This window comes from Budorcas taxicolor, chromosome 15, assembly GCF_023091745.1.
Source record: "Budorcas taxicolor isolate Tak-1 chromosome 15, Takin1.1, whole genome shotgun sequence".
In the NCBI taxonomy this organism is placed as follows: Eukaryota; Metazoa; Chordata; class Mammalia; order Artiodactyla; family Bovidae; genus Budorcas; species Budorcas taxicolor.
The window spans coordinates 2,769,455-2,841,543 of NC_068924.1; the positions used below are offsets into that span (position 1 = coordinate 2,769,455).

Here is a 72,089-nt window from a genome sequence, read left to right on the forward strand (position 1 = left end):
GCCTTTCCAGACTCCCCTGTTTTCAGTATTGACGAGTTTTCCAAAATTCGTAACCTACTTCCCTAAGTAATTTATCCTCTTTAGTACTTACTGCATTTAACATTCTGAATATCCTAGTTACCCATGTTGAGTTTCATGTTTGTCTTTTCCTATTCAATGTGAGGACACAGGGGCAAGAGACCATTGTCTGTTTTGTCTCAACTCTGGCAGCTAGAACAGTTCTGATATGAAGGTCATCCATATATATTTTCTAAATGAATGAATAAGTGAGATGTACAAAAGACAAAATTAAAAGGAAAACTTGCAGATAATTAAGCTTGGCTGTTTTTCTAGTGTGAAATACTTACATTAAAAATAATAACACCACTTATTGTCTGCTTATCATGTGTCAGGAAATGTCCTATGAAGTTTCCACACTTTAATTCAGTTAATGCTCAAATCCGTGTAGGCATTCACAATTAATTAAAGTATTTTACAAATAAAGGAAATAAGGCATGAAAAAGTTCCATACCTTGGCCAAGAACAGAGAGTTAAAATGCTAAGTCTCAGATTCTGAGTGCAGAGCTTGTGCTTTTATCTCTACAGTGTTCCTCATGACAGAGGCTCTTAAAAAGGAAGAGTGTTACATTTGATTCCAGTGAAAAATATTTCCTTCCTAAAAGCAGAACATGTAGGAAATTCTTTCATTAGAATGTTTAGGAAGCTTCCTTCCTAAAAGCTTCCAGGGACACAGAGCTCCCAATCCAGAGCCATGGAGTGGGGGGAATGGGTCATAGTAGTTCAACTTCTGCAAAGACTATATAACAAATGTGCAAAATTCCCATATTCAAAACCTAATGCCCAAGCTGATGGCTTTAGGAGGCGGGATCTTTAGATGCTGAATTGATCATAAGGGCAGAACCTTCATGGAAAGACCAGTGCCCTCATGTCAGAGATCAGAGAGAGACACTTGTCCTTTCTGCCATGTGAGGACACGGTGAGACGTTGGCAGTCTGTAACCCAAATAAGGAACTTCACCGTAATCCAACCATGCTGGCACCCTGATCTTTTACTTCTAGCCTTTGGAAGTGGGAGAAATACATTTCTCTTGTTTATATGATATCCAGTCTGTGACTTTTTGTTACAGCAGCCTGAATGAATGACGATACCAAAGGATGAGTTAGCTTTGCAGATTACACTTAATTATTCTGTGTTTAATTGTATATATACTTCTTCATTATATTCTTATTCTGTAAGCCTCAATTCCTGCCTGCTGCTGCTAAGTCGCTTCAGTCGTGCCCGACTCTGTGCGACCGCATGGACGGCAGCCCACCAGGCTCTGCTGTCTCTGGGATTCTCCATGCAAGAACACTGGAGTGGGTTGCCATTTCCTTCTCCAGTGCATGAAAGTGCAAAGTGAAAGCGAATTCGCTCAGTAGCATCCTGCCTACCCTGACCTAATTCAAATTGTGGTGAAGGAAATTTCCCAGGGATACAATCCCTGTTGTGATCTAAGTTGGAGTTATCTGATAATCTCTTTAGAATATAAATAAATTCATATATGTATATACATGCGCCATGGATATTTCACAATATGTACACACCCTGTTGAAAAGGAAGGTGGAACAAGCTTTCAGTTTCATAACACACACCAAGGCTAAGAAGGGGAAGTCATGGCCGGTGAGTTTTTTTTGTTTTTTACTGAAAATAGTTTCTTGAAGGAATAATTTTGGAAGGAGCTGGCTTTTACAGAAGCCATAATTAAGTTCTGTGAATGTGCAAAGAGGGATTGTTTGTGCAGAGAGGGACGGGTAGGGGCAAAGAGAAGGAAAGAGGTGTGGAACAGTAAGAGACAGAAAGGAACCAAACTTCACTGGCTGCTCTCTGGCTGTCATTTTGCAATCTTAACTGAATTCTGACAGAGGGTGCAGAATTGGTACAGAATGGATTCCAGCAGCTCTCCCCAAAGGAAATGGAAAATCACTGTTTCATTATTTTATTATGCACATTTGAATCAACATGAAGCATGTTAACATAGGGTTTTCAGGTACTATCTTGGGGGTAGTAAATCTCAGTCTTTGGGCCACTCTGTCAGCACATGGATGATACTGAGGGAAGAATGAGGTGTGAGTGTCCTCAGGATTACCACACTGTGTGGGAAGGCACATTTTATTGATTAAATCTGAAAAAGGCTATTCTGAGTTGCCGAAATGAAAAGAAAGTGAGGTTGTTTTTATGACTTTGGGCATTCTTTTGTTTCCAACAGACAAGGTTCTGAAAGAGAAGAGGAAGCTGTTTGTTCATTCAGTGAGCAAGGACACAATAAATGGCTTGCTGGATGAGCTATTACAAAAAAGAGTGCTGAACCAGGGAGAGATGGAAAAAATAAGAGATGAAAATATTACAACTATGGATAAAGCCCGAGTTTTGATAGACATTGTTATTTGTAAAGGACCTCGGGCATGCCAAATCTGCATCAGCCATATTTGTGAAGAAGACTCCCACCTGGCAGGAATACTGGGGCTCACTTCAGGTAAGGGTCTGTGACTCAGACTGAAGTTCATGTAAGCCCTGTGTCGTTAGGCATAATATCTGACTTCTTCATTGGTCATATTAGCTTGCAGACCACTTCTTATCTCTGACTTCAGGTATTTCAGTGATCATATTGCATGCCCTTTGTCTCTTTTCTTCTTTGGTCCTGTTTTTTGGCCTTAGTGTCTCTCTTTTGATTAAAGTTTACTTCCTATCCTGAGTATGTTGTAGCTCATTTGTTGAAGTTCATGATAACAATCTTGGAAAGTTTCATACTGTATTCTTCAGTCATCCTTGCAAGGTACTTTATTGATTTATCTAGTAAGTTAGTTATAGTCTAAAGGTCCCTAGAAACCTATGCATTTTCAGTTGACAGGTTTAAACTCTGTAACCAAATGCTTTGCATAATGTCTCTCCAAAATTTTGCTCTCCAGGAAAAATAAAATATATTTCAGGGAGAATGGAACACTCAGAGAATAAATTAATTGCTTACAGAAAAGTAGATATTTTAAGTGGATTCTTGCTATCCATTGACCCCTTGCATTTTCTTTCGAGTAGGATTGTGCACTCTACTGTGCACCATTCTGGGAGGCCCATCACTTCTCTTTCTGTCTCCTGAAGACTCAGTCCAGGCTCAGCCATCTGAGCTTCCCCTTCTATGGTTCCCTAGCTTCTCCACACAAAAAAGACTGTAGCTCGGATGGGCTTCTAGTTACTGGCTTCTTTTGTGCTGCTCAGAGTCCCTGGAGAAGGGAAAATCTACCCACGATATAGTCCATGGTGTTGCAAGGAGTTGGACATGACTGAGCAACTTTCACTTTTGTGGTTCTAAAATCATTCAAGGAAAGTAGATATTATTTGAAAACAAGACATTATTTGTCCCTCAGGAACTGAGAGGAGTCCTGTGCACCTCTCAGTGACAGCAAATGATTTGTTGTTGTTGTTGTTGTTGTTGTTGTTGAATTTTTTGATAAAGTTTTTTAGATTAACTCCCACTTCCAAGAATTAAAGACAATCAATAAAAATAAGGGTTTAGAATATCTATATAATAGTCAAAACTTCTTCTTCCTTATCATATTTCTTTTAACTCACAGTCCTTGAACCCTAGAAGCACTCGTGCAACTCATTGTGATAACTCTAATTCCTGGAATCTGTTTCTCCAAATGTTGGATGATACCTGCTCAGTCAAGGTTGTAATGGCTTTGCTTCCTCCTCATCTATTTGCCAGTTGCTTCAGGACGCAAGTGTATGATAATTGGATATAATATTTAAATTTGCTCTAAGAGGACATACTTAAAAACATTTCTTGACATATAAAATACTGCAATAACAAGCCTTCATCCAGAAAATGTTCTTGAATTTATCGATGGTTAATTTAGTCTAGCAGTCTAAATGGGAAGGATGGGACAAATTGTAGCCTATGTCTTGGACTTGAAGCATTGTGGGATGTCCCAAGGCTCTCCTCCATTCACAGCAGAAACATTGCACATAATTTGTCTATGGAAATCTTTTCTTTAGTAGGTACTATGACTTGGAGTAGTATTGGTTCATGCTGATACTTAAGTTTCTAGGATGTTTCTCAGGTGGGTTGTGCTACATTGAGATATTTATAAAACCATAAATAAAGTTAATTTCAATTCTTGTGCTTGAAATTGACAATCAGAATGTCTAGCAACCTCAGAGAACATATTAATAGATTTGATTGTATAAGACAAGTGCAGATTACAGGTTGTGGTCAGAGCACCGGTCATTTGCATAATTGTATAAAACCCTTTGTGGGCTAGAGAGTAGCTTAGTGGTTAAGAGGCCAGTATTGATAGTCAAGACATTTTTGTATTCAAATCCTGGCTCTACCATCTTCTTGTTATATGACTTAGGAAATTCACTTAATACTGATTGGGGATAGGCCTCAATTTCATTCTCATTTTGTTGTGATAAATCTTGGCATGACTAAGTATCCAAACACAGATGCCTTTTAGCATTAGTTTTCTCCAAAGTCCAGGTCAACTCTGAATTAGACAACTTCACTTTGAACACATTTGTTAGGCAGTACTGATTACCTCAGGAGCCACCTTAAGATATATGTTATTCTATAGCTGATGCTGTTTTAATTTTATTTTCATCATAGAAAGTATAATCAAAGAAGTCACTTCCAGACACTTTTGTTCTACCACTACTTGTTAATAAGTCCAGTCATTCATGTGTAGAAGTTTTTGTTTCCCAGTGATGAGTATAGCTCCAGGTGAGTCACATCTTGCACAGGATTTAAACCTGTGGAAGGTATCTTTAGCAATGAGTGTCCAATACACTGGGGTAAGAATCTTTAGAGATTGTAACTATTTTAATGTCCTTTGTCTTTCCTCAGGTTCACAGTCTGAAAATTATCTTAGACAAGAATCCCAAGCAGTGGTCCGTCCTTTTCCAGGTAATGGTTTTCTCAAGGCAATAGCATTCTTTGAATGCCACCTTCCTTGACATTAACTACAGATTAATGGGATGAATCAGGGTGAGAGTACCATGGGTTTATTTGCAGATTTATTCTATACATTTTTATCTTCTTAATCTATTCTGCTTTTGCAGGAGCTGTTTCTACAGCTTCACTATCATGTTAACAGTTCCGAATCTGTATCTCAAATCCTGAATAACCACTTGAGTGCCACATTTTGCTATTCAAGCATCCACTGAACACATGCATTCATCTCCTGCAGACAGTTTCAATCATGTGAACTGAGATAGCTTGCCATGCCTCCCCGACCTTGGCTCTCCTCCACTTTCCTTTGTCTTGATTAATGGTACCACTGCTGCTAAGTCACTTCAGTCGTGTCCAACTCTGTGTGACCCCATAGACGGCAGCCCACCAGGCTCCCCCATCCCTGGGATTCTCCAGGCAAGAACACTGGAGTGGGTTGCCATTTCCTTCTCCAATGCATGAAAGTAAAAAGTGAAAGTGAAGCCGCTCAGTCGTATCCAACTCTTAGCGACCCCATGGACTGCAGCCTACAGGGCTCCTCCGTCGATAGGATTTTCCACTAGCACCCAGTTATTCAAACCAGAAACCTGAAATTATCTTAGACCATTTCTTCTCCCTGACTTCCAACATTTAAGTGGCACCCAGATTTATTTTCCTCTCACAAATTCTGATTAGTTTCTGCATTTTTACTTCTACTATTAGATTTCAGAGCCCCTATTCCAAGAGTGTTCCATAATTCTCCAGTCATAAATTTACTATATTTTTCTTGTAATTTTAAAAATGAATGCATTCTTCTCCCTCATAGCACTTTAAGCTTTATGAGGAAATTGAACATACATGTTTGCTTATGCTGCTGCTGCTAAGTCGCTTCAGTTGTGTCCGACTCTGTCTGACCCCACAGACGGCAGCCCACCAGGCTCCCCCGTCCCTGGGATTCTCCAGACAAGAACACTGGAGTGGGTTGCCATTTCCTTCTCCAATGCATGAAAGTGAAAAGTGAAAGGGAAGTCGCTCAGTCGTGCCTGACTCTTCGCGACCCCATGGACTGGAGCCCACCAGGCTCCTCCGTCCATGGGACTCTCCAGGCAAGAGGACTGGAGTGGGCTGCCACTGCCTTCTCCGATGTTTGCTAATAGATCACCTCTAGTAGAATTTCACCTGTAAACCTGTAATATATATGCAACTAATATTTGTTAAGACTAATTCACTGAATAATTTGGGCAGAATCACTACTGTTTACTATGTCATTAGAAAGTATTTGCATGTGCTAATTGTGCTACAGACCCTGTTTTATGGACTATTTAGAAAGTAATGAATAAAACAAGCAAGATTTCTTCTTTTCTTAAAACTACTTGAATATATGAAGAGTGAGTGGATAGGCATTTAAGAAACTCCACCATCAAAATAAAGCCAGCCAAAAATTTGGGAATGGAAATCACACTACACATATCTCTGTCAGTTGACATGATATAGAATATTAGAGATAAATATGTATAATAGCTAGATATGATAGAAACTTTTGTTCTAATTCAAGTAATTTCTAAAATGGGCATTTTTTCTTCAGATTCAGCTTTCCTTCAGGTGGTAACTGAAATATCTAGGTCTCTTTCATGCTATGGCTCTGATATCTGCAGCATACAATGCCAAAATGATTGTGGTAATAACAATCAAATTAATGGCATTGGAAGGAATATGTAGGATCATTTGTAAGAGATTTTGTTAGGCTTGGCCTGGATGAAAAACACAGTATATCAGCTTTCATCCTATTATCTAGAACTTAGTTGTATGGCCATACCTAATCACTTGGACTTGCTAGCTATATAGATTAGCTGTGTTTTCAGAAAAAAGAATGAATTGTTTTATTGATGATTTAGCCAGTCTCAGCCACAAAATTTAAACACAAAACTTTTCATTCAACATAGCACTGAAGGTAGCACAAGGAATACCTTGGTCCCAGATGACAAGAAGTTCTAATGACACTCATTATATAAACAAATGTTATAAGAAAAATTAGCTTTAATATAGTCCAAATATTTATCTATTTTTTCTATTGTTCTTCAGAATCCTTTTTTAAGAAATGCAATAGTTTTTCCACATGATAATGATTTCCATAGTTTTTTCCCAACTATATCCTTTCTAATTACCTGTTACTTTCTCCAGAGTCAACACACTTCATGCTACACTGGTTTACCTAACTGAATATACTACAGTTTCTATAAGTTCTTTGTCAAAATTGAATATAATTTTCTTGTTTGAACAGTTTAGTTTCTAAAATATCCCCCCAACATCAATACAAATTGATCAATAAATTGATCAATCAAAAAATTCATCAATAAAAATTGATCAATAAAAATTGATTTTTATTTAAAAATTATTTCTATTTTAAAGCAAAGATTACATCAATTATTTAGAAAATGTGTAACATTATTGGATGATGTTGAATTTGTGATCAAATAAACTCCTAAGTTTTTTCTCACATAAGCCACTGTGAAAACTCTTCCTCATATATTTGTACAATCAATATTTAGTGCTATGGATTCCTCTAGGTGTACACCTTGATTTATTACTCTATTTTATATTCATTTTGTCCATGTATTCAATATATTCTTTTTCTCCCTATATGCACACACAGTAAAGAGATCCTAAAAATAGGACAAAAGCTTTTCCTTCCTACCTTCCTTCCTTCCTTGCAGTCTCTAATGCCTACTCTCTCAACTGTTAAGCAAATAAATAGATACATAAACATGAATTTTCAAATCACTGAAATATATTCGTTAAGGCCAACTTCAATTATCTAAGATTTCAATTATTTGAAATATATTTATAGCTTAATTCTTTTATCTAACATACTGTTTTCTGGGAGTTTTATAATTCATGGCCTTGAAAAACTCCCTTTTGCTTTTTAATTAAAAGCATTTGTAAAATGCTAATTCTAAGTGATGAAGGGATGTGATGCCTGTATCACACCATGGAAATCTCCGACTTGGAATACATTCCTGTAGCAGAGTTGCTTTCAATGGTGTAAGGAGTAACCCAGGATATCTTCTTAAAGATTAATTCTTTCCTCCATGGCTTCATGCACAGGTGATTCTGGGAGGTGCACCAAATGGGATACTCAGGAATGCCATTATTCATAATGTTTCTTGTCTCTTGCAGCTCCTCAGGCAATGCAGGATAACCCAGTTAAGCTTGCATCTTCAGGACCAGAATGGAACCTCAAGCTTTGCCCCCCAGAAACAGCCCAAAGAATATGGAAAGAAAAATCAGGAGAGGTGCTATGCTTAGAACATGAGGATCTGGGTGAAAGACACACTGGAGAAAATTCTAAACTGCAGTGGTTCTTTCTCAGAGCTAATTTCTTTGAGAGGTTCTTGAAAACCATCCTGCTTCTTCCCTTACATAAAGAATTCCTATTTCCCCAGTTTATTTAGAGATTTTTAAGTTTAATCTGATCCCCTGAGAAAATAGTTGTAATAGTAAAATCAAAACAGCTACTTAATATGAGGCCTGGACTGTTCTGAGGATATTGCATATAATAACACCTTGAACTCTCAAAATAGCCCATTTTAAAGATCATAACACTGAGGCAATAGTTGTGAAACAATGTGTCTTAAGCAGTAAGTCAAGGAATCAGTTTTAAAATTGAGTCATTATAGCTCTAATTCTGCTCATTGCCCTCAGTCCTACCTCTCAAAAGTAATTAAAATCAAGTGCTTAGCTGCCATCTGGGCATTTGCAAATTTCATTCCACTCCTATGGTAGGACTCATTCTCCCCTCTTTATTTTTACCTATGGTTCAAGAGATTGGGTTTCTGTAGAGAACTAAGGGAAGAGAAGCTGTCTTACATCCTCAAGATGAATATTTAATTAGAGAGAACAAGGCTATTTGTTCAACCTGTGCTTTTTACAGATTTACCCAATAATGGAAAGGTCAAACCGCACACGTCTTGCCCTTATTATCTGCAACATAGAGTTTGAAAATCTTCCCAGAAGAGATGGAGCTGATGTTGATACCAGAAATATGAAGGTGCTACTAGAAGGTCTGGGATATAAGGTGGATGTGAAAGAAAATCTCACTGCTTCGGTAAATTTTGTCATAATGTAGAAACAATGGTCATGGCCTTTACTCCTAAAGAATGTTAGAAAGATTGGTTGTAGCACCAGATGCTTAATCTCTTGATAGTCTAAAAGCCAAATTTTTTCTTGTAGGGTATTTCATGCTTCTATCCTAGAATCTTTTAGCAAGAGTCTGGTGAAAACTTTACTTGGAAAATGTTCCATTAATTCAATTATATGTCTGTGGCCACAAAAATAAATAAGTAATGTCTCTTACTCTGCACTAGAAATCCCTTAATTACACCCCATAAGTCTTTTTTCACCTTTCCATGAATTGAAAATTAAATGTTCCTTATGTATTCCATCGATTTTCATATCATTCAGGAGTGTCTCCTTATTGGATTCCAAGCTGCCACAATAACCAATCACATAGTTCAACAGCAGTGGTACTAATATGTCTCTTCCAGGAAATGATTTTAGAACTGAAAGCATTTGCTGCTCGCTCAGAGCACCGGACCTCTGATAGTACTTTTCTGGTACTCATGTCTCATGGAATTCGGGCTGGCATTTGTGGGAAGAAATACTCTGAAGAAGTCCAAGACATATTAAAAGTTGATGACATCTTTCAAATTTTGAACACCTTGAACTGCCCAGCTTTAGGGAATAAACCCAAGGTGATCATTATCCAGGCCTGCCGTGGCGGTGAGTGCTGATGTCTGTCAGAACACAGGGCCCTGAATTATTGATCTCATTATCTGTGTGTGTCCAGTATTTTTCCATTCCTTTGAGTCTACTCTTCAATGTCAAAGAAAAGCTACAATCCTGTTTGGTGAAAGTAGATATTCTTTAACATTACAAAAGCTTTTGTGAATTATATGACTGGTTGGTAGATTTTTGTTCATTTTTCAACTGAAATATCACTTTTAATCTTAAGACTTTGATGTTGCTAAAATTAATTTGAGGGTTAGGAGAGACCAGAGTTGTTAAGATAGTTTTTGAGATATATATGTGCATCTGTATCTGAATTAAAGTTATTGACAAATTAGTAAATGATTGAACAGATGTTTAGTGGAGAAAGTTTTCTTGGCTATTGGCAGTAACAAGAAACCAAATCTTGTCTTTTCAGAGAAGCAAGGGGTGGTATGGGTAAACGATTCAGCAGCAGCTTCTGGAAACTGTTCCTTAGTGGTCCCAGAAGATTTTGACTCTGATGCCATTAAGAAAGCCCACATAGAGAAGGATTTTATTGCTTTCTGCTCTTCGACACCAGGTAATGAGTATCTGTGTAAGACACCTTTATGAGCATTACCAATGCAGAAACTCACACCAATACATTAGGGAATGGATGTCTGTGTTAAAATTTTCATGAGACTTTTGAAGACTAATTCAAGTCTTCCTCTCACTTACACCTTCAATTCTCCTTATCAATGGAGACTAAACAAATATACATTTATTTTAGGAAACTCTCATGGTGCAAAATGATTTTTGTACTGTGAGGAATAAATAGATATGTCCACATGTCAACATCACTTAACATTTCAATTTGCCTACACATGTATTTATAGAAGAATATTTATAAAAGGGGAGAGGCAAAAAAGCAAATAAAGTATATTTAGTCCCTATGGTAAAGGTATTTTAACCAGAAGTGTGGAGTTAATGAAACAAACAAACAAAAAAAACTGAATGATTCTAAACTTAGATTTTGGATTATCAGTTCAGTTCAGTTCAGTCACTCAGTCGTGTCCAACTCTTTGCAACCCCGTGAATCACAGCACGCCAGGCCTCCCTATCCATCAACAACTCCTGGAGTTCACTCAAACTCACATCCATCGAGTCAATGATGCCATCCAGCCATCTCATCCTCTGTCATCCCCTTCTCCTCCTGCCCCCAATCCCCCCCAGCATCACTGAGTCATGAGGTGGCCAAAGTATTGGAGTTTCAGCTTTAGCATCAGTCCTTCCAATGAACATCCAAGACTGATTTCCTTTAGAATGGGCTGGTTGGATCTCCTTGCAGTCCAAGGGACTCTCAAGAGTCTTCTCCAACACCACAGTTTAAAAGCATCAATTCTTCAGTGCTCAGCTTTCTTCACAGTCCAACTCTCATATCCATACATGATTACTGGAAAAACCATAGCCTTGACTGGATGGACCTTAGTCAGCAAAGTAATGTCTCTGCTTTTCAATATGCTATCCAGGTTGGTCATAACTTTCCTTCCAAGGAGTAAGCATCTTTTAATTTCATGGCTGCAATCAGCATCTCCAGTGATTTTGAAGCCTCCCAAAACAAAGTCTGACACTGTTTCCACTGTTTCCCCATCTATTTCCCAAGAAGTGATGGGACCAGATGCCATGATCTTCGTTTTCTGAATGTTGAGCTTTAGGCCAACATTTTCGATCTCCTCTTTCACTTTCATCAGGAGGCTTTTTAGTTCCTCTTCACTTTCTGCCATAAGGGTGGTGTCATCTGCATATCTGAGGTTATTGATATTTCTCCCAGCAAGCTTGATTCCAGCTTGGGCTTCTTCCAGTCCAGCGTTTCTCATGATGTACACTGCATAGAAGTTAAATAAGCAGGGTGACAATATACAGCCTTGACGTACTCCTTTTCCTATTTGGAACCAGTCTGTTTTTCCATGTCCAGTTCTAACTGTTGCTTCCTGACCTGCATACAGGTGTCTCAAGAGACAGGTTAGGTGGTCTGGTATGTCCATCTATTTCAAAATTTTCCACAGTTTATTGTGATCCACACAGTCAAAGGCTTTGGCATAGTCAATAAAGTAGAAATAGATATTTTTTCTGAAACTCTCTTCCTTTTTCCATGATCCAGCGGATGTTGACAATTTGATCTCTGGTTCCTCTGCCTTTTCTAAAACCAGCTTGAACATCTGGAAGTTCATGGTTCACATATTGCTGAAGCCTGGCTTTGAGACATTTTTGGATTATGAGTACTGCCAATTATATTCTGACTCTGTCACTTAGTACTTTGTAAATTAGTTCCAGTTATTTAGCTTATCTGGGCTTTCTTTGAATTCCTCACTAATATATGTGAATGCAAATATCATAGCCATAAATCTGAAAACATTGTAGTAATAAATATGGAATGTTAAGTAAGCATGACATAGAGTAAAGCACACTTTAAATTATTGCCATTATTAACGATGTTTTATGTGTAGCTTATTTTTTTTTTAATTTATTTATTTATTTATTTTTAAATTTTGCTTTTACCTTGAGTTACTTTCCATATCTAGGTTTAAATAAAAGTCATCCACTATAGTTTGGAATTTCTTGGGCATTAACATTCTCTGATTACTTTCAGCCTAAAGATTTGCTCCTGATCAGAGGGATGGTATGGTGAGGGAGGAGGGAGGGGGGTTCAGGATGGGGAATATGTGTGTACCTGTGGTAGATTCATGTTGATGTATGGCAAAACCAATACAGTATTGTTAAAGTAATTAACCTCAATTAAAATAAATAAATTTTAAAAAAGAAAATTTAAAAAACAAGTAGTTTAACTTACAGATTTTTTCTTATAATGAGGTACCATCTCTCAGGAGACAGCATGCTTTTGCATTGTGTTGACCATATTTTGATATAGAAATCAATTTTTTTCAAAAATGAAAACAATGACACTAGGGGGGAAGCCTCCATACATTTACAATTTGAGTGTATTCAACAGACTTTAATAATAGATGCAGCTAGTTAAAAAAAAAAAAAAAAAAGATCCCAGTCTTCCACAGAGATTTACCTCTAGGTGTTATAACCTTTATGGGCCCCCTGGTTTCTTGATATCTATCTTGTTGATTTTTGTCTCGTTTCTTTCAGTTTCCTCACGCTCTTTTCCAGATGATTTATGGAAACTCCAGTTCAGTTTCCTTAAGTTTCTATGAGTAAATCTAGCTTTATAGCCTCTGGTATTATTTCCAATTACATTGTAGTACTCTTATAAAGAAAAGTGGCCATTCTCTAACTAATTTCACTAAGAACTTGAAGAGATATTGGCCTGCAATTCTCTCCCACCTAATTCCTTTAATTGAAACCATCTTCATTAAGACCACTGTAGTTTTAGATAGGATTTTAATCTATTGCTATTATGCATTTTATTACCATTTCTATTGGCTAAAATGTTTTGATAATTTTCCTATATGTTCCTTTGCATAATTTAAAAGTGGCTTTATAACTTCTAAGTCCTACTATTTTGTATAACTATTCTTTTTTAATATACCTTTTCTATGAGAGTGTTTTGTCTTATGATTTTTCCCACTTAAATCTTTTTTAGGCATGGACTTCTTTTCTGTTGGTATCATTTTCATATTTAATTAGTAATTTATTTGTCTAAATGCTTTATGACCAATATTATTTGATTTTAATTAAATCACAAGGTAGATAAATTTAAAGAAATTTTATTAATATGAATTCTTTGTATAAACTGGGTACTACATTTGTATATTCTTCCAGATCCTTGTAATGCATATTACATCTAATATGCAAATGTATGTTGGGGCCAGAAATTATTACCTTACCTATTACAGTCAAGGCCTGCATTTCAGAGTGTATAATTAACTTAAATCAAGTCTGTCAGTGGCTCTCTTGGGATCCACACTCTGGTATTTGTTCCTCAAGGCCCAGTCACTCCCTTCCATTCTATCCTGCCTTTCTCTCCTTCTCTACTATATCTGTGGTTCTTTGAACCTCAAAGATTGTCCTGCATAACATCTGTACCATATACAGCATTCTTCATATGGCTTTAAAAACTGTCAAGTATCAGTGAAAATATACACAGTGAATGTTGAATGGAGTCACTTAAAGATGGCATACAATCTGTAAGAAATAGCATAAACTCAACAGTCTGCTTTAGCTGGAACAGAAATCCTAGGACTCCATTTCAGTAGCCAAGTGAGAGAGCTTACACAAAATTTGAAATGTGTTTTCTTCATAGATAATGTTTCCTGGAGACATCCCATATTGGGCTCTCTTTTTATTATTAAACTCATCAAAAATTTTCAAGAATATGCCTGGTCCTGTGACCTGGAGGAAATTTTCCGAAAGGTAGGTGCTAGATACTTCTGAAATGTTACCTCCCTATCTATTCTAACTGGCAACCTCTAAGAAGCAGCTCTGGATATGTTTTCTTGTAAAAATGTCCTTCTTTTCAAGTGAGTTTTGAGGTTTTCTTTGGTGAGTCAGCCAACCTGGAAGCCAGTTTCAAGCTATTATGATCTAGAAAACAACCCCTAGAAAAATAATCATTTATTTTAGCATCCCTCTTTCCTGAATAGACAAATGAGTGGACTCTAATTTACTTGTGTCCAAAACTTTTAGATTCAGTAGATTTTAAAACCATGGTCAGTCCATCCTTTGACATGCATATTGCTGATTTGTATAGAGGCAAATTTTTTTGTTTTAATCATTTATTTTGCTACTATTTTTCCAATATAAGTGAAAATCCTTCCACTCGGGGCGGGGGGTGGGGGCGGTGGTGGTGGGAAATCTATAGAACTTATTTTCCTTTTAGGTTCGATTTTCATTTGAGCTGCCAGATGGTAAGGTACAGATGCCCACCGCTGAAAGAGTGACTTTGACAAGATGTTTCTACCTCTTTCCAGGATATTAAGGTAAGTAAGTTGAAAGGACAGATGTATGCGTGGTAGGGGTGGGGCAAAATTGGGGGACGAGTGCTGAACTACCCTCCTAGTGAAGATCTCAAGGTCTAATATAATAAACAGGGGATAATGGAAGGATAACGAAAGCCTTTCTGCTGGTTAGTACAGGGCACACTGCACTTCCCTCAAGGTTCTGCAGAGGTAGATGGCCATTTTAATGGTTAGTTTATATAGATTGAGATTTGGCCAGAAGATGATGAAAGCTCAGTTTTAGACATTCCTCCCCTTTGCCTCAGCAGGGCAATATTGAGACATAACATGGGCTCTTCATTCTTAGGAGTGTGTGTAACCACTTGATGGAGTCATTTTATTATTTGTATTTATTTTAGCTGAATTCTTTTCTAACACTTGTTTTATTTTCTCTTCCTTTTCCATAGGAAGCCAGGAGTTGTGTCCTTCTATAACTGTTTTAGAATCCTGTTGGCAAAAAACAGACATTTCTTTAAACATTTCAATAAATTTGAAATAGAAATGAAAGGTCATCAGTTTCCTTTTTACCATTCTGAGAAGATAGGGAGGTGGAATTTGAAGAAAGTAACAGATTTGAAGTCTTCAGATTTCATAAGAATTGAACTTGCTACTCACACCATTCTTTCTAGAAAACATTTGCTAGATTTTCTGCTTTAGGGATACAGATATAAATTACAGTAGGTACCTGATCTCAACAAGTTTTGAGCTCAACAGGAGATAAACAGAGAAGGTAATGTGATAAGTAACTTATCCAAAATCTCAGAGTTTATCACTGACAAAGTCATGACTACTGTTTACACAATTCTAGCCCTTCCTTAAGGCATTTCATAACACAAAATAATTGTGTATCTAGGTACCTAGTAGTTTACAGTCTCATTGAGAAGACAAGACAGTCAATAAACATGAAACAAGATAGTGCATGACACCTTGAGATGTATGCAAAAGTATTCCTATGAGTTTGGTGTAAGATTTTCAGTTAGCAAGATTATACCCAGAAATGACTGGAAAAACTACTCTTTCACTTGCAAATATGAGCCTTTTCTAATCCTAACCCATTAAAAGTGAAGATGAATTTCTGACCATTTGTTGTTTTATTTGGACTTGTCAAATATATACTTACTGGGATTTTTTTTTCTAATTTTTTATTAGTATATATATATACATACATACACACACATATATATAGAGTATAGTTGACTTACAATGTCCTGTCCGTTTCAGGTGTACAGCAAAATTAATCTGTTATACACATAATATATCTACTCTTTTTAGATTATTTTCCCACATAGGTTATTACATAATATTGAATAGAGTTCCCTGTGCTATAAAAAGGTTTTTATTAATTATCTATTTTGTGTATAGTTGTATATATGTTAATCTCAATCTCCTAATTTTCCCTCCCCACTGCCTGCTTTTGGTAACCATAAGTTTAATTTCTGCATCTGTGACTCTGTTTCTGTTTCATAAAAAAAATTTGTACCACTTTCTTTCAATTCCAAATATAAGTGATATCACATGATATTTGTCTTTCTTATCTGACTTATTTCTGTAGTATGATTTGCAGCAACATGGATGGACCTAGAACTTCTGAGCTTTTAAAAATCTTCAAAGTTGAGCATGTCACTTTTTTTTTTTTTTCACTAACTGAATCTATCTCTTTTGTATTATCACAGGATCATTGTACTACATCATGACAGTGCTTCTATGGTCAGTCTTTGTTCAGAATATAACAAAAAGAGGAACTGTTACTTTCAGTAAAAATTAAATGTTAAGGAAACTAGGCAGTAAAAGAAAAGCATGAAATGAAGACAAGCATTCAGAACTTATTTCCAATAAATGTTTAAAATGACAGGGAGACAGAGAGATGATATTGCCATTAATAGCACAGTTAAAAAGGAAGCAAAAGTTATTCTGATAATCCTTATCCTGAAACGAAATGGGATTTGTTAGTTTTAAGTCCTTTAAACACTGAGATATCTGAGAGAGAAGAACAAAGAAAACAAGGTGTAGGGGACTGAGGAAAGGGGGAAAAAAAAAAAGAGGTGCCAACATAGGTCAGAAAATGTATTGTCTTTTTTATTTTTTTCTTCCAAAGTGAATAAACATTTCTTCCCAAAGGACTGGGAAATTCATTTGCTGACTAAAGGGGATTTCCCGACAGTGAACCCGGAAGTTCTGAACAAGAATTTCTCAATCTGTGGTTAGAAGTCCCAGCCCCCGGTACTAAGGAAATGCCCAGTAACTTTCATTTTCGAGATTGTGCTCCTTCAAGGCAGTAGGAAGATACTAAGCCTATTATCTATGGCTGGTGAGTAGGGGTCTTTTTCCTAGCTAGTTAGAAAACACTTTATTAATTGCTCTGTGACAGACAGAAATATACAAAAGGGAAGTGAGCCTTTTCTGTGAACGTTACATTCTTCCTGTTAGTTCTGTGTAACTTAAACTGGGAACTCTGCCTCAGAGACTGAAGGAGGGTATGATCTCCAGATAGCCCAGAGCCAGGAAGCAGTTAATTCTGTTTTTACAGCTTCTGATAATCAAAATGAGGGGTGGGCAAAGACAAATACAGTACATTTTTATATGTGAGAAAACTGAAAATTCTTTAACACTTTATTATATCTTCTAGGCTTCTTCTTGATTCCATAAAACTCTCTCCATGATCAGATAAGTGATCAGATAAGATTATTTCCCCTTCCCTAAGTGAGTCTTTGAATTCCCACCTTCCCTTGTCATCTTCTATATTGAATTACCATCTTGGTCTTTATTAAGTGACTTCATTTTTTTCCTCATTTCTAGCTCTGGTGCTAACTACTCTAGCACACTATTTCTTGGACTGTTATCACAGTTTTTAACTAGTCTCCTTCTCTCCAGAATTTAATCTTCCAATCCATTTGCATATTGCTTTCAGGTCACATATCTTACACACAGAAGCTGGAGAGTGTAAGAAATGAGGTCTATTTATGCAGCTATTATTTATGTTATTTATGCAGCTAATATTCAAGTATTTTAAATCATTTCTTTGCTTCATTTTCTTCATTTGAAAAGGAAGAGGTTCAATTAAATCAATGATTTCTAAACTTTACAATAAATCTAAATAATCTATAGACATTAACACATTTAGATTATTTCCCCCTCCCTAACCTTGAATTACTCAACCATGAATAGGCTGTAATTTATAATCTTTTAATGATCTACAAATGATTCTTATGTATCTGCATTAGGTTTGTCTGCAGATTAGCATTGTTAGGAAAGAATAGATCATTATCTTTCAGTTCTTATGCTCTAGATATCTAAACTTAGATTTTCTTACTCAGTTAATTGCAATGATCCTTACTACCATTAAAACAAACAAACAAAATAAATGTCTGAACTTGTCAGGGAGGTTTTCATACCTTTCAGAATATATTACTATTTATTCACCCTTCCATTAATCTCGCTAAAGCAAGATTTCAGTTTCTTTAAAAAATGTTTATTGCATTCACCCCACTCATACTTTCTTGCTACTATGTTTATTTCTTTCATTTTCCCTGTAGTGTAATTATTTCCAGGTTTCTGTCTCATTTCACATGTTTAATTTAAGCTCCTAAAATGTGATAATTGACTGTTTTCTAGTATCTTCTTAGTGTCTTCTTCAGGATACTAATACAGCATTTGTCTGGGAAGTAGTATTTTAAATTCACACTCATGGCTGCATCTTTAGCTAGGCAGGATGACTTCACTGGTTATTGAATTGGAATCAGGACATCATTAAATAACAGACATGAGAAACTGAAAAGCAGTCGACAAAAACTAGTAGAGTGATTCAATACACTAATGAGTTTTATTGCCATTGTTAACTAGTTAACAACTATAAGGGGAAAAAATGCTACCTTAGGTTGAAACAAGTTTCTCTGGGAGCATATAGCTCTGACACTCGGTCTAGTTTTAAGCATTAGGGAGAATTTCCAAAAGGAAATGGCATGTCATTTGAGACTTGAAGATAAAAAGAAAGGAATGAGGAATGTTGGGTGTGAGAAACTGTGCATAACTTTCTAGAACCTGAATGAAGAGCAAAGTGTTCAAAATGTAATGAGCAAGATGGGTATGGTAGCAGAGGATGAGGCTGAACAAGAAGACCTAGATTACAATAAACTGAGACATTTCACGGGGAAGTCAATGGCGACTCATTCCAGTATTCTTGCCTGGAAAATCCCATGAGTGGAGGAGCCTGATAGGCTACAGTCCATGGGGTCGCTAAGAGTCGGACAGGACTGAGCGACTTCACTTTCACTCTTCACTTTCATGCACTGGAGAAGGACATGGCAACCCACTCCAGTGTTCTTTCCTGGAGAATCCCAGGGACAGAGGAGCCTGGTGGGCTGCCATCTATGGGGTCGCACACAGTCAGACACGACTGAAGCGACGCCAGCAGCAGCAGCAGCAGAGACATTTCACAGTGAAATCTATTCAAATGATCTTTAGAACTGTGACTCTGCTTCATTGTGAAGAACTGATTAGAAAGGTCCAAGAGTAGACTTATCTGATTCTTAGAGTAATTAAAAAGAAAAGATATTGGTCTGAATTGGAGTACTGAACTATTAGAAAAGAAAAGCAGTCAGATTCTGCAAATATTTAGTATATAAAATCAATACAGTTTGATGTGAGATGGAATAAGATATAGATGGTAGAAGAGGTTCAATATCACCAGGTTTTACTGATTTGGTATAATTGACTATAAGATATCATTTACTAGTATGTATAGGGAATGAAGCAGGTGATGAAAAACTAACAGTTCAGCTTTTAAAAGTCGAGTTTAAGAGTTTGTGGTATACAGAGAAAAAATGACTATATGAGCCTTAATATTGAGATCCATCTTTGGGCTGGTCTATAAATTCAGAAATTATTTATTTGAATAATTAATTTATTATTTAAAGCTAATAACTGAAGCCATGAGTACATGTAGATAATAAGCGGATGTAATGCCAAAGTTATAAAAAAACTTTAATCGTTTACCATATTTCTCCTAGTACCATTCATTCAGTCATCATTCAACTTTGTTGAGGGCAGAAATAAATTAAAAAGAATCCCAGAATCCCATCAGAGTAAACATCTCATACATTAATTGTATGTTGTTTGTAATTCTTCAAATTCTCTGTTGTGACATGTGTCTGCTGTACTCTAAAACCAATGTTTCTGTGACTTTTTCTGAGAAGCAGCCTTTTGCACCCTCACCTGAAGAAATTTGTCCAGTCTTTTCCGAGTCCCTGATTACTTTCTGTTCCCTTAAATACCTCTTTACCAAGTTCGATCCTGGATTGGGAAGATCCCCTGGAGAAGGGAAAGGCTACCCAGTCCAGTATTCTGGCCTGGAGAATTCCATGTACTATACAGTCCATGAGGTTGCAAAGAGTCGAACACGGGACAGGACTGAGTGACTTTCACTTTCACTTTCCCAAGTATCATGTAAAGTAGTTTGATGATTTAAGAGTGATAATTCTGGATTCTGAACCTCTGAGTTTGAATCTCCCTCTGCCCTCTTACTAACGTGGCGTACTCTTCACACAATTTTGGTCAAATATTTAACTAACTGCTCTGTACTTGTTTCTCTTGCCATATAATAGAAATTTTAATATATCTATTACATGAAATTTTTATTAACTTTGAGAAGATTCATATAAAGCACTTGAGACCAATGGGACTTAATGAATATCAATTGTACTTACTGAAGCTGCACTATGGTTATGGCATAAGAACAGAAATGTTATCCAGCATTTTATTTAAATGATCTGTAAAATAGGGAAAGTATTAACTATCTCTTTGGATGATTGTGAGTGTCTATCATAGTAATATTTACAAATTACTTAGTATACTTGTAAATAATATTTTATATTGCTTTATACTTATCTTTTAAGAGATGTTAGCTATTATTAAATGAACAGATATTAGGAAACATTTTATTCATGTTTGTTAATTTCCATGTTTCCTTCTCATAAAAGTTGTCCAATATACATTTATTGAAAGACTACTTGAAGCTAACATAAATAATGAGGCTGATGCTTCTGGGCCAAAGTTCTTGTTCAATGTCTTGGTGAATTTTTTTAGACTATGTCATTTTGTGTCAAGGCTATCTTTATTTCTAGATGGACTGTATAACTCTCTTGTGGGTTTAATTAAGGATTGGTGAGATATCCTGTCTTCCCATACACATGTTCAAATAATATCTATGGTGTTACAACAAAATTTTTAGTAATTTGACTTCTTTATTTCCCCACAAAAATTCAAATTATCCCAGACAGTAATAAATTAACCTGGTGTCAGGCTGATCTATCATATTGAAAGATCAACCGCCAGATTGTTTTCAATTCTGAGTTTTTTGAGACAAGATCAAGTTGAAGCTTTGTATTTCTAACAGAAGACAAACACAACAAAAACCCACTTAAGACGTTGGAATCTTTGGGCAAAGAACTCATTTCTGGCCTTTTGGATGACTTTGTGGAAAAAAATGTCCTGAAATTGGAGGAAGAGGAGAAGAAAAAAATTTATGATGCCAAACTTCAAGACAAAGCCCGGGTCTTGGTTGATTCTATACGACAGAAAAACCAAGAGGCAGGTCAAGTCTTTGTTCAAACTTTCCTAAACATAGACAAAAATTCCACCAATATAAAAGGTAAGACTGGAATTCTTTACAAGGGATATCTTAATTTTTTTAGAATCTACTTCACTCTAAGGCTGTTCCACTGTCTTCTATAGTTCCCTCATCCTTCTATTACTAATGTATAATTTTCATTACATCTATCATTGCCCTTTTAGAGGCCACTTTGTCACTTGTGGGAGGGCATCCAATCTCCAATTAGCTGAGAAGCTGAGTCTTCTAAACAGAAGGTTGTTCACTGAGATAGCTACAAAGACTTTATAATAAGGAATATCTGAACCTGAACTTAGGTTTCTGTCACATTGGACACTATGTGTCTTCATTCAAGTTTTTTATCCTTCATAAACATCAATATGAGCATCTGTGAAATGGGAACAATTTCACTAACTTTGTCACAGATTTTGTAAGGCCAGGAACATAATGGCAGGTATGGGCTGACAATTCCTAGTATTTTAGCTCCCATCTGGAATTTTCCTCTGAGCTCCAGATGTGATTGTTCCATTGACTTCACAAAACTAAGATATAAAAAATGAAATACTTAATTCTCCCTATCAAATCTGTTCCACTTCTATCCCCTACCTCATTAAATAAGACTACAATCCACTGAGTTTCTTAATCCAGCTCACTTCTTTTTTTCACCAATGAATAATAGCTCCTAGCAGAGTACCAAGGATATACCATATATATAAAGCATATTATAAGGCATATAATAAAAGTTGAATGCATCCATGTAATAAATAGTAATTATCATAATTATTCTCTAGCTTATAATGTTTATACCTTTAGAAGGCTTATGTAATCCTGTGAGTTTACAAAATATGATTAGGTGAATGCCTATAAAGTGTCCAATATCTTAACCTCTTTCAAAACTTCACTTTAATTAAATTCTAAATATCACTAGAGTCTAAATATCCTCAGGTCCAAGTTCACCAGTGATGGACTCAATTTGGTATAATTTAACCTGAAATTCCAGCCCAGAATACTGGAGCTTATTAATAATAGTAAGCTGTAACAAATGAAATGCCACACTATTGTAGAGACCTCACTACAGCAACTAAGTATTTTTAATAAGCCCTTCCCTGGTGTCTCAGAGGTTAAAGCATTTGCCTGCAATGCGGGAGACCTGGGTTTGATCCCTGGGTCAGGAAGATCCCCTGGAGATGGAAATGGCAACCCACTCCAGTATTCTTGCCTGGAGAATCCCATGGACGGAGGAGCCTGGTGGGCTACAGTCCACGGGGTCACAAAGAGTTGGACGCGACTGAGCGACTTAACTTTTCTCTATGTAGAAGGGACGCTACCACCAGCAAGAAGTACATACTAGTCTAATAGATATCCAAGATGTTATCATTCATATTTAAGTTGGTCCTTGTGCAAGTTTATTACTTTCTCTTAAACTGGGGTGGGATAAAAATGATTTGGATTTAGAAAAAAAATCAGAGAGCAGACTTGTAGTTTCCAATGGGGAGAGGTGTGGGCGAGGGATTGACTGGGATTTTGGAGTTAGTAGATGCAAACCATTACATATAGAATGGATAAACAAGGACCTACTGTACAGCACAGGGAACTATGCTCAATATCCTGTAATAAGCCAGGATGGAAAAGGATAGAAAATCTAAGATAAAATAAGACAACACAAAATTAGAGATAATTCAAAAAATAGGAATCAGCGTTGAAGTAATGGGAACTTCAAAATGATTTTAGCAATCCCAGAAACGAGAATGAATCTTAAATTGAAATAACCTGTCAGCAGAATCTGTGGCAGGCAGGAGGCAGGTGCAGATCCTTTCATGAAGTATCCAGTAGTCCCTGAGTTCTATCTGTACATGGAACCTCCAGAAGAGTCCTAGGACACCTAGAGTACCCTGGTCTAGGAGGTCAGGAAGCTGGGTAAGTTGGGCAATTAGAATGTGCAATATTAGAATATTAGGCCTTTGGGGCATGGAGGATTCTTAGCATAGTATTGAGGAAATGGGGTCAGAGATAGGAAGAATCCAAGCTATTTGTTTTAACAAATAGGTCTATACTTGCCTCCCGCATGCCAGCGACTCTTCCGATAGGATACATTATTTCAGTTGAAGATTTGTTCTGGATCCTTCAATTGCTAAAATCATCTTGAAGTTCCCAATACTTCAATTCTGACTTCCATTTGTTGAATTATCTCCTATTTTGTTTTATTTTATCTTATCTTAATCTGCCTGCAATGCAGGAGACCTGGGCTTGATCCCTGGATCAGGAAAATCCCCTGGAGAAGAGAATGGCTACCTACTCCAATTTTCTTTCCTGGAGAATTCCAAGGACAGAAGAGCCTTGTGGGCTACAGTCCATGGGGTAGTAAAGAGTTGGACACAACTGAGCGACTAACACTTTCACTTTCACACAGACTGAGTGAGTGAGTGAAGTCGCTCAGTCGTGTCCGACTCTGCGACCCCGTGGACTGTAACCTACAGGCTCCTCCGTCCATGAGATTCTCCAGGCAAGAATGCTGGAGTGGGTTGCCATTTCCTTCTCCAGGGGATCTTGCTGATCCCGGGTCTCCCACCTTGCAGGCAGATGCTTTAACCTCTGAGCCACCAGGGAAGCCCTCACACAAACTATTTACCAATAACTGCTATTTAGTCAGGAAGATAATTATTCAAATTCTTACCATTCCAAGGGAGGTGGCCTTGTCTTATCTAGTATCATTATCTTTATTTTTGTTTCAGTTTAAGAGACTTCCTGAGCACACCATTAGATAACAGATAAAACCAAGATATTAAAATGTTTTATATAAACTCCTAATTTTCTTTTCCTTTCTTTCTTTCTTTTTTTTTTTTTTTTTTGCTAGTCTGTCAGGCCCATGGGCACTCCCTTTGGACAGCAGGCTACACTATAGTTATTATGCTGTACTGAAATCATTCATGCTAATTTTACTCTTAGATATAAGAAAGTCTAATTTTCAGTTTTATTTGTAAATGCTGCATCTATATGTAGACATGGCCATTAGGAGATGGCATTTGTTAAATTTAAGAGTACACCAAGCCTGTAAATTACTTGAAAACAGGAGACTTTCAATGACAAAACATGCGTTCTGACCAGAGACTATCCCAGGACCCCAAATATCTTCACATTGGCAGAATCTTATGAAATATGTAGATATGTTCATATAATCTATGAAAATAAATGTTCAGAGAGTTTGGTACCCTTAAAGACTTACCATTTGCTGCCTCTCCAGAGCTTAGATTTTTAGCATACTTTTTAGAAAGACATTTATAAAAATATTATTTAAAAAGTAATGGAAAAAATAAATGAAAATAATTATAAAAGATGATATTGGTTTTCTAATGTAAATTAAATTAATAAGAAAAATTTGATTAGTTCATGTATATGAACATAGAGGTTTATTCCTTTCGTAGACAAAAACCTTGTTATATTAGTTCTTGATAAACTTCTCTTTAGGTTTTTGCTTATGAAGACTCTCTTCCTTCCCTCTAAAAGGAAGGGCTTTGGACTTTCCCAGTCTCTTGCACAATCTTAGTCAAATGAGGCCAACCAGTTTCAGAAAATATTACATTTCTCAAGGGATTAAGGCAGAATGAGTCAGAAACAAATGTTTCCAAGAGGGAGAAGTTATTTCCTCCATATGGGTTGAAAACCCAGTGGTAGTTATTCAGCATTTGGAGGCAGACATTCAGAGTATGTAGAATGTAGAATCTCTGGCAAATTTGTCCTTTTGACACTGGATATAGTACTATGGTTAATAGACAGCATTTCTCTTTTAAATAGTTGAATTCACAGCTTGATGAGGAAACCTTGAGGCTCACTTTCTCTGGAAAGCTAAAGAATTCATGCTGAGGTTGAAAAGAAATAATACCTGGGTGAAACAAGATTCAGGATTCCTTAAAGTATTTGGGGGTGTACATGTCTATATTTGTTGTGTAAATTAGGAATGGACTTGAGATATTGGACTTAGCTTTTATGTGCATAAATTGTGTCTAGTAACACCTAAAAATGATAATATTTTTGATATATTATGTTAATTTTTAAATTAATTGATACTATTTTTATTTAAAACGGGCATTAGAAAATTTAAAATTGCACATGTGATTCAATTATAATAGATAACACTGATGAATATTTAGTCAATGTGCTCTTGCTCAGAGACAACAGAAAGTCCACGTAGATAATTAATAACTTAGAATAAAACTATTTGAAAAATAGAATTGTTTTGTTCAGTAAGGAACAAAGTTATTTGATCCCAAATCATCAAGGTTATTTTTTTCACAATATCAGAATGTTATAGCATTTGTTAGTAGCTCTTCTCTTACTACCAAGTATTTCTCCCTTCTTTCCCAGTGATAATACATCTATCTCCTATGACCAAATGTGTTAAAACCTTTTTCCCAGACTGTCCCCTCTCTGTCAGTCTTCTTGGGTGATAACTGGGTCACAGGGACACATATCACCAATTATATCATGTGATGTATCCTGCAGCTCCTGAGGAAACTGTGGCTGGACCAGATGAGTCAGCAGGATCTGCAGCTACCCTCAAGCTTTGCCCTCATGAAGAATTCCTGAAACTGTGTAAAGAAAGGGCTGGAGAGGTGCTGTGTTCTGTACATGAAAGGGAGGAAAAGCAGCAACTTCTTTCACTAATTACATAATTTCTTAAAGTGATAGTTACAGAACAGCAGGGTGGGGACAGTGGTAATCTTGTTTATAAATACTTGGAGCAGGAGGAAATCACATGGCCTCACACAAATTCTAGTTCTATTTCCCTATGATAAAATATGTCTGTCATTTTTTCATTTATTTGTTGTCAAATATATTTTGGATTTATTAGAATTTTAGCTGTAGTCATAGAATCAAAATATTTATGAAATAACATGGCTGAGTAATAATTAGTTACATTCTAGTTAAAAAAAAAGTTAACATCCGCAAAACATAATGTTAGTGTTAAAAATAGTGTCAAAATAATGTTTCCTAAGGCAAATAAACTTTGGTGTATTTATTTTTACCTGGAGCCAATGGCAAATATCTCCTAGTTTTTACAAAATTTGACTTGAATCTTGAATGTTAAGAAAGATTTGACTAGGTGTAAAAGAAAGACAAGAAGGAGAGGGTAGGAGCTGTTCTAGTCTCTTCAAGATTCTTGAGTAACCATCACAAATATGTTTGGATCGTGTTCTGGGCTTTTCAAAGACAATTCACTTCCAATTTGTACTTTTTTTCTATTGTCAATTTAATCCATTAGTAAGAGAGAGGAAGGGCAGTATCTTCTGGTACAGGATAGGAGAGGGGGCAACTATGCAAGCCCTTAGTAGCAACAGTGATTGGTAAATGAAGGTTTAAGATAGACTTAGGTAAATCAAACTCATTGCATATCAATTTGTTGTAGATATATCCAATAAAAGAGAGAAAGGACCGCACTCGTCTGGCTCTCATCATATGCAATACAGAGTTTGATCATCTGCCTCCCAGGAATGGGGCTGACCTTGACATTCTTGGAATGAAGCAGCTGCTTGAGGGTCTTGGCTACACTGTGGAAGTGGAAGAGAAACTCACAGCCAGAGTGAGGATCCCTCACCCACCCTGACACACACATATTCAGCACATATCCTCCTACTAACAAGGGAACTTTATAATACCAAGCAAATGCTTTAACAATCATGGGTCTCATTTATGTGCATGTGTGTATCTAAATGTGTGAATGTGTGTTGTAAAGTAAGATAGGTGAAATCTGTGTCTCTTTAGAGTTTCAAATATCCTTAATTCCATAAAACCTGACAAAAAAACTGATGAGCATGTATGCCCACACAATTCTGAAGTGTGAAGATTGAGATTCAGCCCTAGTATTTCCCAGAAAATTCTGGAGTAAAGAATGCTAGCAGGAGTGAACTGCTATTTACAGCATTCATATAAATGCTGAATCCTGACTCTGGCAGGGGCTATGCTGGCATGGGGGATGGGTCAGTAAATGAGACAGAAGGGTCCCAACTCACACTGATATAGGTTAACTTTCTGGGTGACACTGATACAGGTTAACTTTCCGGGTGGCAGGGAATGATCAAGCCTTAAGCAAAACAGAACATTTCAGAGATTTGATATATCTGTATGTCTTTAAGATTGAAAAGAAAGTGAAAAGGAAAAAGGAAACAAAAGAATACATTGGTGAATGGGGAATAATAATGTTTGATTGTTTTACTGATAACATAATAATAAGTAATAATGTTTCAACCATGACCAAGAAAAACATCTTTGAGGAGATAATATGGGATCAGACACATGACTATCAGGGACAAGATAGGTCTAGAAAGATATGAATGAAATATATTCCAAGAAGGCATGACTACACGTGAAAAGTCTGAACTGAATATGAAACTGTTACATGAAAAGTAGGAAAAGATCGGTGTAACCAGAGAAGGAGGAAGAAAGTCAGAAGGAGAAGTATGCTCATGTCAGAAGTTTTATTTTATTCTAAGTATGATGGGGAGTGTTTTAGAAGGAAAATGGTATGATACATTTATTATTCAAGTTTCTTATTAAGTAATGAGAGAAAGGAAAGAGTTGAAAGGGAAAGTATATAGTGACAATAAACAAATGTAAAATGTATTAAGAGGACAGGTTATATCAGGAGCAAAATTTGAATCCACTGATCCATTATAGAAACAAAAATAAAATTATCATTGAGCATCCACTATATAAAGGCACTGAGACTGGAATGTTACAGACCGACGTTATACTGATCATAATAAATAGGTCAGTTTAATTTTAATGCTTGTCTATTGAAGTAAGACTTTATGGTCTTTTCAGGACATGGAATCAGTGCTGTGGAAATTTGCTGCACGCGAAGAGCACAAATCCTCAGACAGTACATTCTTGGTATTCATGTCTCATGGCATCCTGGATGGGATCTGTGGGACTATGCACAGTGATGAGGAACCAGATGTATTACCTTATGACACCATCTTCCGGACATTCAACAACCGTAATTGCCTCAGTCTAAAGGACAAACCTAAAGTCATCATTGTCCAGGCCTGCAGAGGTGGTGAGTTGTGAGATGAAGAATCCAAAGTTCATAAAGATCATAAAGGTGTTGAAGTGCATGTTTTATTTCTAGGGGGGAACAATCTTAAACTAAATTGAATTATTAGGAAATTCCATTTAGGGGGCTGGTCTCATGAGACTTGTTAGATGATAAATTTCTGATAAATTAGCTGATAAATCCAATCTAAAGTAAGTGATGAAGGAGATCACTAGAATCCTCAAAAAAATTAGACATAAATATTCTAACCTTGGAATGAAATCATTTAAATGATTTCTTTGCTTGTAAATGTTTTACAGACATTTTGATGTTCTCTGGCTTGAAAGGAACTTCATTTGAAAGTTGGAGTATTATATAATAGCAATGTATTTTTCTTTTTTTTCTCATAGATTATTGAAATGGAAATGAATTGGGAGATGAGAGAACTTGGGATTTCGGGGAAAATTTTTTGTTTTCTTCTTTTTCTTTTTTCTGACTCCCAATTGTCATTTTAACTTTTAGAGCAGTTTTCAAAGATGAAAAATAGAAATAATTTAGCTATAAAATGATAAATATGCTCTGAGATTATGCAGATAAGGCTTTAACTCCTTTCTTATTCTCAGCAAATGTATTCCTCCAATTTTACCCTGTTTTTACTATTAATTGGCACATTGCTCAATGACATAAGAAAGAGGCAGTGTTGGGTAGAGATGCACTCACATTTGTGTACTTGTGTGTGTACTTTTGTCTATAAGACTAGTTAGAATAAACATTGTAAAATAATGAGGTAATTGCAATAGTCACACTGAGGGAGACACACTGTGTGAAGAAAGTTGATGTCTCTACAGCAAATCGTGGGGAATTGTGGGTCAGTGACTCTCCAGCAGCCTTGGCAGACAGCTTTTCACAGTCACCCGAGAACCTGGAAGAGGATGCTGTTTACAAGACCCACGTGGAGAAGGACTTCATTGCTTTCTGTTCCTCAACTCCACGTATGTGTCTTTCAGTTGCAGACAGGGATTTGTGGGTCTAAGGCTATCTCTGAATGATTCCTAAAAAAAAAAAAAGATGAGCAGCAATGATTTGATACAAATTTTAAATACTGTCAATATATTTTACTTTTTCTTCACTTTTAAAAATTGTTTTTTATGATCTGTTTACTTTATAGCCTAACCTACAGTAACCATTAAAACAACCTAATACAAGATAATCCCTTTACTATCACACTGGTTACAAACAGATTATTGATTCAGTTTTCTTTTAAATCCATTTAACATTTTGAGTATAGTTTTTTTGGATCTAAGGACTGACTGCCCTTTCTTAAAAATTATCAATTCCAACTCATGTTCTCTATTATTTCTCATCAGGTGCTTTTTAGAGCAGCACCATAAACATGCGCTAGCAAGTAGGTACATATCCTTTTAAAAGAAGAAGAAAATGATAAAATGGGGCTTATAACTAGTAAGGGAAGAGCATTTATTTCTTGAACTCTACATAATCATCTTGAGAGGCCTTATATCTGAGCATTTCTAACTTGACAATTTTAATCATTCATCACTTTATGGAGGCATAGTTGACATACAAAAAGCTGTACATGTTTAATGTATATAGTTTAATGAGTTAGGAGATAAGTATATATCACTATCTATACCACTATCTGTCACCACTATCTATACCAAAAGCATATTCCTCCCTTCCAAAAGTTTCATTAGATCTATTTTGTTCACTATATTATATAAGACATCATGATTTATAATCTGTAAACAACCACCTGTATGAACATGGAAAAATTCTTCCTTCTGAACCTGTATTCTTTCCTCTGTAAAATAGGATAATTACAATCATCTCTCAAGCCTCTTTTCAAAGCCAGGTGGGTAAACATAAGTCACATAGTAGAGAGTCAGTCTCCAAAAGACAAAAGTCTATGAAATGAACTTCAGTTGTGATGATCTGCTTCTTTAGTTGAACTTCTTTTGGAAAATGAGTTAATGGAAAGTTGTACGTTCTTCCCCTAAATATGTCAAAATAATTCCCAAGATACATTTTTGTTTTAAAAGTAAAAAAAAAAAAAAAAAAAAAGGTTAAAAAAAAAATTATGAACACCACAGCCCAAGGCTTACCACTTCTTATCATCATAGATAATGTGTCCTGGAGAGACATCAAAAAAGGTTCTCTCTTCATTACACAACTCATCACATGCTTCCAAAAATATGCTTGGTGCTGTCATCTTGAGGAAGTATTTAGGAAGGTAAGTTCATCTTTTCTTTTCTAATCATTTATTTGCTAAGGAAAACTTAAATATTATTTGCCTTTCAAGTGACAATAAAAGATTTTTTCAGGCACACAAAAGTAGAGTAGCACTTGGTTTCTGTAATCCAGCTATTTAATATATAATTTACAAAAAGACTACATTAATGCACCACAGAAGAACAAAATGCTACAACATATAAGCTTGTATCTTATGGGCTATAAATTCTTATAATTCAAAGAATGGAAAGTATATTGGATTAATTTTCACTGCTTAATTTAATATGTATATATATATATATATATATATAGTGGTCTACTTAGTAATGGGTTATATCTTTGTGACACAGGTGTAAGTGAGACACATGCGATATAAGGCTACCTAGAACTTACATTCTTATGAGAGAGATGGGTATTGAAAAATATTCCAACAAACACATTGTGTGATGAAGGTGTGATAGGATCCATGAAGAGAAGGTCCTAGGAAATGTGAACAGCTTGCAAAGAATATCAATGACTTAGCAACTGAACAGCAAGGACGTTTGAAAGAGAACAGAATTGAAAAAATTCTTTGAATAGAGTGGCCCAGAAAGGAAGGCATGATACTCATTCCCCAACTCAGGACATCCCCTATTTCCTCCCTCCTTCCTAATTTATTTTTCTAAGTAATTCTTACCACAACCCAAATAATATACATTTGTTTGTTTGCTATCTTCATTTACTTACTTGAATGCATGCTCATGAAACCTGGGATTTATTCAATACTCAACATGCTAGTAGGTAGGAATTAATAGTCATTGAAGAAATAAATGCATGAATGTGTGAATAAATTGTCCCTCCTTTTTTCAGTAAGAAAGTTTCTGGTATTATGAACATGGGAAACTGTGGTTATTTTTAAACTAAAACCATACAGAATAATAATACTCTGTGGGAAAATAAAAGGATATACCTTTCATGAATTGGAGAAAATTGTAATATAAAGTGAGTCAGAGTCTCAGTGAATAGGAACGTAGGAAGTTAAGTCCTATTGAACTAATAAGATTTAAAAATTACATTTTCAAGGGAATTCCTCAGAAAAGATTAGAAATAGTGGATTAAAGTAAGTAGTATTTCACTGATAAATCTATGGGGAACAACAACAACAACAAAGAAAAAGGCTCAAAGATCAACTTAGTGGTGGGACTGTGAATCTTGCTCATCATTCAGACCTTAAGGACAAAACCCTGCAATATTAAATTGAAGAGTTAGACTTAATGGAGGTAGAAGATAGAGGATCTCTGAAGTTCAATTCTCATGAAAAAATACCAAGGAATAATTAATCATCAAATCTATAGATCAGAAATGGAAAGTAGAGAAAATGAAATTTGAAAATACTTAGTTTAGGCATAGGGCTTCCTTGATGGCTCAGAGGGTAAAGAATCTGATTGCAATGTAGGAGATCCACGTTCCATCCCTGGGTCAGGAAGATCCCTCAGAGAAGGGAATAACACTTCCTGCATTCTCCCTTAGCAAATTCCATGGACAAAAATTTTATGGGGCCACCAAGAGTCAGACATGACTGAGAGACTGAGGTATGTATTTTGAGATAAAGAGACTATTCTGACATTGGGTGTCATATCTAAAAGGTAGAATAGCAGCAACAAGGAGTTAAAATATCCAAGGGCTTGGTTCCATCAATCCTAGGAGCACCCTTCATTCCAAAAAAAATATTTTGGCTTATTTTTGCAAAATATTTTCTGAGATGCATAAGAGATATGTATCATCTAGAATCTCTTTTTGCTTTTAGGTACAACAATCATTTGAAAAACCAAATGTTAAAGCCCAGATGCCCACTGTTGAAAGGCTCTCTATGACAAGATATTTCTACCTCTTTCCTGGCAACTGAAAATAGTAAGTATCAAGAGATGTCGCTGGCAGGAAAAAGAAATAAGAGAGTGATATTAATAGTGAGGACTAAAGACAGCTCATTGCTTTAGTTGTGAATTAGTGAATTGGTGTTCCTTGTTTATGTAATTTGGTAATATGTTGTTATTTGTTTACTCTCTATATATGCATCTGGATCCCCCTCTCAAAGACAACAAAAAGAGCCCAAAATCCAGTATTGGGTGCAATCACAAAAATAATAGAAAGATCTCTATATGCTTCCTAGGCAAACAATTCAATATCACAGTAATCCAAGTCTATCCTCCAATCACTAATACCAAAGAAGCTGAAGTTCAAGGGTACTATGATGACCTAAAAGGCCTTCTAGAACTAACACCAGAAAAAGATGTCATTTTCATCATAAGGGACTGTAATGCAAAAGTAGGGAGTCAAGAGATCCTTGGAGTAACAGGAAAATTTCACCTTTTAGCATAAAATGAAGCATAGCAAAGGCTAACAGAGTTTTGCCAAGGGAACACACTGGTCATAGAAAACACCCTCTTCCAGCAACACAAGAGACAACTCTACACATGAACATCGTCAGATAGTCAATACCAAAATCAGACTGATTATATTCTTTGCAGCCAAAGATAGAGAAGCTCTATACATCAGCAAAAACAAGACTAGGATTTGACTGTAGCTCAGATCATAAGCCTCTTATTTCAAAATTCAGAGTTAAACTGAAGAAAGTAGAGAAAACCACTATACCATTTAGGTATGACCTAAATATACCATGTTCATGGACTGAAAGAATAAATATAGTGAAAGTGAGCTTACTACCTGAAGTAATCTACAGATTCAGTGCAATCCCTATCAAGCTACCAATGGTATTTTTCACAGAAATAGAACAAATAATGTCACAGTTTGTATGGAAACACCAAGAAACTTCAAGTAGCCAAAGCAATCTTGAGAAAAAAGAATGGAACTGGAGGAATCAAAGTGCTTGACTTCGTACTATACTACAAAGCCACAGGCATCAAGACAGTATGGTACTGGCACAAAGTCAGAAATATAGATCACTAGAACAAAATAGAAATCCCAGAGATTAATCCACCTATCTGTGAACACCTTATTTTTGATAAAGGAGGCAAAAATATGCAATTGAGAAACGACAATCTCTTTAACAAGTGGTTCTGGGAAAACTGACCAACCACATGTAAAAGAATGAAACTAGGACAGTTGCTAACACCATACATAAAAATAAACTCAAAATGGATTAAAGATCTAAATGTAAGACCAGAAACTATAAAACTCTTAGAGGAAAACATAGGCAGAACACTCTCTGACAAAATCACATCAAGATCCTCTATGATTCACCTCCCAGTGTAATGGAGATAAAAATAAAAATAAACAAATGGGACCTAAATAAACTTAAAAGCTTTTGCATAATAAAGGAAGCTATAAGCAAGGTGAAAAGGTAGCCATCAGAGTGGGAGAAAATAATAGCAAATGAAGCAACTGACAAAGAATTAACCCCCAAAATATATAAGCACCACATGAAGCTCAATACCAAAAAAATAAACGACCCAATCAAAAAATGGGCCAAAGAACTAAACAGACATTTCTCCAAAGAAGCCATGCATATGGCTAAAAAGCACATGAAAAGATGCTCAACATAACTTATTATCAGAGAAATGCAAATCAAAACCACAATGAAGTATCATCTTGCACCAGTCAGAATGTCCATCATCAAAAGGCTACAATCAATAAACGCTGGAGAGGGTGTGGAGAAAAGGGAACCCTCTTACACTGTTAGTGGGAATGCAAACTAGTACAGCCACTATGGAGAACAGTGTCGAGATTCCTTAAAAAAACTGGAATAGAAGTTCCATGTGACTCAGCAACCCCACTTTTGGGCTTATGCATCAAGGAAATCATAATTGAAACAGACATGTCCCAATGTTCATTGCAGCACTCTTTACAAAAACTAAGACATGGAAGTAACCTAGATGTCCATTGGCAGACAAATGGATAAGTAAGTTGTGGTACATGTGCACAGTGGAATATTACTCAACTATAATACATATATTATAATATGTATATATATAAAGGACGCATTTGAGTCAGTTCTAATGAGGTGGATGAGGCTGGATCCTATTATACGGAGTGAAGTAAGTCAGAAAGAGAAACACCAATACAGTATGTTAATGCAGAGAAATGGAATTTATAAATATGGTAGTGATGACCCTAGAGGCAAGACAGCAAAAGAGACACAGTTGTAAAGAACTGATATTTGGCCTCTGTAGGAGTAGGCAAGGGTGGGGCGATATGAGAGAACCGAATTGAAACATGTACATTACCATAAGTAAAAAGGATGACCAGTGTAAGTTCAATACATGAAGCAGAACACTTAAAGCTCAAGCTCTGGGACAACTCAGAGGGGTGGGGTGGGGAGGGAAGTGAGAGGGTGGTTCAAGATCGGGGGACATTTGTACACCCGTGGCTGATTCATCTTAATGTATGGCAAAAACCACCACAATATTGCAAAGTAATTAGCCTCCAATTAAAAAAATAAATAAATAAAGTTTAAAAAATATTATATTTTATTGTAAACTTGATCTCAATGCTATAAATATTTACCTACCATCTTCTACTCCTGGTTTCTGACACTCTGGTTACATAAGCCCATGGATACTTTAGCAGAATAACTTTTAGTTTCTAATTAGCCCTATGGAACCACATTTGGGGATTGAATTATTTGTTTGACTAGTATTTAATCAAGAACTTACCATGTTCCTAGTTCTATTATAGATGCTTAGAATATACCAGTGAACAAGATAAATGGGATCCTTGCTCTCAGAAAGCTCTTACTCTAGTGAGTGCAGACAGAATCTAAATACACAAGCAAGTAGATATATGTCAGAGAGTAGCATGAGCTAAGGGAAAATAAGTAAATAAAGGCTAAAGAGACACAAAAAGATAGATGCTGTACTGTTATAGATAGATCACTGAAAAGTCTGGTTTGAAGTGACAAAATTATTTGAAATCAGAATGAATAGAGTAGGGGGTGAACCTCATGTTTCTATGTGGAAAATGCATCCCAACAGCAGAAACAGGAAACAAGCTCCTGAGGCAAATGTGTGCTTAAACTGGTTAGATGCTGATAAAAGACAGCTGGCTAGAGAACGTGAGTGGGAGAAATGGCAGAGTGAAAATCAGGAAAATGGTATGATCTCACTCAGACTTTACAAAGATCACTCTAATTGCTTATTGGTAAATAGCTACAAAAGTCACCAACAGAAAGTAGAAGAAATGGCAAAAGTATGTGGAAGAAAATAAGGGGAAAAAAATCACAGTAAGGATTAAATTGAAGACTTCCAGGGATTACTATATTGATTTTCTCTTCTTTTTCTCTTCTCCAGAAAATCACAGGAAATCCAACCGTTTATCAGCTTCAAGAAGCATTTTTATCAGCACAGCATCCATGTTTAACCTTTTATCTTTCAATTAAAGTGAAAACAAATGAACTGTTCTTTGGGGTCCTCTAAGAAAGAATAGAATTTCAATTAAAATGGTGGATGGATGGAAATAAAGTGGAAGAAGCAAACTGGATTTTTTAGTTTTATTGCATATAATGCCTGCACTTTACTGAGTAAAGAGAACTAGTCATGACCTGCCCTCAGCAGCAGGGTTAAAGGTGATGGTGCCCATGTGGAGACAAGGACCACAAACTAGGTCACTTCATCCTTTGATCACTCATCAATCCTTGCAACTAGAATGATTTGGAAGAATTTTTCTAATTTATTATTTAACGAACATCATAGGTCAAGTTCAATTTTTTTTTCCAAAAGTTATTATGGTACTTCTGTATATTTCTTCTCATCCATAAATTAATTTGCTTTCTTGTTGATGATTTTTCTTTCCAGATTTCCAAGCTTCAGGAAAATTTTGTTATTTAGGAAACACTTGGTAATTTTATAAAATAAATTGGGCTTTTGATTTAAGATGGTATAACTGGGTGTGCTTATATAGAAAAACAGACATTATTTGATAAAAAACATCTAAGAGTGTGGGAAATGTCAGCAATGGGAAAGAAAATGTTAAAATTTCTGGAAAGTGAATGTCAGTAGAGGAATTTTGGCAACATGGCCATCTGAGCTACAGACTAAGGAGATGTACTATTTCAATTACATACATGCAGAATGCTGAATAGATATATCAGTACATGCTGAACTGCATTACAAATAAAATGATTATCTAGATATCAAATGCTATGATGATAAGTAATATTTGTTATAATTTGTCAGAATTATTTGAAAGATTTTTATTATTATAAGGGATATTGTATATTTAAGTCACTACTTTAATCCTTACAACCACCTTTATAAAGTAATAAGTATTAATATTTCTATTTTACAAATAATGAAACAAAAGAAAATAGAGCTTAAGTGATGTGCCTAAAGTGACACGTAAAGTATGTGGCCACACCAGGATTTGAGTTCAATCAGATTTGTTCTGAAATCTGAATTGTTAACCACTGCACCACACTACCTCTCTAAAAAAGGAGAGACTGAAATTGTACAGGTTTTCAATTATAAGGGTTAACTGAAATTTAAATTGTAATGGTTAACTAACAGTACAAAGACTTGTGATGTATATATTTCTGTAATTCACTTCTCCACGTGGAACCAAAGATCCAAAACATACAAAAACGGATCACAATGGTCAAAAAATATACAGAGACAAACTTTCTTCTCTGACTACTGCATGATGACGTTAAAAACCCAATAAGATAAGGACTGCAACAAATATCTACATAATTAGAAATAAAAACATGTGCACATAGTATATGCATACATAAACATAAATATACATACAGATATAAAATAAGGAAGGAAAAAGTATGAACTAAATACTCAAATTGAGAAATTAGAAAAATACTGAACCATTAAGAAAATAGAAGAGAGTAAATGATAAAGATTAAAAAGAATATATATATATATATATATATATATATATATATATATATATAATGAGACAGTAACAGAACACAACAAAAAAAATTTGAGCAGATTCTTAAAAAAAAAAAAAGGAAAGAAGGAAAAAACTTTTCCTTTAAAATTGAAGTAAAAGTGTTAATCACTCAGTCCTGTTCAACTCTTTGTAACCCCATGGACAGTAGCTTGCCAGTCTCCTCTGTCCATGGGAATCTAGGCATGAATATTGGAATGGACTGCCATTTCCTTCTCTAGGGAATCTTCCCAATCCAGGGATTGAACACGTGTATCCTGCATTGCAGGAAGATTGTTACAGTCTGAGTCACTAACCACACCTCTTCCTTTAAAAAGGACTCATTAAATAGCATACATTCACCAGGATTGAGTATGAAAAAATATAATATGCACAAAGACAATATTAGCAGTAAAGAGATATAATAAATAGAGATAAACATAAACAAAGAAAAACCACAAGCAAATATAGTACATAACATTGATGGAATTCTAGAAATAGTAAATTAGCAAATGAGGACGTAAAGAAATGAAAAGACAAATGAATCAATAACAAATTCAGTAAATTTTCTTTGCTATATCTACTAAAAAAAAAAAAAAACACCCAAAAGATTATAGAGAAGTGTCTTACAAAGCTTTTAAGAATTGATAAGCTGAATTTTATATAAATACTTCCATATAATAAAAAGAGAAATAAACTTCTTAAGTTCTTTTCAGGGCTAGTACAAAACTGACTGGAGAAGAAATGGCAACCACTCCTATATTCTTGCCTGGAGAATCCCATGGACAGAGAGGCTACAGTCTATAGGGTCCAAAGAGTCGAACACGACTTATCAACTAAACTAACTAACTATCAAAAATGATACAAAACCAGAGAAGTAGAGGAAAGGTAGAAAAATACAACCTAATTTTTCAGGTGCATTGATGTAAATATTCTAAACAACATGCTAGCAAAGCAATTCCAGTCAAATAGGAAACATTGCTGATATTTTTTAATGAGCTAGTAATTACTCTGGGAATGAAGTTATAGTTTAATAAAAATATTTATGGAAGCATTCTTCAAAATAAGAGATTAAAAAGTTTTATTCGATTTTGCACTAGATTTCAAGATAATAAAATGCAAGCTAAAAGTATAAACTAAAATTTTTTGAAGCCTGAAACAAAGCCATCACTGTTTCTGAAAATAAGATTTTATTCATTAAAATTTTTTTGATGGAATAATATAAAGTTCTAATTTTCAGGAACTGAGATCAATATACAACATTTAATATCATTCTTGTATTCAAAACACAAACAAATACTTTTAAAACTTAATTTGTTTATTTTAATTGGAGGATAATTACTTTACAATATTGCGATGGTTTTTTCTATACATAAACATGAATCAGCTATAGGTATACATGTGTCCCCCTCATCTTGAAGCCCTCTCCCACCTCTCTCCCCTCTCCCACCTCTCTCCCCACCTTTTCCCTTTAAGCTGCCCCAGTACACCAGCTTTGGCTGCTCTACTTCATGCATCAAATTCACACTGGTCATCTATTTTACATATGGTAATGTTTATGTTTTGATACTATTCTCTCAAATTTGGAAAACTCAGCAGCGGCCACAGGACTGGAAAAGGTCAGTTTTCATTCCAATCCCAAAGAAAGGCAGTGCCAACGAATGCTCAAACTACCACACAATTGCACTCATCTTACACGCTAGTAAAGTAATGCTCAAAATTCTCCATGCCCCAGGCTTCAGCAATACGTGAACTGTGAATTCCAGATGTTAAAGTTGGTTTTAGAAAAGGCAGAGGAACCAGAGATCAAATTGCCAACATCTGCTGGATCATGGAAAAAGCAAATGAGTTCCAGAAAAACATCTCTTTCTGTTTTATTGACTATGCCAAAGCCTTTGACTGTGCGGATCACAATAAACTGGAAAATTCTGAAAGAGATGGGAATAACAGAACACTTGACCTGCCTCTTGAGACACCTGTATGCAGGTGAGGAAGCAACAGTTAGAACTGGACATGGAACAACAGACTGGTTCCAAACAGGAAAAGGAGTACGTCAAGGCTGTATATTGTCACCCTGCTTATTTAACTTATATGAAGAGAACATCATGAGAAACGCTGGGCTGGAAGAAGCACAAGCTGGAATCAAGATTGTCAGGAGAAATATCAATAACCTCAGATATGCAGATGGCACCACCCTTATGGCAGAAAGTGAAGAACAACTAAAGAGTCTCTTGATGAAACTGAAAGAGGAGAGTGAAAAAGTTGGCTTAAAACTCAACATTCAGAAAACTAAGATCAGGGCATCCGGTCCCATCACTTCATGGGAAATAGATGGGGAAACAGTAGAAACAGTGTCAGACTTTATTTTTTTGGGCTCCAAAATCACTGCAGATGGTGATTGCAGCCATGAAAAGATTCTGACTCCTTGGCAGGAAAGTTATGGCCAACTTAGACAGAAAATTAAAAAGCAGAGACATTACTTTGCCAACAAAGTTCTATCTAGTCAAAGCTTTGATTTTTTCCATTAGTCATGTGTGGATGTGAGAGTTGGAGTATAAAGAAAGCTGAGGGCAGAAGAATTGACGCTTTTGAACTGTGGTGTTGGAGAAGACTTTTAAGAGTCCCTTGGACTTCAAGGAGATCCTATCCGTCCATCCTAAAGGAGATCAATCCTGGGTATTCATTGGAAGGACTGATGTTGAAGCTGGAACTTCAATCCTTTGGCCACCTCATGTGAAGAGTTTACTCATTGGAAAATACCTGGTGCTGGGAAAGATTGAGGGCAGGAGGAGAAGGGGATGATAGAGGATGAGATGGTTGGATGGCATCACCGACTTGATGGACAGGGGTTTGGGTAGACTCCAGGAGTTCGTGATGGACAGGGAGGCCTGATGTGCTGTGGTTCTTGGGGTCACAAAAGAGTCAGACACAACTGAGCAACTGAACTGAACTGAACTGAACTGAAAGAAGATCAAACACAAAGAACAAATATTAAAGGCAGCAAGGGAAAAGCAACAATTAACCCACAAGGGGACCCCCAAAAATATAACAGCTGATCTTTCAATAGAAACTCTTCAAGCTAGAAGGGAAAGGTAGGACATACTTAAAGTGATGAAAGAGAAAACTCTACAGTCCAGATTACTGTACCCAGCAAGGATCACATTCAAATATGAAGCAAAAATCAAAAGCTTTACAGACAAGCAAAAGCTGAGAGAATTCAGCACCACCAAACCAGCTCTCCAAGAAATGCTAAAGGATCTTCTCTAGACAGGAAACACAGAAAAGGTTTATAAACTTGAACCCCAAACAACAAAATGAATGGCAATGGGATCATACTTATCAAAAATTACCTGAAATGTAAATGGGTTGAATGCCTCAACCAAAAGACAAAGACTGGCTGAATGGATGCAAAAACAAAAACCCCTATATATGCTGTCTAGAAGAGACCCATCTCAAACCTAGGGACACATACAGACTGAAAGTGAAGAACTGGAAAAAGATATTTCACACAAATGGAGACCAAATGAACGCAGAAGTAACAATACTCATATCAGTTAACCAGACTTTGAAATAAAGGCCACAGAAAGAGTCAAAGAAGGACACTACATAATGATCAAAGGATCAATCCAAGAAGAAGATATAACAATTATAAATATATATGCATCCAACATAGGAGCACCACAATATGCAAGGCAAATGCTAAGAAATAGGAAAATGGAAATTAACAGTAACACAATAATAGTGGGAGACTTCAATACCCTATTCACTACTATGGATAGATAAACTAAACAGAAGATTAACAAGGAAACACAAACTTTAAATGATACAATGGACCAGTTAGACTCAAATGATATCTATAGGACATTTCACATTAAAACAACGAATTTCACCTTTTTCTCAAGTGTACATGGAACTTTCTCCAGATAGCTCACATCCTGGGCCATAAATCTAACCTTAAAAAACAAACCTGAAATCACCTCATGCATCTTTTCTGATCACAATGCAGTGAGTTTAGATGTGAACTACAGGGGAAAAAAAAAAAAAAAAAAAAACTATGAAAAATACAAACATCTGGAGTGTAAATAACACACTTCTGAATAACCAACAAATCACAGAAGAAATCAAAATATTCATAGAAATGAATGAAAATGAAAACACAACAACCGAAAACTATGGGACACTGTAAAAGCAGTGCTAAGGGGAAGATTCATAGCAATACAAGCTTACCTCAAGAAACAGGAGAGAAATCAAATAACTAACCCTGCTCTACACCTAAAGCAACTAGGAAAGGAAGAAGTGAAGAATCCCAGGGTTAGCAGAAGGAAATAAATCACAGAAATTAGGGCAGAAATAAATGCAAAAGAAACAAAAGAGACCATAGCAAAAATCAACAAAACTAAAAGCTGGTTCTTCGAGAGGATAAATAAAATAGACAAACAATTAGCCAGACTCATCAAGAAACAAATGGAGAAGAATCAAATCAACAAAATTAGAATTGAAAATGGAGAGATCATGACAGACAACACAAAAATACAAAGGATCATAAGAGACTACTATCAGCAACTATATGTCAATAAGATGGACAACTTGGAAGAAATGGACAAATTCTTAGAAAAGTATAACTTTACAAAACTGGACAAGGAAGAAATACAAAATCTTAACAGACCCATCACAAGCAAAGAAATCAAAACCATAGTCAGAAATCTTCCAGCACACAAAAGCCCAGGACTGGATGGCTTCACAGATGAATTCTACCAAAAACTTAGAGAAGAGCTGACACCTATCCAACTCAAACTCTTCCAGAAAATTGCAGAGGAAGGTAAAGTTCCAAACTCATCCTATGAGGCCATTATCACCCTAATACCAAAACCAAACATGCCACAAAAAAGAAAACTACAGGCCAATATCACTGATGAACAGAGATGCAAAAATCCTTAACAAAATTCTAGCAAACAGAATTCAACAACATATTAAAAAAAATTGCACATCATGACCAAGTGGGCTTTATCCCAGGGATGCAAGGATTCTTCAATATTCACAAATCAATCAATGTGATATACCACAGTAACAAATTAAAAGATAAAAACCCTATGATTATCTCAATAGTTGTAGAGAAAGCCTTTGACAACATTCAGCATCTATTTATGATTAAAAAAAAAAAAAAAAAAAAAAACCCTCCAGAAAGCAGGCATAGAAGGAACATACCTCAACATAATAAAAGCTGTATATGACAAACCCACAGCAAACATTATCCTCAATGGTGAACAATTGAAATCATTTCCCCTAAAGTCAGGAGCACGACAATGATGCCCATTCTCACCACTACTATACAACATCGTTTTTGTTTTGGCCACAGCAAAAAGAGCAGAAAAAGACATAAAAGGAATCCAGATTGGAAAAGAAAAAGCAAAACTCTCACTGTTTGCAGATGACATGATCCTCTACATAGAAAACCCTAAAGACTCCACTAGAAAGTTACTAGAGCTAATTAATGAATACAGTAAAGTTGTAGGATATAAAATTAAAACACAAAATTCCCTTGCATTCCTATATACTAACAATGAGAAAACAGAAAGAGAAATTAAGGAAACAATTTCGTTTACCATTGCAATAAAAGACTAAAATACTTAGGAATAAATCTACCTTCAGGAATCCCATAGAAGAAATCCGAAATGCAGTACTTGGATGCAATCTCTGCTCATTTCCAAGGCAAACCATTCAGTATCACAGTATTCCAAGTCTACAACCCAACCATAAACACTGAAGAACCTGAAGTTGAATGGTTCTATGAAGACCTACAAGGCCTTTTAGAACTAACACCCAAAAAAGATGTCCTTTTCATTATAGGGGACTGGAATGCGAAAGTAGGAAGTCAAGAAACACCTGGAGTAAGAGGCAAATTTGGCCTTGGAATGCTGAATGAAGCAGGGAAAAGGCTAACAAAGTTTTGCCAAGAGAACACAATGGTCATAGCAAACACCCTCTTGCAACAACACAAGAGAAGACTCTACACATGGACATCACCAGATGGTCAACACTGAAATCAGATTGATTATATTCTTTGCAGCCAAAGATGGAGAAGCTGTATACAGTCAGCAAAAACAAGACCAGGAGCTGACTGTGGCCATATCATGAACTCCTTATTACCAAATTCAGACTTAAATTGAAGAAACTAGGGAAAACCACTAGGAATTCATGTATGACCTAAATAAACTTCCTTATGATTATACAGTGGAGTGAGAAATAGATTTAAGGGACTAGATCTGATAGATAGAGTGGCTGAACTATGGACAGAAGTTCGTTACATTGTACAGGAGACAGGGCTCAAGACCATCCCCATGGAAAATAAATGCAAAAGAGCAAAATGGCTGTCTGGGGAGGCCTTCAAACAGCTGTGAAAAGAAGAGAAGCTAAAAGCAAAGGAGAAAATGAAAGAAATAAGCATCTGAATGTAGAGTTCCAAAGAATAGCAAGAAGAGTTAAGAAAGCCTTCCTCAGCGATCAATGCAAAGAAATAGACAAAACAACAGAACGGGAAAGACTAGAGATCTCTTCAAGAAAATCAGAGATACCAAGGGAATATTTCATGCAAAGATGGGCTTGAAAAGGACAGAAATGATATGGACCTAACAGATGCAGAAGATATTAAGAAGAGGTGGCAAGAACACACAGAAGACCTGTACAATAAAGATCTTCATGACCACGATAATCACAATGGTGTGATCACTCATCTAGAATGTGAAGTCAAGTGGGCCTTAGAAAGCTTCACTACAAACAAAGCTAGTGGAGATGATGGAATTTCAGTTGAGCTGTTTCAAATCCTGAAAGATGATGCTGTGAAAGTGTTGCACTCAATATGCCAGCAAATTTGGAAAACTCAGCAGTGGCTACAGGACTGGAAAAGGTTAGTTTTCATTCCAATCCCAAAGAAAGGCAATGCCAAAGACTGCTCAAACTACCACGCAATTGCACTCATCTCACACCCTAGTAAAATAATGCTCAAAATTTTTCTTGCCAGGCTTAAGCAGTACGCGAACCATGAACTCCCTGATTTTCAAGCTGGTTTTAGAAAAGGAAGAGGAACCAGAGATCAAACTGCCAACATCCGCTGGATCATGGAAAAAGAAAAAGAGTTCCAGAAAACGTCTATTTCTGCTTTCTTGACTATGCCAAACCTTTGACTGTGTGGATCACAATAAACTGTGGAAAATTCTGAGACATGGAATACAAGACCACCGGACTTGCCTCTTGAGAAACCTATATGCAGATCAGGAAGCAACAGTTAGAACTGTACATGGAACAACAGACTGGTTCCAAATAGGAAAAAGAGTATGTCAAGGCTGTAAATTGTCACCCTGCTAATTTAACTTATATGAAGAGTACATCATGAGAAACTTTGGGCTGGAAGTAACACAAGCTGGAATCAAGATTGTCAGGAGAAATATCAATAACCTCAGATATGCAGATGACACCACTCTTATGGCAGGCAGTGAAGAGGAACTAAAAAGCCTCTTGATGAAAGTGAAAGAGGAGAGTGAAAAATTGGGCTTAAAGCTCAACAGTCAGAAAACTAAGATCATGGCATCTGGTCCTATCACTTCATGAGAAATAGATGGGGAAACAGCGGAATCACTGTCAGACTTCATTTTTCTGGGCTCCAAAATCACTGCAGATGGTGATTACAGCCATGAAACTAAAAGATGCTTACTGCTTGGAAGGGAAGTTATGACCAACCTAGATAGCATATTCAAAAGCAGAGACATTACTTTGCCAACAAAGGTTCGTCTAGTCAAGGCTATGGTTTTCCCAGTGGTCATGTATGGATGTGAAAGTTGAACTGTGAAGAAAGCTGAGTGCTGAAGAATTAATGCTTTTGAACTGTAGTGTTAGAGAAGACTCTTGAGAGTCCCTTGGACTGCAAGGATATCCAACCAGTCCATTCTAAAAGAGATCAGTCCTAAGTGTTCTTTGGAAGGACTGATGTGAAATATGAAACTCCAATAATTTGACCACCTAATTCAAAGAGTTGACTCATTGGAAGAGGCTCTGATGCTGGGAGGGATCGTGGTCAGGAGGAGAAGGGGACGACAGAGGATGAGATGGCTGAATTGTATCACCAACACAATGGACATGAGTTTGAGTGAACTCCGGGAGTTGGTGATAGACAAGGATACCTGGCGTGCTGCAATTCATGGGGTCACAAAGAGTCGGACGTGACTGAGGGACTAAACTGAACTGAAAGAAACAAAAGACCTGTATATAGAAAACTATGAAATACTGATAAAGGAAATCAAAGATGACACAAATAAATGGAGAAAAGATGCTCAACATCACTCATTATCAGAGAAATGCAAATCAAAACCACAGTGAGGTACCATCTCACACTGGTTAGAATGGCTGCTATCAAAATGTATACAAACAGAATATTCTGGAGAAGGTGTGGAGAAAAGGAAACCCTCTTACAGTGTTGTTGGGAAAGCAAACTAGTACAGCCACTATGGAGAAAAGTGTGAAGATTCCTTAAAAAGCTCTAAATAGAACTGCCGTATGGCCCAGCAATCCCACTGCTGGGTACACACACTGAAGAAACGAGAATTGAAAGAGACGTGTACCCCAATGTTCATTGCAGAACTGTTTACAATAGCCAGGACATGGAAGCAACCTAGATGTCCATCAGCAGATGACTGGATAAGAAAGCTGTGGTACATACGCACAATGGAATATTACTCAGGTAATAAAAAGAATGCATTTGAATCAGTTCTAATGAGGTGGATGAAACTGGAACCTATTATACAGAGTGAAGTAAGTCAGAAAGAAAAACACCAATACAGTATATTAACACATATATATGGTTTTTGGAAAGATGGTAACAATGACCCTCTATGCAACACAGCAAAAGAGACACAGATGTACAGAACAGACTGTTGGGCTCTGTGGGAGAAAGTAAGGGTGAGATCATTTGAGAAAATAGCATTGAAACATGTATATTAACATATGTGAAACAGATCACCAGTCCAGGTTCCATGCATAAGGCAGGTTGCTCAGGGCTGGTGCACTGGGATGACCCTGAGAAGTGTGATGGGGAGGGAGGTGGGAGGAAGTGTCAGGATGGGGAACACATAGACACCCATGGCTGATTCATGTGAATGTATGGCAAAACCACCACAATAATATAAAGTAATTACCCTCCAATTAAAATAAAAAGAAAAACAAAATGTCCATATGCCAACTTTTAAAAGTGCTATAATGGAATCATTTTCTCTAAGTCATTCCAGGGCATGGTTTTCAAATAACACTCTTGGTGCACCCTCAAAAAAATTAAAAAAGACGTTATTATTATTATTACTAATAATATTTTTTTGTGTAGTTCTTTAGACTATTCTTTCCACCTCTTCTTAATCGCTTCTGTTCCTGTTTCTGTCCGTTATCATGCCCATTCTTGAATGAAATGTTCCCATGATATCTTCAATTTTCTTCAAGAGATATCTAGTCTTTCACATTCTATTTTTTCTATCTACTTCTTTGCATTGTTCATTAAAGAAGGGCTTCTTATCTCTCCTTGCAGTTCTCTGGAACTCTGCTTTCAGTTGGTTGCTTCTTTCCCTTTCTCTCTTGCTTTTCACTTCTCTTCTTTCCTTAGCTATTTGTAAAGCCTTCTCAGACTTTGCCTTCTTGCATTTTTTTGTCTTTGGAATGGTTTGGTTTTCCTGTACAATGTTACGAACCTCTGTCTGTAGTTCTTCAGGCACTCTGCTTACCAGATCTAATCCCTTGAATCTATTTGTCACTTCCACTGTATAATCATGATTATATATATATATATATATGTATGTATGTATGTATAGCAGAATCTGCAAGGGTCTGCAAGTAGTCAAAGCTACTTTTTTTTTTCCCCAGTAGTCAGGTATGGATGTGAGAGTTGAACCATAAAGAAGACTGAGTGCCAAAAAATTGACACTTTCAAATTGTGGTGCTGAAAGGCTCTTGAGAGTCCGTTGGACTACAAGGAGATGAAATCAGGAAATGAATCCAGGTGAATAAAGGAAATCAACCCTGACTATTTATTGGAAGGAATGATACTGAAGCTGAAACTTCAATACTCTGGCCACTTGATGTGAAGAACAAACTCATTGGAAAAGAACCCAAAGCTGGGAAAGATTGAGGGCAGGAGCAGAAGGGAATGACAGAGGATGAGGTGGTTGGATGGCATCACCTACTCAATGGACATGAATTTGAGCAAGCTCTGGGAAGAAGTGAAAGACAAGGAAGCCTGGTATGTTACCAAGGGGTCACAGTTAGACATGACTTGGCAGTTGAACAACAACCAAATAGTTTCCCACTAAGGATCAAAATCAGAAGTTTTAAAGTCAAGAAAGGGAGTGTCTACATAATTTGCTTACAGATAATTTTGATTGGTGTTGCAGGCAGAAAACTAATCTTGACTGAACATGACTGTTTGCCAATGCTGCTGCTGCTCCTGCTAAGTTGCTTCAGTCGTGTCCGACTCTGTGCGACCCCATAGACGGCAGCCCACCAGGCTGCCCCGTCCCTGGGATTCTCCAGGCAAGAACACTGGAGTGGGTTGCTCTTTCCTTCTCCAATGCATGAAAGTGAAAAGTGAAAGTGAAGTTTCTCAGTTGCAACTGCATGGACTGCAGCCCACCAGGCTCCTCTGTCCATGGGATTTTCCAGACAAGAGTACTGGAGTGGGATGCCATTGCCTTCTCTGAGTTATTCTCACAAAGTTCCTCAAATATTTGGAATATTTAAAGTTTTGTCCAGTTCAAAAGTTCATGTTTCAATTGGTGAGGATGTGTTTAAAGTTTACATTTTTAATAGTCTCTCACCTCCATTTTATTTTTTATTTTTTTAATATAAACTTGTTTATTTTAATTGGAGGTTAATTACTTTACAATATTGTATTGGTTTTGCCATACATCAGCATGAATCTGCCACAAGTATACACGTGTTCCTCAACCTGAATCCCCCTCCCTCTTCCCTCACCATACCATCCCCCTGGGTCGTCTCAGTGTACCAGCCCCAAGCATCCAGTATCATGCATAGAACCTGGACTGGTGATTTGTTTCATATATGATATTACACGTTTCAATGCCATTCTCCCAAATTATCCCACCCTCTCCCTCTCCCACAGAGTCAAAAAGACTGTTCTATACATCTGTGTCTCTTTTGCTGTCTCACATACAGGGTTATCATTACCATCTTTCTAAATTCCATATATGTACGTTAGTATACTGTATTGGTGTTTTTCTCTCTGGCTTACTTCACTCTGTATAATCGGCTCCAGTTTCATCCACCTCATTAGAACTGATTCAAATGTATTCTTTTTAATGGCTGAGTAATACTCCATTTTGTATATGTACCACAGCTTTCTTATCCATTCATCTGCTGATGGACATCTAGGTTGCTTCCATGTCCTGGCTATTATAAACAGTGCTGCAGTGAACACTGGGGTACACCTGTCTCTTTCAATTCTGGTTTCCTCGGTGTGTATGCCCAGCAGTGGGATTGCTGGGTCATAAGGCAGTTCTATTTCCAATTTTTTTTTAAGGAATCTCCACACTGTTCTCCATAGTGCCTGTACTAGTTTGCTTTCCCACCAACAGTGTAAGAGGGTTCCCTTTTCTCCACACCCTCTCCAGCATTTATTGCTTGTAGACTTTTGGATCACAGCCATTCTGACTGGCGTGAAATGGTGTTTTGATTTGCATTTCTCTGATCATGAGTGATGTTGAGCATCTTTTCATGTGTTTGTTAGCCATCTGTATGTCTTCTTTGGAGAAATGTCTACTTAGTTCTTTGGCCCATTTTAAAACCCTATGACATAAGTTAATCCATTAGATTTTATTTTTCTTGCTCTTATTATGGTTCACTCCTTCGACTTCCAAATGTGAGTACAATGGTCTCCTTTAACGTACTCATCTCAGTTGACAATTATTATGTATTTCTTTTAAACATAATAGATATTTCCCTCAATTAAATCTGTCTTTCTGGCCTAACTACATACTCTATAATGTTAAGTAACCATGTCTTCACCTAATACAGTATCAGGACATAGTTACATATAAAAAATGTTGATGCTGGAATTTAATGTATTACCCTTTATTTCTTCACATATTACACCTTATTTCTTCAATTAAACAGTCTCAGAGTATGTATCAAGCTGCATATACTTTTTAAATTTCCTTTTTAGCTAAAAGCACAGAGGTCTTCTTTCAAATTAAATATTATTAAAATTCTAATATGTAAAACAAAAAGAAGTAGAACTATTCCAGTTGTGAAGTGGATGTTTCCTGCATGGCCTTCTTCCTATTTCCCCAAGAAGACTCAGAAGGTCCTCTAATTCCTTCCTGTTCACATAAACTCATGAACGAACAGCTCTGGCATCACCATGAGGCCTAAAAAAAAAAAAAGAAAAAGCAACTCAGGCTCTGTTCCAGACATACCAAATCAGGAATCTACATTTTAATGAGATTTTCAATGATTTCCGTGAACATTAAAATTTGAAATTACTACACTTCAGCACTTAGAACTTGTATCAATTAGGTTTTTAATGACTTACCTGCCAAAGGAAGATTTTCAGTCACTGGCTACATGCTCATGAAGTTAGGCAGTTAAATATTAACCAATAACCTAAGACTAGATTCAAATAACAGACCAAAAGGTTATTAGCCTGTGTTGAGCAAGCCCTGCAGTTTTACTGGCTGGGTTATTTAGTTGTTAGTAGATCATCAGGTGGACCAAATCTGAGATGATACAATTATGTGTCATTGCTATATCTAAAAATAACCTATTTTTCACATAGTCTATTTGAGAGTACTTTAAATCTGTATCTTCACCATACTCCTGTATATTTTCTAAATTTCCCCCAGTATCAATATTTATATAGCTCTTATTATGAAAATCTCAATATTTAAATACCTTCTCCACTGAAGTAACTCATTAATTAGGAAATAAATGTTCTAATTGATAAGATATTATCATAACCAAGCCCAAGATCCAGGAACTAATAAGTTGCCTATATATTTACATGGAGTCAAAGATTTGAAAGCAATTAATTCCTTCTCCACATGGCTCTTCTTAGTAGCAGCATCCCCGATGGGACATTGCAAGAACTGGTCATACTTATATGCAGAGGTTTCTCCTGTGTCAGTCACCCAAACACCCAGCATCCTCTGAGAGACATCCATATCTTATAAAAGATGTCATATTAATATTAACTAACATAAACACACAGAAAATCGCTTTTGTGGTTATACTTTTGCTACAATATATTTTAACATGGCATTTACTAAAAATGTAAATATCTTGTTGTTGTTGTTTAGTTGCTCAGCAGTGACCAACTCTTTGCGACTTCAAGGACTGTAGACCAACAGGCTTCTCTGTCATGGGATTCTCCAGACAAGAATACTGGAGTGGGTTACTATTTCCTCCTTTCCTCCTCCAGGTGATCTTCCCAACAAGGGGATCAAACCCACATCTCCTGTCTCCTGCATTGGTAGGTGGATTCTTTACTACTGAGCCACTGGGGAATGGAAAATCTGCCTCAGTGACTGGGAACCATACATAGGTCACTTAAGTTTAGAATGACCATGTTGACAACCAAGTCCCAAATGACTGGAATATTCCTCATTATTCCAGGTTGCTTATCATTTCTTTAAATAAACAAACAAACAAAACAAAAAAACAAAAAAAATGGTGCAGGCTTAATGGAGTTTCTTCCTGGAGTGGACCTAAGAGTTGTACTGAAATGTTTTTCTCTCCCCATCCCTGGGAAAATGAAGGCTAGACACCAGACTAATAGAAAAGCCTACACAGCCACTCCCCAAGTCTCCCTGAACTTGGACTCATTGCCTTGGCAGGCCTGCAAGATGATGACCTTGGGTTTGTCTTTTGGACTCTGGCAGTGATGGCTGTTGAAAATTTGGAAGATGGTATCACCATGAAGAGAATCTGGCTCTTTTTCTGTGTGTTTTGTCCCACAGATTTCATCCAGGATGCCATGTGACATAAAGACCAGGAATATGCTATCTGAGGACTGGTGTTCTCACTGAGCAGCAAATTCCTTTAGTGCTGTATCTGTTTCCTGAAATAGACTCCAGAATTACTATTGAGGAACTTTCCTTTTATAGTTTACACTAAAATACTAGATGAAGTTCACAAAAAGGAGCAGTCACTAAAGAATAAGGTGACGCAGACTAAATGGAATTGTAAGTGAAACTGCTGCTGCTGCTAAGTCACTTCAGTCGTGTCCAACTCTGTGTGACCCCATAGATGGCAGCCCAACAAGCTCCCCCGTCCTGGGATTCTCCAGGCAAGAACACTGGAGTGGGTTGCGATTTCCTTCTCCAATGCATGAAAGTGAAAAGTGAAAGGAAAGTCGCTCAGTCATGTCCAACTCTTCGCAACACCATGGACTGCAATCTACTGGATTCCTCTATCCATGGGATTTTCAAGGCAAGAGTACTGGAGTGGGGTGCTATCACCTTCTCCAGTAAGTGAAACTATATTCTGACAAATACAAGGCATGTAAAGTACTCAAGTTAGTGGAGATTTTGTATAGCATCTAGCTCAATGGTTTTCAATAGAATTTTGCACTTAGGAAGATGGTGGGAGATGGAGTAAATGAGAGGCAAGTGAGATGATGTATCTCCAATAGAAATTTGCTTTCATCTGTTTTACAAATTGGGGTTCCTGTTTGTTTTCGTTTAAGAAAGGAAAAAAGGAAAGAAAGAAAACGGAGAGAGAGGCAGAGAAAGAGAGAGAGAGAGAATTTTGATAAAAAAATAGAGACACAAAAAATTTCTTCATCATGTAACAGGAGAATGTTAGCCTTAAGATAGTTTGTCTAAAGCCATCTGGGATACTTTTAGGAGGACCAGAATCACAACTTTTTCTTTATGTCTATATGTGTGTGTGCAGTTTTGTTGTTGTTGTTCTGCTCACTTGATTTTATGTTTATACACAAGGTAATGAAATTATGAAAGTCTCAAAAACTCATTCTGCAGATATCAATAAATTTCAAGGCCCAGAGCTTATGTCTCACCAGACCACCAAGTAATAGATGAGTTGTACTATTATAGATGCAATAATGACTGAACACTTTAGATCTAAATCTTGCATTCCAAAAGGTCAACTTCGTAACCATAACAATTAACATGTATGCGTACTAAGTCCCTTCAGTCATGTCTGACTCTTTGTAACCTTATGAACTGTAGCTTGCCAGGCTCTTCTGTCCATGGGATTCTCCAGTCAAGAATACTGAAGTGGGTTGACATGCCCTCCTCCAGGAGATCTTCCCTACCCAGGGATCAAACTGAAGCCTCCTATGTCTCCTGCATTGCAGGTGGATTGTTTACCCATTGAGCCACTGGGGAAGCCTCATATCATTTAGAAAGATAAACAAATTCTTTGCTGCAGATGAAGGTCAGGAGTGCCTGGCCCTCCTTCTCCATCACTGAATATGTCTGCAAAATAGATGAGTTAATACATTAATAACAGATATAATATATAACAAAATGAGTTATCTCAGATATCTTAATTTTGCATCCACAATCCATGCAAAACTGCCTTTGAAATTATACAGTGGGTGACTGCTAGCTTGGAAGTGAAAATATGTCCTATGGAGGAAAAAGACAATACATGAGACTGAAAACATATGCTAGGTCTGAGTATACACTCTAGAAACTGGACTTCGTTTATTGGTGAACAGGAGTTCAGGATGTGATGGAACAGGGGAAATGAAATGTAAGTACCACTTAATTAGATAACATGACTAAGTGGCATCCTATGCCTTTGTTCTGATCTTATGGCATTAGTAACAAGAACTTAAATTGAGTGAGATTTGAGTGGAAAGTCTTTCAAAACGTATTGCCTCACTTACCTTTGCTGTCTTCAGTTTATGTAAATGAACAAGAGGACCAACTTTTCATTTCCAAGACTAAGAAGCTTGTTTTTTTTTTACGGAGTTAAAAGAGAGAGAAATAGCTCTTTAAACAGTAACATCCATTACCATGCAAATCTTTTGGCTACATGGGCATTTATTCTAGACAAATTCTTACTGCCAGACCACCACAAAGCTTAATATAATAAGAAAATAATATCATATTTAAATGACTAAAAGAAATTGAGTACTCTTCCTTTTACTTGCTGCTTTTTACTGACACCACTGTACATTTCTGTTTTTATTAGTGGTCACACATTGATTTCTTTCTCAGACCCCAAAAAACTAGTCTCATGTAAACACTGGGAAGGAAACTTAATGTTCAGTTAGTACAGTAAAGTCATTATTCAGATATATGAGCTCCATTTACTATAGAAGTATCTCCACTAACAAGGAACTTAAAACATTCTAAATCTTTGTTGAAAGTTCTGAGTATGATAAACTGTGAACTTTCCAAGCATTGGTATATATTTTCTACTGGGAACCAGCATGAGGAACTCCGCCCATGGCAAAGGTCATGAGGAAGGAGGCTTCAGCATACGCAAAGGCGGGATCGAGCCTCAGGAAACCCCCTGTTCCCGAGCATCTACCCCCAAACCAGGGTCTGCCTACTTTACTGTGTTATGCTCTCACCTATACCTCTGACTTTCCCGGGGCCTGACCCCCATTACCTTTCTTGGAGAAGGAGTTAACTTACAGCTCCAAGTCAATAAAAATTCCTGGGTGTGACAAGAATGTTTCAACTTATGAACTCCTCTGAAGGTTGTCTAGCTTGCCTGTACAGGTTCATCCAGCCACATGTGATTGTTTAAAGCCTCCCAATCGTGAGAGGCACGAGATGTTTTTGACCTACTAAAGGCAGATTCTTTTCGGGAAGATACAAATTATTAGTATAGTGGGTTGGTTAGGAATTATATTGGTGAAGGGTTTTTCACTTCTGATGTCAATAATTGCCGCTAAGTCTCCATATTCCCTGTCCTGGGCATGACAAGGGTGTCTCAGGTCAAACCTCTCTGCTGGCAGACTAGTTTGTGTGACAGGATTATCCACACTTCTGCCACTACACACATGGTTCTTTACTACCTCTCAACGATAAACAGCACAGAGAGTTTGGAGTATTTTGAAAATCTTAAATAGAACAGTAGGAAAAGGCAAAATGGTAGGATACCAAAAGAGGAACTCCCCCAGTCATTAGGTGCCCAGTATGCTACTGGAGATTAGTGGAGAAGTAACTCCAGAAAGAATGAAGGGATGGAGCCAAAGCAAAAACAATACCCAGTTGTGGATGTGACTGGTGATAGAAGCAAGTTCCGATGCTGTAAAGAGCAATATTGCATGGGAACCTGGAATGTCAGGTCCATGAATCAAGGCAAATTGGAAGTGGTCAAACAAGAGATGGCAAGAGTGAACGTTGACATTCTAGGAATCAGCGAACTAAAATGGACTGGAATGGGTGAATTTAACTCAGATGACCATTATATCTACTACTGCAGGCAGGAATCCCTCAGAAGAAATGGAGTAGCTATCATGGTCAACAAAAGAGCCTGAAATGCAGTACTTGGATGCAATCTCAAAAATGGCAGAATGATCTCTGTTCATCTCCAAGGCAAACCATTCAATATCACAGTTATCCAAGTCTATGTCCCAACCAGTAACACTGAAGCAACTGAAGTTGAAAGGTTTCATGAAGACCTACAAGATCTTTCAGAACTAACACCCAAAAAAGATGTCCTTTTCATTATAGGGGACTGGAATGCGAAAGTAGGAAGTCAAGAAACACCTGGAGTAACAGGCAAATTTGGCCTTGGAATGCAGAATGAAGCAGGGAAAAGACTGATAGAGTTTTGCCAAGAAAATGCACTGGTCATAGCAAACACTCTCTTGCAACAACACAAGAGAAGGCTCTACACATGGACATCACCAGATGGTCAACACTGAAATCAGATTGATTATATTCTTTGCAGCCAAAGATGGAGAAGCTCTATACAGTCAAAAAACACAAGACCAGGAGCTGACTGTGGTTCAGCTCATGAACTTCTTATTGCCAAATTCAGACTTAAATTGAGGAAAGTAGGGAAAACTGCTAGACCATTCAGGTATGACCTAAATCAAATCCCTTATGATTATACAGTGGAAGTGAGAAATAGATTTAAGGGCCTAGATCTGATAGACAGAGTGCCTGATGAACTATGGAATGAGGTTTGTGACATTGTACAGTAGACAGGGATCAAAACCATAGCCATGGAAAAGAATGCAAAAAAAGCAAAATGACTGTCTGCAGAGGCCTTACAAATAGCTGTGAAAAGAAGAGAGATGAAAAGCAAAGGAGAAAAGGAAAGATATAAGCATCTAAATGCAGAGTTCCAAAGAATAGCAAGAAGAGATAAGAAAGCCTTCTTCAGGAATCAATACAAAGAAATAGAGGAAAAGAACAGAATGGGAAAGACCAGAGATCTCTTCAAGAAAATTAGAGATACCAAGGGAACATTTCATGCAAAGATGGGCTTGATAAAGGACAGAAATTGTCTGGTCCTAACAGAAGCAGAAGATTAAGAAGAGGTGGCAAGAATACACAGAAGAACTGTACAAAAAAGATCTTCACGACCCAGATAGTCATGATGATGTGATCACTAATCTAGAGCCAGACATCCTGGAATGTGAAGTCAAGTGGGCCTTAGAAAGCATCACTATGAACAAAGCTAGTGGAGGTGATGGAATTCCAGCTGAGCTGTTTCAAATCCTGAAAGATGATGCTTTGAAAGTTTTGCACTCGATATGCCAGCAAATTTGGAAAACTCAGCAGTGGCCACAGGACTGGAAAAGGTCAGTTTTCATTCCAATCCCAAAGAAAGGCATTGCCAAAGAATGCTCAAACTACAGCACAATTGCACTCATCTCACATGCTAGTAAAGTAATGCTCAAAATTCTCCAAGCGAGACTTCAGCAATACGTGAACCGTGAATTCCCTGATGTTCAAGCTGGTTTTAGAAAAGGCAGAGGAACCAGAGATCAGATTGCCAACATCTGCTGGATCATGGAAAAAGCAAGCGAGTTCCAGACAAACATCTATTTCTGCTTTATTAACTATGCCAAAGCCTGTGACTGTGTGGATCACAATAAACTGTGGAAAATTCTGAAAGAGATAGGAATACCAGACCACCTAACCTGCCTCTTGAGAAATCTGTATGCAGGCCAGGAAGTAACAGTTAGAACTGGACATGGAACAACAGACTGGTTCCAAATAGGGAAAGGAGTTCGTCAAGGCTGTATATTGTCACCCTGGTGATTTAACTTCTATGCAGAGTACATCATGAGAAACGCTGGACTGGAAGAAACACAAACTGGAATAAAGATTGCTGGGAGAAATATCAATTACCTCAGACATGCAGATGACACCACCCTTATGGCAGAAAGTGAAGAGGAGCTAAAAAGCCTCTTGATGAAAGTGAAAGAGGAGAGTGAAAAGTTGGCTTAAACTCAACATTCAGAAAACGAAGATCATGGCATCCGGTCCCATCACTTCATGGGAAATAGATGGGGAAACAGTGGGAACAGTGTCAGCCTTTATTTTTTGGGGCTTCAAAATCACTTCAGATGGTTACTGCAGCCATGAAATTAAAAGATGCTTACTCCCTGGAAGAAAAGTTATGACCAACCTAGATAGTGTATTCAAAAGCAGAGGCATTACTTTGCCGACTAATGTCCCCCTAGTCAAGGCTATGTTTTTTTCTGTGGTCACGTATGGATGTGAGAGTTGGACTGTGAAGAAGGCTGAGTGCCAAAGTATTGATGTGTTTGAACTGTGATATTGGAGAAGCCTCTTGAGGGTACCTTGGACTCCAAGGAGATCCAACCAGTCCATTCTGAAGGAGATCAGCCCTGGGATTTCTTTGGAAGGAATGATGCTAAAGCTGAAACTCCAGTACTTTGGCCACCTCATGCGAAAATTGACTCATTGGAAAAGACTCTGATGCTGGGAGGGATTGGGGGCAGGAGGAGAAGGGGACGACCCAGGATGAGATGGCTGGATGGCATCACGGACTCGATGGAGGTTAGTCTGAGTGAACTCTGGGAGGTGGTGATGGACATGGAGGCCTGGTGTGCTGCGAATCATGGGGTCACAAAGAGTTGGACAGGACTGAGTGACTAAACTGAACTGAACTGAATTAACATAGGACTTTTCTCATTGTTGAGTCAATGATTGCCACCAGGCCTCCATATCCTTAGGCACCTGGGAATATATTAATGTATTTGGAATATAGAAAAGGAAATATAGTAGTTTTTGATGTTAGCAATACTAGACTTTTTGAATTAATGAACTTTCTCTTTTGTTATAGATCACTGTACTTTGTTATAAATCACTGTGTCCTTGCTATGTAAAAATGTAACTTTATTACTATCTTAAGACTAAATAGATCTTAAGGGGAACATTGGTGAAGGGTTTTCATTTGTTGGGCTGATGTTTGCTGCTAAATCTCCATATTCCCTGCCCTTATAATGAATATAACTAGCATTTAGGAGAAATAAGTATTAACTTTTAAGATTAATCATGTTAACCTTAGGTTTAATAAATTCCTTTCTTAGTTGTAACCCACTACACCCTCACCCTATAGGAATGCAACTTTATCTGGTACCTTCAGAGGGCAGTGCCTGGTTTAAGAAAAAACACCCTTGGAAAAAATAAGTTTTTTGGTTATCAGAAAGAAAGGATCATAAAATGTCAGCAGGCCTCATGGCCAGAAGATGATGTAAAACCCCTAAGACCTTCTTTATACATTTATGTGAAGCACCTGATTTTGATAAAGGTCAGGACTGCTGACCCCCACGTGACTTTAAAATTTCCATTTGTCTCTATGTGTAACTAGAGGTATATAAGCAAACCTAAAAAATAAAGAGATTGGATCAGTTTCTGGAAAGACTGATTCCCCCGTGTCGTTTCTTTCTTGCTCCCCATTTTTATGGCTGAATTCCCATCTGGAGCGTGGGTGCTCACCACGTCTACTTACTTGCCCTGGCTTTTAAGTTCCACACGAGAAGGAGTCCAAGGAGGGGCACTTTCCGATATTCAAGTGGTGCCGGTGGCCCAGCATAGATGGTGCAATTTCCCTGTCTTGGAATTTTGTTGGTTTCCCACGTAAACCAAGTTATTCAGCCTCTTTTTCTCCACTAATCTTCCTACTACACTATTCCTTTCTAATCTCTCTTTATACTTCTAATTAAATAAGTTCTTTCCTAGGACGCCTACTCTATCTCCCCTTTGAATTACCCTGGATCCACCAGGGCAGGACTCTGGCAATTTTCCACATTGGGAACACTGGTCAGTTCAATCACTCAGTCATGTCCGATTCTTTGTGACTCCATGGAATGCAGCACACTAGGCTTCCCTGTCCATTATCAACTCCTGGAGCTTGCTCAAACTTGTGTCCTTCAAGTCAGTGATGCCATCCAGCCATATCATCCTCTGTCATCCCATTCTCCTCCTGCCTTCAATCTTTCCCAGCATCAGAGTCTTTTCAAATGATTCAGGTCTTCACATCAGATCCAAAGTATTGAAGTTTCAGCTTCAGCATCAGTTCTTCAAATGAATATTTAAGACTGATTTCCTTTAAGAATGACTGGCTTGATCTTCTTGTATTCTAAGGGACTCTCAAGAGTCTTCAACACCACAGTTCGAAAGCATCATTTCTTCGGCTCTCAGATTTCTTTGTAGTCCAACTATCGCATCCATACATACCTTCTGGAAAAACCAAAGCTGTGAATAAAAGGCTTTTGTTGGCAAAGTAATGTCTCTGCTTTTTAATATGCTGCCTAGTTTGATCATGGCTTTCCTTCTGAGGAGAAAGAGTCTTTTATTTATTTTTTCCTTTTTTTAAAATATAAATTTATTTATTTTAATTGGAAGTTATGGAGAAAACGTCTTTTAATTTCATGTCTGCAGTCACCATCTGCAGTGATTTTGGAGCACCCCAAAATAAAATCTCTCACTGTTTCCATTGTTTCCCAATCTATTTGCACTGAAGTGATGAAACTAGATGCCATGATCTTAGTTTTATTAATGTTGACTTTGAAGCCAACTTTTTCACTCTCCTCTTTCACTTTCATCAAGAATCTTTTTAGTTCTTCTTCAGTTTCTGTCATAAGGGTGGTGTTATCTGCATATCTGAGGTTATTGATATTTCTCCTGGCAATCTTGATTCCAGCTTGTGTTCATTCAACCCAGAACTTCTCATGATATACTCACCATATAAGTTAAATATTCAGGGTGACAATATACACTCTTGAAGAATTCCTTTCCCGATTTTGAACCAGTTTGTTGTTCCATGTCCAGTTCTAACTGTTGCTTCTTGACCTGCATACAGACTTCTCAGGAGGCTGTTCAAGTGGTCTGGTATTCCATTTTTTAAAGAATTTTCCACAGTTTGTTGTGATCCACACAGTCAAAGGATTTGGCATAGTCAATAAAGCAGAAGTAAATGTTTTTCTGGAACTCTCTTACTTTATTGATGATGCATTGGACGTTGACAATCTGATCTCTGGCTATTCTGCCTTTTCTAAATCCACTTTGAACATCTGGAAGTTCAAGGTTCATGTGCTGTTGAAGCCTGGCTTGGAGAATTTTGAGCATTACTTTGCCAGCGTGTGAAATGAGTGCAATTGTGCGGTAGTTTGAGCATTCTTTGGCATTGCCTTTCTTTGGGATTGGAATGAAAACTGAACTTTTCCAGTATTGTGTCCACCACTGAGTTTTCCAAATTAGCTGGCATATTGAGTGCAGCACATTAACAGCATCATCTTCCAAGATTTGAAATAGCTCAACTGGTATTCCATCACCTCCACTAGCTTTGTTCTTATTGATGCTTCCTAAGGTCCACTTGACTTTGCATTCCAGGATGTTTGTTTCTAGGTGATGATCACACCAACGTGGTTATCTGTGTCATAAAGCTCTTCTTTGTATAGTTCTTCCATGTATTGTTGCCACCCCTTCTTAATATCTTCTACTTCTGTTAGGTCCATACCATTTCTGTTCTTTATTGTGCCCATCTTTGCATGAAATATTCTCTTGGTATCTCTAATTTTCTTGAAGAGATTGCTAGTCTTTTCCATTTCAACTTTTTTCCTTTATTTCTTTGCACTTATCACTGAGAAAGTCTTTCTTATCTATCCTTGCTATTCTTTGGAACTCTGCATTCAAATGGGTATATCTTTTCTTTTCTTCTTTGCCTTTCTTTCCTCAGCTATTTGTAAGGCCTCCTCAGACAACCATTTTGCCTTTTGGTATTTCTTTTCCTTGGAGATGGTCTTCATCCATGCCTTCTGTACAATGTCATGAACCTCTGACTATAGATTTTCAGGCACTCTGCCTATCAGATCTAATCCCTTGAATCTATTTGTTACTTCCACTGTATAATCATAATGGATTCGATTTAGGCCATACCTAAATGGTTTAGTCATTTTCCCCACTTTCTTCAATTTAAGTATGAATTTGGCAACAAGGAGTTCATGATCTGAGCCACAGTTAGCTCCTGGTCTTTTTGCTGGTTCTATATAGCAACTCCATCTTTGGCTGCAAAGAATATAATCAATCTGATTTCAGTGTTGACCATCTGGTGATGTCCATGTGTAGAGTCTTCTCTTGTGTGGTTAGAAGAGGGTGTTTGCTATGACCAGTCTGTTCTGGCAAAACTATCAGCCTTTTCCCTGCTTTGTTTAGTAATCCAAGGACAAATTTGCCTGTTACTTCAGGTATCTCTTGACCTCCTACTTTTTCATTCCAGTCCCTTGTAATGAAAACGGAATATTTCGGGGGTGTTAGTTCTAGAAGGTCTTGTAGGTCTTCATAGAACTATTCAACATCAGCTTCTTCAGCACTACTGGTCAGGGTATATAATTGAATTACTGTGATATTGAATGGTTTGCCTTAGAAACAGAGAGATCATTCCGACTTTTTTGAGATTGCATCCAAATAATGTATTTTGGACTCTTTTGTTAACTGTGATGGCTACTCCATTTCTTCTAATGGGTTCTTGCCCACATTAGTAGACAAAATGTTCACCTGAGTTAACTTCACCCATTATAGTCCATTTTAGTGCCCTGATTCCTAAAATGTTGATGTTCACTCTTGCCATCTCCTGTTTAACCTCTTCCAATTTATGTTGATTCATGGACCTAAAATTCCAGGTTCCTATGCAATATTGCTCTTCATAGCATTGAACTTTACTTCCATCACCAGTCACATCCACAACTGGATTTTTTTTTTTTTTTTTTGCTTTGGCTCTGTCCTATCATTCTTTCTGGAGTTATTTCTCCACTAATCTCCAGTAGCATATTGGGCACTACTGACCTGGGAGTTCATCTTTCAGCGTCCTATCTTTTTGCCTTTTTATACTGTTCATTGCATTCTCAAGGCAAGAATGCTGAAGTGGTTTGCCATTCGCTTCTCCAGTGGACCACATTTTGTCAGAACTATCCACCATGACCTTTCCATCTTGGATGGCCCTATATGGCATGGCTCATAGTTTCATTGAGTTAAACAAGGCTGTGATCTGTGTGATCAGATTGGTTAGTTTCCTGTGATTATGGTTTTCAGTATGTCTGCCCTCTGATGGAGAAGGATAAGAGGTTTATGGAAGCTTCCTGATGGGAAAGAATAACTGAGGGGGAAACAGTCTTGTTCTGATGTGTGTGGCCATGCTCAGTAAAACTTTAATCTAATTTTTGTAGTTGCTTTGTTTGCAAATATTTTATCCCATACTGAGAATTATATTTCTGTTTTGTTAAATATTTGCTTTGCTGTGCAAAAGCTTTTAAATTTAATTAGATCCCATTTGTTTATTTTTGTTCTAATTTTCATTACTCAAGAAGGTGGGTCAAAATTTCTTGTGATTTATGTCAGAATGTTCTTCCTATGTTTTCCTCGAAGAGTTTTATAGTGTCTGGTCTTACATTCAGATTTTTAATCCATTTTGAATCTGTATCTATATGTTGTGTTAATATAATAATAATTATATTGTTTTTCATGTGGCTGTCCAGTTTCCCCAGCACCATTTGAAGAGACTATCTTTTCTCCATTCCCTGAATCACACTCAACCAAGAAATTTCTCATCTTAGTGACTCCACACACTTACATATAGTTTTCTCTGCTTGAAATAATAATCTTTTATCCCTATCTGTGGGAGCTAATTCATATTCCTCCTTCAGCCATCAACTTAAGGCTACTTCTTCACAGAGGATTTCTTTAACTCATACTATAAATTAGATGCAGTGCTACTTGGTTGCATAAAATTAACATTCTTTCTTCCTTCAATGCATTTATCATGATTTGTAATGATATATTTTCCACTGTGTTAGTTGTCTATATATATATATTTAGTTGTTATATATTATATGTAGTTGTTTTATGTGTATATATAAAATATATATCTAATTTGTCTTCCACTAGTACTGAAAGCCCCATTAGGATCTGGGGTATGCCTGTTTTATTCCCATATGTACAGTACCTATCAGAACATATGAAACAAAATTGTTGCCTAAAGAAATTAGCCTCTGATTAAAATAAATAAATTTAAATTAAAAAATTAAAAGTGTGAAAATACAAAAAAAAAAAAGTGGCATACAACTTATCAAAAAAAAAAAAAGAAAAAAAGAAATACTTAGGATATAGGAAAAATTTCCAAAAGATATATGTTCTCCAAACATATGTCAATTCACCAATGTTATATACACTGAAGGCTAAGTTAGGTAGAAATGAATTAAAATCATTTACAGATAAGAATTTAAATAACCTTTATGACTCAAATTTAAAGTGTTTTGTTTTCATGCCAAACTGCTGGAAGCCCATTATTAGATCCATGGCCTTCGTGGTTCTTTTAAGAGTATTAGATCTTGATAATGAACTCATAGAATAATAAAATGAGTTATAATTTGAGACATTTATTCCACTTTACTTTAATTCTATTTGAACACAAGAAAATCTTCTTAAAAATTATATTTTCACCTTCCAGAATGGATTTCCAAGAACAAAACTTGAATTTAGGTCATTAGATTAACCTTTAAATCACCTCTTCACTGACAGGGAGAGAGGCTTGGTAACATATAGAAACTTTTTGGACTCTTAGCATATACAATGATGGAATTTAAACTATGCTTGCCTCTGAAGGTGTTTAAAACCTGTCAATTTGGAGATAGCAGCTGCATTGTTTTAGGAAAGAAATTTTGTCCAATTCTGATTTCTTCCTGCTGCTGCTGCTGTTAAATCACTTCAGTCGTGTCCGACTCTGTGTGACCCCATCGACAGAAGCCCACCAGGCTCCCTCATCCCTGGGATTCTCCAGGCAAGAACACTGGAGTGGGTTGCCATTTCCTTCTCCAATGTATGAAAGTGAAAAGTGAAAGGGAAGTGGCTCAGTCCTGTCTTCTTAGGGTTCGGTTATAATAATCTCAGCTTCATTGTAGAGCGTCTGACTTCAGAAACAGAATAACTCCACCTATGACCTGAGATCATGATCTATTGCCCTCAAGACACAACAAAGTGTCATGCTTAAACTGGGTGTTGTGACCTTCAACCATAATTATTTTGCTGTTATTGTTAAAGTGAATTCTCTCTGTCTTGTACGACTATTTGACACCCCATGGACTGTAGCCTACCAAGCTCCCCAAGGACTGTAGCCTACCAGGCTCCTCCTTCCATGGGATTTTCCAGGCAAGAGTACTGGAGTGGATTGCCATTTCCTTCTCCAGGGGATCTTCGCAATGCAGGGATCGAACCCTGGTCTCCAACATTGCAGGCAGATCCTTTAGCTTCTGAGCCACTAGGGAAGCCCTATTATCATGCATATTTAAAATTTTAAGCTTTTATTGGCTAAGAGAGTACACTCTCATTCAGCAGCTTCTTTCCTGAAACTTGCATCGGACCCTGCTGTGGTCAAGTTATTTCAATGAAGAGAGGATAAAGAGTACTTTGTATAGGCATGTCACTCCAAAAAATGAGGCAAGAAGAGTTCAAACTGAGTATGTGCAATATGTCCTTCTAATCTTGAAAATTAGATAAATTAATTTGTTTCTCATTGTAAAAGGTGAATAAAAAGAAAAACAGAAGTTTGTTTCCCAGTGTAATTTCCTGCTGGTTAGTGGAACACACATTTGGTAAGCCATAGTAGAATTCAGGAAGAAGGAAACCATGTTTCTAGTTAACAACTTTTTTCTCTTTTCCTAGCTATCTCTAACTCTTACTCTTTTACCGTTTTAGCACCTCTTTCTGTTCCAAGCTTCCCTGACAATACAGATAAATCTATGTTTTGTCACATCATCTAAATTTTTGCATTTAACACTACAGCCACTTAAAAAAGAAAGTAAATGGGGAAAGGTAACATACAATTTTGTTTTTATTCAGTTGCTGTCATTTCCAACCCTTTGTGACACCATGGACTTCAGCACACCAGGCTTCCCTGTCCTTCACCATCTCCCAGGGTATGCTCAAATTCATGTCCATTGAGTCAGGGATGCCATCCAAGCATCTCATACTCTGTTGTCCCCTTCTCCTCCCACCTTCAACTAGCTGATTATTCTATGTCTGGTCCTACTGTTGCTTCTTGACCAGCATACAAGCTTCACAGAAGGTAGTTAGGTAGTCTGGTATCACATCTCTTTAAGAATTTTCTACAGTTCACTGTGATTCACATATCAGAAGTTTAGATACTCAGTGAAGCAGAGGTAGATTCCCCCCCACCCCCCCAGAATATCTTGCTTTATTTATTATCCAACAGATGTTGACAATTTGATCTCTGGTTCATCTGCCTTTTATAAATCCATCTTGTGCATCTGTAAGTTCTCAGTTCATGTACTGTTGAACCTAAAATGGAGAATTTTGAGCCTTACTTTGCTAGCATTTTCAGTTCAGTTCAGTCACTCAGTCGTGTCCGACTCTTTGCAACCCCATGAATCGCAGCACGCCAGGCCTCTCTGTCCATCACCAACTCCCAGAGTTCACTCAGACTCATGTCCATCGAGTCAGTGATGCCATCCAGCCATCTCATCCTTTGTTGTCCCCTCCTTCTCTTGCCCCCAATCCCTCCCAGCATCAGAGTCTTTTCCAATGAGTCAACTCTTCACATGAGGTGGCCAAAGTACTGGAATTTCAGCTTTAGCATCATCCTTTCTAAAGAAATCCCAGGGCTGATCTCCTTCAGAATGGACTGGTTGGATCTCCTTGCAGTCCAAGGGACTCTCAAGAGTCTTCTCCAACACCACAGTTCAAAAGCATCAATTGTTCAGTGCTCAGCCTTCTTCACAGTCCAACTCTCACATCCATACATGACTACTGGAAAAACCATAGCCTTGACTAGACGGACCTTAGTCGGCAAAGTAATGTCTCTGCTTTTCAATATGCTATCTAGGTTGCTCATAACCTTTCTTCCAAGGAGTAAGCGTCTTTTAATTTCATGGCTGCAATCACCATCTACAGTGATTTTGGAGCCCCCAAAAATAAAGTCTGACACTGTTTCTACTTTTCCCCATCTATTTCCCATGAAGTGATGGGACTGGATGCCATGATCTTCGTTTTCTGAATGTTGAGCTTTAAGCCAACTTTTCCATTCTCCTCTTTCACTTTCATCAAGAGGCTTTTTAGTTCCTCTTCACTTTCTGCCATAAGAGTGGTGTCATCTGCATATCTGAGGTTATTGATATTTCTCCCAGCAATCTAGCATGTTAAATGAGTGCAAATGTGCTGTAGTCTGAACATTCTTTGGCATTGCCCTCTTTGGAATTGGAATGAAAACTAACCTTTTCCTATTCTGTGGCCACTGTTGAGTTTCCAAATTTGCTGGAATACTAAGTGCACCATTTTAACAGCATCACCTTTTAAGATTTGAAATAGTTCAGCTGTAATTCTATTACCTCCACTAAGTTTGTTCATAGTGATACTTCCTAAGGCCTACTTGACTTTATACTCCAAGATGTCTGACTCTAGGTGAATGAAAAAAAAAAAAAAAAAAAAAAGAAGTGTAGCATCTTATACAAAGAACTAAGTAAACTTATTGACTAATAAATATCTAAATAAATAATAATAATAAATAAAGCTTTTTAATGCTTTATATTATTAAATGAAATTATAAGGAACCAAAAATTTCAAATAAGTAGTTTTTGTTACATACAAAATGTTTTTTTCAAACTACAGAGATAATTCCTATCTACAGCAGCTATTCAGAGAAGCAAATTAGTTTATTACCTCTTTTTAAATAATATGATATAAGATTGCAGTAAATCTTGTTTTTCATCCTAATTAATGGTTTTAAGGTGACTGTCTCATTAGTTATCTAAATAGATATATTCAGTTCAGTCACTCAGTCACATCTGACTCTTTGCGACCCCACAGAGTGCAGCATGCCAGGATTCCCTGTCCATCACCAACTCCCAGAACTTGCTCAAACTCATGTCCATCCAGTTGGTTATGCCATCCAACCATCTAATCCTCTGTCACTCCCTTCTGCTCCCACCTTCAATCTTTCTCAGCATCAGGGTCTTTTCCAATGAGTCAGTTCTTCCCATCAGGTGGCCAAAATATTGGAGCTTCAGCTTCAGCATCAGTCTTTCCAATGACTATTCAGGACTGATTTCCTTTAGGAAGGACTGGTTGGATCTCCTTGACGTCCGACTCGTAAGGTCTTCAAGGCTACAGTTCAAAAGCATCAGTTCTTCAGTGCTCAGCTTTCTTTATAGTCCAATTCTCACATCCATATATGACTACTGGAAAAACCATAGCTTTGACCAGATGGACCTTTGTCAGAAAAGTAATGTCTCTGCTTTTTAATATGCTGTCTAGGTTTGTCATAGCTTGTGTGTTTTAATTTCATGGCTGCAATCACCATCTGCAGCAATTTTGAAGCTCAAGAAAATAAAGTTTGTCACTGTTTCCTTTGTTTCCCCAACTATTTTCCATGAAGTGATGGGACCAGATGCCATGATCTCAGTTTTTTTGAATGTTGAGTTTTAAACCAGCTTTTTTCACTCTCCTCTTTCACTTTCATCAAGAGGCTCTTCAGTTCCTCTTCACTGTCTGCCATAAGGGTGGTGTCATCTTCATTTCTAAGGTTATTGACATTTCTCCCAGCAATCTTCATTCCAGTTTGTGCTTTATCCAGCCTGGCATTCCGTGTGATGTACTCTGCATGTAAGTTAAATAACCAGGGTGATTATATACAGTCTTGACATACTCATTTCCCAATTTGGATCCAGTCTGTTGTTATATTTAGATAAATAATGAGAAAATAGTGTATAGCACAAGGAACTCTACTTAACGCAATGTGGAAAACTGAATGGGAAAGAAGTTCAAAAGGAATGGGGTTTATGTATTTGCATTGCTGATTCTTTTTGCTCTACAATAGAAACTAAAACAACATTGTAAAACAACCATACTCAAATACAAAATTAAATTTAAAAGGAACACAATTGTCTTTGGGCCTGGACCACTGCCAACCTTTTTTATTTGTACTTGTACCTGCATCTTCATTTTAGGCAGATAGGTTATTAGTTGAAAGATCAAGTTGTCATGAAAAACAGAAAAATGTAATATATTTTTTATTCCATATGTGAGTGATACTATATGGTTCTTGTCTCTCTCTATCTGACTTCACTTGTTATGATAACCTCTGGGTCCATCCCTGCCGCTGAAAATGGCATTATTTTATTCCTTGTGATTGCTGAGTCAATTGTATCATTCCCAGGCAAGAACTAGAGTGGGTTGCTATTTTTTTCTCTAATATATGTACATCTTCTTTATCCATTCATTTGTTCATGGATATACTCAGGTTGCTTTCATGCTTTGATTATTATAAACAGTGCTGCAATGAGCATGACCTTATTTACAAACAGAAATAGACTCATGGACTTAGAGAATGAGCTTATGGTTACCAGGGATGAAAGGGTTGGGAGGAGGGATAGATTGGGAGTTTGGAGTTGACAAGTACACACTGCTGTATTTACAATAGATAATCAATAACGACCTACCTTATAGAACATGGGCAAGAATACTAGAGTGGCTTGTCATTTCTTCCTCCAAAGGATCTTCCTAACCCAGAGATCAAATTGGAGCCTCCTGTGTGTCCTGCATTGAAGGTGAATTCTTTACTCTGTTTGAGCCATTGGAGAAGCCCAGTTTGCTGTATACCTGCAACAAATGAAAGGTTGCTACTGTGAGTCATGTGTTACTCTGGGATTCATGACCTCCAGAGGAGAAGATTTTCATCCGGGGTCAGACATGAGATTTGACTACTTGGAGCTTTTTGTGTAGCAACGTTCTATTAAAGAATCATAGAGACAGGGAAAGCTTCTGACTGGACACTATAAGGGGACAAAAAGAATGCCCCTTGCTAGTTTTTAGTAAGGCGCTTTATGTCTGTTAGAAGCTATTAATCAGATAAAAGACTCACCTCAAGGCTGAGGGAGTTTCACAAGTTCCCTCTCCCACAATATGTATTTGTGAGATAGGATGGCATGAGTTGTGTCATCCCCCAGCCATAAAACAATTGACAGGAATACTGGTTTGTTGAGTCATTATCAACCCAATGTTTGATAAAAGATTAAAAAAAAAATTAGTCTTAGGTGGAAACATTTTAAAGAAAGGCAAATTCCAAAGCAAACACATAATTTCATTAACATATCTTAAGAAAAACATTTCCATTAGAAAAATGCATTGTTTAGCTTGGGCAGAACCAGGTGTCCTCAGTACAGAATTAAAAGAAACCTCTTTTAATTTTGTGTAGAGAAGGAAAAATAAGTCTACCACTTGCAGTTTATTTCCTCCTGCCACTTGGGGGCCTCTGGCCTTCCTGCGTGTTACCCTCTCACTAACACAATGTTGTTAATCCATTATTCATTGCTGTTTTCAGTCACTAAGTTGTGTCCAACTCTTTGTGACCCCATAGACTACAGAAAGCCAGAATTCTCAGTTCTTCACTAACGCCTGGAGTTTGCTCAAATTCATGCCCATTGAGTCAGTGGTCAACTATGCTCCAATATAAAATAAAAATTAAAGCAAAGAAAAACCCATTGATTAACAAATTAAAATTAAAACTAACAGATTCAGCTATATAGTTGTGGTAAAAGCTTATATAGCCACATTTTGGGTGAGAAACAGGGTGGAAGTAAGTGAGAGGCCAGAATCTAGAAGGTACATGAACCCAAACTACTCAGCTTCTGAGGTGCTAATTTTCCATTCCTTTCCCCAAAAAAGTTAATTGATTATCTGTTATTAGTCAAAACTATTCTAATACAACCAAAGGCAGGGGGAATAATTCTCACTTGTTGATAAAGATAATATTAAAACTAAGCTGAAGTTTTTGTTCTAATTCTTGTCCATTTTGCCATGCTCAGTTTAACATTTACCAGCAGAAACTAGGTGTCAAGAACTGTGCAGCCGTTGGAGATACAAACAGAGATAAAATTATGGTCCTTGACCTTAAGGCGCAGACAGTCTGGTAGAAGGCAGCTCTTTAATATTCAAGGTAAGCATATGAAACAGACAGTTGCACAGAGAAAACAGAGTAGGAACAACTAACTCAGAGACACACAATAAAGAAAGGGTCTAGGATTTGAATCTTAAACAATGGGTAAAGGATAGATAAGAAAGGGTAGAGAAGATAATTTCAGACAAAAAAAAGCTCAACATAAGTATAAACATAAATGAATGGTGATAGGTTTCACTAAAGGGATTATATCTCTTTTGAGGAACTGGTTCTTAAAATGAAAGCTGTAATAATTTCTGTTTGCCTGGGACTGAGTCAGTAACTTCCCTGGGAAGGAAGAATAGCTTTTGTGGCTAGAGTCCTATGCCATATACAGACTCTTGCTAAGTTTTGCTCTTTGTTTAAAACATATGCTTGGACCTCTTTCTCTTTGGCTAAAACTCCAATACTTTGGCCACCTGAAGTAAAGAGCTGACTCATTTGAAAAGCCCCTGATACTGGGAAAGATTAAAGGTGAGAGGATAATGGGACCACAGAAGATGAGATGGTTGGATGGCATCACCGACTCAATGGGCATTAGTTTGAGCAAGCTCCAGGGGTTGGTGATGGACAAGGAGGCCTGGTGCGCTGCAGTCCACGGGGTCACAAAGAGTCGGCACAACTGAGCGACTGAACTGAACTGAACCACCCCCATACCCACTCTCAATCTATTATTTGGTGTTGGTACTGTGAAATTCCTTACTCTGTTGCTCTCTTTTCTGCAGTGTAGTGCCCACTCTTCCCCTATCTTGCTTACCTAGTCTCAAGGTACCCAAGTCCCTTCCTAAGTTGTCGTATTATTTCTATCTGACAATTCTACCTTTATTAATCTCCATGAACTTAAACTCCAACCGGTTTGCATGCCAGTTTTCCAGTGCAGACTCTTCCTTCATTCAACATTTAACTGTTCAAATAGTCAATAATCTATGTTAATAAACATGAAAGTACTAAGCAACTTTAGGAAACAATAGATTGTAACTTAAATATATCTTATATTCAGAATATTGCTTGAGGAACTGCAAAATACAAATTTCACCAGACCAGTTAAATAGGCAAAAAAATAATTAACTGCAATATGGGAGAAAGATTGAAATCAACTCCATTGATAGATATTGAGGGATAATTTTTAAGCACTGGAGTGAACTACTGGAAAAGTGCTGAGAGATGTTAGTGGAGAGATGGGTGAATGTATTAGGTTATCTGTGTTTGCTGATTGGTGCTCATGAAATTTTGGCTCCCTCCTTCTCCTCAAGACTGACTGATGGAGCACTATCTCTCTTTCTTTTTAAATTAATTTCATTTATTTACTTGTTTTTGGCTGTGCTGATTCTTTTTTACTGCACAGACTTGTCTCTAGTTGTGGAGAAAAGTGGGCTACTCTTCACTACAGTAATGGGTTTCTCATTGCAGTAGCTTCTCTTATTGTGGAGCACTGGCTTCAGTAGTTTGGGCATGTGGGCTCAGTAGTTGCAGCTCCGAGGCTCTAGATCACAGGCTCAATAGTTGTGACACACAGGCTTAGCTGCTCTGCAGCATGGAGGATCATCCCATACCAGGGATAGAACCCATGTCTCCTACATCAGCAAGTGGGTTCTTTACCACTGAGCCACCAGGGAAGCCCACACACTGCCTTTCTCAAAGAAATAACTCCCAGGTCTTTGAGACAGACATTGCTGGTTAGTAAAACTGGTTAGAGACTGGAAAAAATATTTAAATTTCAAGGAAAAGATGAGAATCTACAATTTAAGTTTTCTAAAGTAAATGCTCTAAGGGAGGTTAGGGTGCTATAGTGAGGGAGAAATATGTTTAAAATTTAGTCATGATAAGGAAAATGTTCAGGTGTCTTGATAAGAAAGTTAAGTTCAGCCCCCAACCCACTATAAGCCTATTTCTATAAGGACATTTTTACATCCAAAAGTTCAAAATTGCAGGATAAGAATCATATTTACTATTGCCTCCACAGTTTGGAAAATAAGACACATTTCTAAAACAGAGCCCCACAATAGACTAATGAATGACTTGAATCTTAAAGTCTTAGCATGAAATCTGCCTTCAAAGAGATTTGCTGATATAATTCCATCTTTTTATATCATGATTACATTTATACAGAAGAGTAAGTAGGCTCTTCTAAAAGTTACCATCTTCCCCAACTTGGTGGTGTTGTTTTTTTTTTCTTTTCTTGCCAATATGTTCCTACTTTATGTA

The 72,089-nt window shown here is 37.0% G+C and overlaps 2 protein-coding genes across 2 annotated transcripts; both read left to right on the plus strand.

Moving 5' to 3' along the window:
* The first annotated feature begins 1,652 nt into the window (after window positions 1-1,652).
* On the plus strand, window positions 1,653-14,651 carry CASP1 (caspase 1). The gene is made up of 9 exons (XM_052652984.1): window positions 1,653-1,659; window positions 2,246-2,512; window positions 4,877-4,936; window positions 8,138-8,253; window positions 8,892-9,065; window positions 9,505-9,739; window positions 10,164-10,307; window positions 13,977-14,086; window positions 14,553-14,651. The coding sequence occupies exons 1-9, from the start codon at window positions 1,653-1,655 to the stop codon at window positions 14,649-14,651; spliced, it is 1,212 nt and encodes a 403-aa protein (XP_052508944.1).
* A 2,297-nt stretch (window positions 14,652-16,948) lies between these two features.
* LOC128060611 (caspase-13) lies at window positions 16,949-35,952 on the plus strand. Its single transcript, XM_052652998.1, has 9 exons — window positions 16,949-16,978; window positions 21,062-21,316; window positions 25,775-25,884; window positions 26,679-26,852; window positions 28,094-28,328; window positions 29,153-29,296; window positions 30,443-30,552; window positions 32,338-32,441; window positions 35,837-35,952. The coding sequence occupies exons 1-8, from the start codon at window positions 16,972-16,974 to the stop codon at window positions 32,434-32,436; spliced, it is 1,134 nt and encodes a 377-aa protein (XP_052508958.1). The 5' UTR covers window positions 16,949-16,971; the 3' UTR covers window positions 32,437-32,441; window positions 35,837-35,952.
* Window positions 35,953-72,089: the final 36,137 nt, after the last annotated feature.

Coding starts and splice junctions, on each gene's coding strand:
- CASP1 (XM_052652984.1), top strand. Junction 8,254..8,891: donor GGAAAGAAAAATCAGGAGAG/GTGCTATGCTTA, acceptor TGCTTTTTACAG/ATTTACCCAATAATGGAAAG. Junction 14,087..14,552: donor TGGAGGAAATTTTCCGAAAG/GTAGGTGCTAGA, acceptor TTTTCCTTTTAG/GTTCGATTTTCATTTGAGCT.
- LOC128060611 (XM_052652998.1), top strand. Junction 28,329..29,152: donor TGTCCAGGCCTGCAGAGGTG/GTGAGTTGTGAG, acceptor ATGTCTCTACAG/CAAATCGTGGGGAATTGTGG. Junction 29,297..30,442: donor TTTCTGTTCCTCAACTCCAC/GTATGTGTCTTT, acceptor TTATCATCATAG/ATAATGTGTCCTGGAGAGAC.